Source organism: Carettochelys insculpta, chromosome 15, assembly GCF_033958435.1.
Source record: "Carettochelys insculpta isolate YL-2023 chromosome 15, ASM3395843v1, whole genome shotgun sequence".
Taxonomy (NCBI): Eukaryota; Metazoa; Chordata; order Testudines; family Carettochelyidae; genus Carettochelys; species Carettochelys insculpta.
Window position 1 is genome coordinate 13,501,794 of NC_134151.1, and position 68,919 is coordinate 13,570,712.

Here is a 68,919-nt window from a genome sequence, read left to right on the forward strand (position 1 = left end):
GGGATGTCCTGAGTGGGGTGGACCCTGGGGCACCCCACCCCCAGTGACCCAGGCAACCTTGCCTGCTATGCAGGCTCCACCCTACCGCTGCTCTGCCCCTCCCTTCTGATCCCCTCCCCACCAGGCAACAGTGCCTGGCGATCACTTGGGCCTGAGAGCGAGGTGCGGTGGAGGCAGCAGGAGTCTCCCTGCTCCACTCACACAAACACATTGTCTTTCACACTCGCCTCCCAGTCCAACACATACTTGTGGTGTTGAGCAACGAAGGGTCCTGTGGCACCTTATAGACTAACAGAAAAGTTTAGAGCATGAGCTTTCGTGAGTTAACTCACTTCTTCAGAAACTCACGAAAGCTCATGCTCTAAACTTTTCTGTTAGTCTATAAGGTGCCACAGGACCCTTCGTTGCTCTACAGATCCAGACTAACACGGCTACCCCTCTGATACTTGTGGTGTTGTTTCTGTTGTTACTTCTTTCAGAGTGTGTTATTTTAGGTTTTTGACAGGTCTGTGCAGGCTTAAATTTAATTCTTTGACTCATGAGTTCTAAAATGCCAAACCTGTCATGGCTGCAGTAATGATCACCATGGTAATTTTTAAAAGCTGTCTGTTATGTCTAGTTATTGGTTTCTGCAGAGGGTGGACAACTGCCAATTACATCAATATTGATGCACATAACCAAATTCATTCCCCCTCATTTTTTCCATCCACGTGCAGAAGAGCGGCCAGGAGTCTCTGGAATTGGACTCAGTCTTCCAGAGGCTCCTGCAGCCAAATTGGGAGATTGGCTGCTAATAGTCCATCAATTCAGTGGGGCAAAGCAGACTCCCCTGTGGTCTGGCCCCTGGAAGTGGTTGGCACGTCACTGTGGCCCCTGAGGGAAGCAGGGCAGGGGGTCTCCACACAGTACCGTTGCTTGCAGGCACTGCCCCACAGGTCCAATTGGCTGGGAATGGGAAACCACAGGTAAGGGGAGATGTGGGGGTGGTGCCATTGGATGTGGGGGCAGCATGCAGATCTATATACTCTTCTCCTCAGGAGCTGCTGCTGAACTTGCTGGCCACAGTTGGGAGTGGCACAGAGCCAGGGCATGGGAGAGCCTGTTTTATCCGCACTGTACCTGAGGTAAGTATTGCCCATCTGGAGCCCGAGTTCTGAACCCTCTCCTGCACACCAGCCCTCTGCCTTGGCCTGGCAAAAGTGAGTGAGGATGGGTGAGACAGGAGAGATGGAGTGAGCAGTGGTGGGACCCTGGAGAAGGGGCGGGGAAGGAGGCGGGGCAATGGGCTTTGAAGTAGATCCGAGATTGCACTTAAATTCAGAAAGTGATCTTGTGCTTAAAAAAGTTGGAGACCACTGATCTACAGGCTTGATACTGCAACCACTTCCTTCCAAGTAGTTCCACTGAAATCACCAGGTTGGATGCTATTGGCCATGGCCTTCCTCTCTGGAGATGTGACCAAAACCATAATTTGAGCTCACAAGAGAAAATGAAGGTTGCCTTCTCCAAATCCCCCTCCCTGCCCCCCAGGAACCAAAATAACTTTCTTAACAGAGGATCATGACATTGCTTTTGTCACCATGATGCAATATTCTTAATGGTATGGATGCATAGAGCCAGTGGTGTCACAAACCTAAATATTCAGAATCTGGAGCTACATCTACACCACCACGGGGTCTATCTTCCAGGGTTCAATTTTGCACATCTAGTATGGACATGCAAAAGCAATATTTCTTAGGGGCTGCACTATACCCCGTATTCCTTGTGAGACGTGAGACATAAGGGAGGCTGATAGGAGAAACTCTCTTGTCGACCTTCCCATGTATAGACAGACAAGTTAGCTAAGTGCAGATACATTGATTTTAGTTATGCAAATGGTGGAGCTAGAATTACATATCTGCGGTCGACTATCTTAGTCTAATATAGATATAGCCTGGGATAGATTAAGATCAGCAGCCTACAGCACAGTAAAAATTATCTAATTGCAGTTTTTGTTTTTAACGGCTCATGTTTACATTAAAATAAAGAGTCTGTAGCTGCTGCCAAGGGTGACTGCATGCATTCACATTGATGCTCTTTTTACAGAGATCTATATCCTAAGGAAGGAAGGGTGGTTAAAGGGCATTGTTGTCACCAATCTAAAGAATACTTCCCTGTGAGGAGCTCACTAATGCCCACAGCTGATACACAAATAAGACTGTACACTGAACAACAAGGGGGAAACACACACACACATACACACACGCATGCACGCAAGCTGAGGAGGAAATTAACTCAATATCAAATGTGCCGGCAACACATAAATTAACCCTTTTTGAAGCTGGAGGCACACAGTGACTTGACTTCCTTCACTACCAGGCACTGCTTGGAGTGTTGAGACAGATCAGCCGCATATCATGCAATGCTAATCCACATCGGATGGCTGACAAAGTCAACATGGTCTTTAATGCAAAATAATTATGTCAAGCATGTTTCTTCTAGTGCAGTTCCCGAGGTGCTGCTTAAGTGATGCTGTTTTCACTGGAAAATAAAAAGTAAGTGCATGAACTAAAGCTGACACTATGGAAATTAGCTGATGGTGTACATTAAGAATTTAGCAACTTTTAAGTGGGATACAGCCACCCAAAACTGGGATTGTTTCCCGCAGAAGTGTGCAATAACATATGTATAGCCCCTTCCCACCAAAGGCCTCCTTGTACTCTACAGAAATTAAACGATCTGAAGGAAGCATTTCTAGATAGGATCATGTGGATTAAAACACCTAAGGTCAAACAGCAAGTCAGTGGATTGGGTAGGAAAAGAATCCAGGTATCTGCCCCTTAGACAAAGTTGCCATGGTCTCATACTCTACTGCAGGGTTATATAAGGCATGGAATCTGAGCTGAGCAAATGCCACTGTAAATCCAAGATGGAGGAGACTGCCTTGTTAAGATCAATTGTATACTTGCTAATTTCTCTATAAATAGCTTCTCTGTTGGTGTGCACTACAAATAAAAGGACAAGAATCTTCAGCCACTCATGCAGCATACTCTTACCTCCTTACAACAACATCTGTTACTGTGTACGCCCCTGAGCATTTCTTAATGCTCTGCCTCCTCTATCTCCATTGCCTGAGGCTCTCACCTCATGTTTTGTGTCTCTGTCTTTTCTTTCCACGGTTTGCATGTCCCTTTATCCTCCCCCTAGACTTCTTCCCTAGCACCTGCTCTGCCTTTTCATCACTCATGCTTCTTTCCCTTGCCTCACACGATGCTGTTTTGCTCTTCTGTCACCACCTCCCATGGCTCCTCTTCCCTCTCTTGGCCACAAAACTTTCCGAGGATTAAAAAAATGTGCTATACGAGTTATGGTCTGGGTCTCTCTGGTCTGGCAAATCCAGCCAGGCCCGACCTGGCCATGGATGTTGCTGGATCAGAAAGCCCCTGGACCAGAGAGCCCCAGAGGCAGAGGTGTCCAGTGGGTTTCGCAGCAAGTCCAGCAAGCTGTGGGCAGCAGAGCCAGCTGGGGCCAGCAGCAGGGAGTCTGGGGGCAGTGGAACCTGGTAAGGACCTGACAAGTACCCGGATAGATAAGTAGAAAGGAAGGGTAATGGGCGAGTGAGCAAAGCCAAATGGATGAGGTGGAGTTGTTACAGCAGCAATCATGGACATTTGCATCTCCCTTTCTCACTGCAGGAGAGCGTGGTGAGGTCATTCCTTCTGTCTCATGCTCTTTAGTTCTCTCCTACAATCTTTGTCTTTTCTTCTCCATTCTGTTCGTGTTCCCAATAACACAGTATTCTGTGTAGGTGGGCAAGTGATCTTGAGGCATTACAATGAGTGTTTGTGCACTAGGTATTCCTCTATGGAGGGATGCATATGTCACTACCCATCAGTTTCCCAGGGCAGCATGCTCTGTGCCCAATGCCCATCTTTTCAGATACCATTCTCCTTGCTTTCAGGAAAATGGGGAGTTTTTTTCAGGTTCAGTAATCCTGATGCCTACTCAGCAATGAAAATAGCACTGTAGGGCATGTTCACCTATATATTTCTTTATTAATGGAAACCACAGTATTGACAAGTCTGGGCATCTGCCTTGGAAAAGGAACAGCAGGATTTTACAGCTATGGAGTCACAGTTTTCTGACTGAGGTCACCAGCTTTCAGTGATTCACAATCTGTCTTTTTGGCAACCCTACTAAAGAACAGGCTGGGCTTGTTTTGTTTTGTTTTGTTTCTTAAGAATAGTCTGTGAGAAGTGCTAATGCTTAGTTATGTCTTGGAAGATCTCATGCTGCCCTCTATTTGACATTGTATATGTCCTCAACTGTCAAATTCTAAGTACGGCTCTCCCTGAATCTGCTGTACTAGTGGATCTACGTACTGCAAAGGACAACATATGTTAGTTTATATTAAATCATATTTGTTTTGAGGTGCTTAGCTGACTCTACACCCTGAATGCCAGAAGCCATCTTCCCCCTCCCTTGTCTGAAAGCTCACAGCCCTTTACCTTCTCTTTGTGAAGAACTGTTGGCCAGACTGTGACCAGATACTCTCTCCTATGCACACCCTATACCAGGGGTCAGCAATCAAAAGAGCAAGAAGTGCCATTTTTTTTTCAAACTTGGTAAAAACTCAGTAATTCAAGAGCCGCAATGCTTGTGAATATGAGACTGTCCTTAAAATAAAGGCAATCTGTACTTTTTGTGACCCCTATTTTAAGTAACAGACAGGTAGCCATGTTAGTCTGTATTCTAACAAAACAAAACAACAGTCATGTAGCACTTTAAAGACTAACAACATGATTCATTAGGTGATGAGCTTTTGTGGGACAGACCCACTTCTTCATATCTATAGAATAGCCAGTCCAGACCCAGTTATATAGTTCAGAGGTCCGAAAAAAATTGCACTAAAAACTGACAAACCAAATACATAGAAATGAAGGAGAGGAGTGAGGTGAAGGGGATGTTAAGTGTCTTGCCTGAGATAAGTACAAACATCAAAGGAAGAGAAGCAGTCCTTGTAATGTGTGAGATAATCGCTGTCTTTGTTCATACCAAGTGTTAACGTGTCGCACTTGAGTATGAATCCCCGTTCACAAATCTCCCTATGTAAGCTGCTTTTAAAGTCTCTTTGTTATAGGATGCATATTCTCTGGTTTTTAACAGAGTGGCCCACTCCATTGAAATGCTCATTGACAAGGTTATGTGTATTGAGATTCCTAATGTCCACACATATCCCACAATTCACTGCACATATTAAAGGGGGAATTATCCAACATTTCAAGATCACATATTGTTTGCTATTTAGATAGGAGTTGTTCATTGTATGGCTTCTAGACACATCCTACACCAGAGCTGCTGGTTGTAGACCCTTGCCCTACACACTACTGCAGTAGTCTTTGTACAAAATATGCCTGCTGAGGTATCATTTGAGATCTAATACCTTGCTGGTCAATCATATCAGGGTGAAATACATGTAAAAACATTTGAGATAGAGCTATAAACATAAGCTGAAATCATGATGGAAGTGTGTTTACTGAACCAGAAGTTACTGTCTGAAGAGATGTTTACTGCACAGTGAGTAAACCTGTTTCTTTGGCTTTGATTACGGTTACACTAGCAAGTTTTGCTGGCAAAGCCCTGGTTGTCAACTTTTTGTTGACAAAACTCGTGGAGCACACACACACAAAATGCATTTTGTTGACTATCTGGGCAAAACACAGCACTTTTGCCAGCAGCGTTCTGCCTCAAAGCGTTGACGCATAATGCTGCTGTTGCCAGATTTTGTTGACAAAAAAGCTGTGTGGCTGCTCTGGGGGTTCTTCTCTTGACAGACAGGGCATCCACAACAATGGGCAGCCCTGTCTGCTGTGCTTATGGGTGCCTGTTTTGTCAAGAGAGAAGCCAGGCAGCCCAGCTGTCTGTCGACAGAGCTGATCAAAAGATGGATCCACTTTTATGTGCAGACACGATCTGTCAACAGAAGTTTTGTCTGAACATCTATTCTGACAATAACTTCTGTAGACAGATCGCTGTAGTGTAACCGTAGCCTATATCTAAATTGCAGGCTTCTGTTGGGAGCCTAGGGGTCTCCCATCAGCAGTCTGCCAGATTGGGAGCCTTCTGCCGCCATCCTGGTCATACTCATTCCACGAGGAAGAAGGGATGTCTCGGCAGAGAAGGGTTTCCCTGACATTTGGCCCCATGTGGAGGAGCCAAATGTCAGGGAAAGCCTCTCCAGACAGAACTGTCACCAGGAGATACACAAATGCATTGCACAACTCGTGTATCTTTTGCTGATAGTTCTTGGCAATCTAGATGTAGCTTTAAAGATAAAGGACAAGCTGATAGCTCTAGCCATGTATCATCAAAGATCATGGACAATCACTTGTCAATTGGCAAAACAAACCAGCAGTCATGTAGCACTTTAAAGACTAACAAAATTATTCATTAGGTGATGATCTTTCATGGGACAGACCCACTTATTCAGATCTTATGTCAGTTGGCAAGTGAGTAAGATAGGATTGATTTGCTTTTTTAGCAAACAGCATGAAACCTTTTTGATTACCAGAGTTGTCTCTGTCCTTACAGAGGAAACAAATAGGCTCAAGAGGTAGCCACGTTAGTCTATATCTTCACAAAACAAAGAAGCCAGTCCCGTAGTGCCTTAAGAATGAACAATATTGTTTGTTAGTAAATGAATTTTATCCAGGGGTCATTCTTAGCAAATGCATTTCAAAGGGTGACAACTACAAAAGCAAGAGGTAAATCATACCAAGATATCTCCCTATCCATCTCTCCCTCCTAAGAATACAAAAGAAACAGCTGTTGGCTGGACTTTGGGACCTGAGAATTTGGTTAGCAATTTACTGGAAATGTGTAGTAAAGGGACTCCACCTTGAACCAAGTCCAGTTTGTTAGGTTTTAGTATTAGGAAGTGTTTTATCTTTATTTCTCTTGTAACTATTCTTGATTTTGGTGTCTTATACTTGTTCTCACTTAAATTCTATCTCCTTGTAGTTAAATAAACTTACTTTATTCTCTGATTAAAACTAATTCAGTGCTGTGAACTGTGTGGGTAACTCCATTTAGGGAAGCTAACTGGACAAACAACCTAATTATCAGGACTGTCCAGGGGAGGGCTTCATTATGCCGAATGTATTTTGAGGGGGAAATGCAGGAGTGGGACTAATCTAGTGTTATTCTGCAAGAGGTAATCAAGGTTGGTGGAAACCAGAGTGTAACTGATGTGTGGTTGGCAAACTGAAGCTACACACAGATACTCAGGGTGCGATCTGCAGGCTGTTTGGCTTGTTATGTGGGAGCTACAGCAGCAAAGCATTGTGAGGCAACATATTCTCAGGGAAGCCCCTCATTGGTCTGGATTGCACCCATGGAATGTCAGAGATCCCTCAGAAAGAGGGCAAATTCACCTTCATTAGCATGTCACTTAAGGTTGCCAAGAGAAAGTGCTGCATTTAATCGCTACAGGCCAAAATGGGTAATTTTAGCTTCAGCCCTCTGTGTAGGGGCCTGGAGCACTACAGCACCCTATCATAGAATGGAATCATAGAATCCTAGGGCTGGAAGGGACCTCAGGAGATCATTGAGTCCAGCCCCCTACCTAAAGCAGGACCAACCTAAACTAAATCATCCCAGCCAGGACTTTGTCAAGCTGGTACTTAACCACTAGCGATGGAGATTCCATTCCAGCACCTCTCAAGATAAAGCATTCCTGTGCTTCACCACCCTCCTGGTGAAATAGTTTTTCCTAATATCCAACCCACACCTCCCCCTTGGTCACTGGAGACCATTGCTCCTTGTTCTGCCATCTGTCACTACTGAGAACAGTCTTTCTCCATCCTTTCTAGAGCCCCACTTCAGGAAGTTACTATGCCAATAGTAACAAATAGAACTGATCAAAAAAGCTTTACTTTTTGAGGGGTGAAAGAGGTGAAGGTTGAAAAAGTTTCCTTTTTTAAAATTTCTCATTACTATTGTTCAATTTCAACAAGAAACCTCCCCCGATTTTTTCCATCCTTTCTCCTAAAAATACCACTTCTTTTTTTGCTGTTTTAGTGAGAAATCAATAGATTTTGAAACAAGATGTTTCATTTAGAAAAAAAAGCTATTTTCTTTCAAGACATGGTGGGACATTTCCAGCCTATACTATGAATGAGAATACTTGATTCTTTAGATGCTCATATATACCCTTTGCCTACACACAGTAATCTAGTTAGAGGGGACACTATTAACAATCCATGCATGGGTCTTAATATATTGCTCCAAGACAGAAGGCTCAACAGCAATCCTGGAAAAAAAAAAGTGGTCAGGCTCAGTCCTAATATTTGGTACTTGGTAGAGGGAGATATGTAACTGAACCAATTGGGTTTAGAACTAAACCAAACTTTTATCTATAAACATTAGTTCATTGTTAAATTTTCCACTTCTGTACAGCATTTCCAACACTGATCCAGAGCACTTTATACACATTAATTAACCCTCCTAGCACTCCTTAATCTGGGATTGCTACACTTATTTTACTGATGAGGAAGCAAGGTTACCTATTAGGAAGCTGGTTTCTTGGCCCAAGTCACAAAAAGGTCATGGGACAAGCAATATAGGTTAGTGTAGACTGGCCAGTAGTGTTTCAACTATCAGGTTTAAATTTGTTCTGAACTGTTGTAGATAACATGGGATAGAAATCCCCATGCTCTGCCTAAAAGAGTGCTCCAAGCAGTGTGTTTTTAATGGTGAGAGGCCTGAAGAATACTAGTGGTGATTAAGCCTGTGAGATGATGAGCTGAAAAGAACATAGATTTCCTAATTTATGTTCCTTGTGCAAAAGTCTCCAGATAACTTTTTACAACTGTAATTGTTTCATGTTGGTTCAACTTTGGGTTTTCTAGCTCCAGCTCATGCTGGACAGAAATATACCTGGGTACCACCATAAAGGCTGTTCTTGTGGAATTTTTGGCCAAACACTGAAAATCAACACATTAAGATAAGAAGCCCTGAGGAGAGGAAACTTAAGTCCAAAGAACATCACTGAGGCTAGATCTACGTTAGGGTAGAAAGTCGATTTCTGATATGCAGTTCTAATTAGCCTAGCTAGACTCGACGTATCAGAATTGACTTTCTTACATAGTGTAAGTCTTCAGGCTTGTGCTGATGTCCCTTACTCCATGCTATAGCATGGAGTACAGGGGTTGATGGCCGAGCCCAGAGAGGTTGATTTTGGCGTGTCTATACCAGATGCGCAAACTCCGGAAGATTGATCTTCCTGCGTCCATCATCCAGTAAGTATAGATCGTCAACATTTTGGGCAGTGAAACCATTTTAGATGGTTGTCAATGGAAATTTTTATCTTCTGCATCATGAACAAAATCGTCTTATTTTGTCTTAGAAAATGTAGGCATGTTCAGGTTCAATGCCAAGGAATGAAAGCCATTTTTTCCAGAAATTGTATGGCAAGATCTCAAATACATTCATGAAACTGAGTCCATCCTCTGAGCAGTCCATCCCAAGCTCTAATCTTCTCATGACTCCCTATACCTCCCTGGTTTGTATATGACCTGATAAAATGCAGTTATTTTAAAAAATTGCCTGTAACCATGGCAACCTGCATGCACAGTGTTTCAACTGGAAATTTAAAACAGAGGCAGAAGCTAAAGTTTCTTGATAGGATATTTATGATCTCTTAGCCTTTGTGCATTTTTAATGAAAGTGTTCAGTTTAAATGGGCTTATCAAAATATCATTAATTTTAGGGTCAGGTTTAAGCTGTCTGGGCTTATGGCCAAAACGATTTTTTAAAGTTTTCTATGGTTGCTTCAGCTCTCTGAGAATCTTCACCTTCCAAATGATAGCTGCTCCTGTTCCAATCAATGCATGACCTGATCTAACTACTCTGGGGGACTGCTGATTTTTAAACAGGATATAGTACTGTTTGCATCCTCTGCTTGTGGGTAGATCTGGACTGAAGTGAACTAACGAATGTACTTTGACCTCTCAAAGAGTAAGTGCAACATTTCAAAAGGCCTCCTTAATGGTCTGATCCAAATCCCATTGACTTCAATGAGGTTTGGGTACAGCCTCACTTGTGCCTGCAAAACTGTCAGGAATCTCCGGCTGCAAGTCTTAACCCCTGCATTTGCTCATGAAGCTGGATAATTACACATGGAAGTAGGGATCTAGGTGACCATTTGGTCATTTGCACATGCCATCAGGTGTCTGCATATAGATTTTTGGTTTTTGAAGGGAAGCAAATTCATATGCTTGCCACAAAGTTAATTTCTCCAAACGTGGCTCCAGGATGTTTCACAGAAAAAGATTCTACCTGCTCAACAAAAGTACAACAAATATTACTGAACAGTAAAATGCAGATGTCTCAAATTACTTACTTCCAGAAATGGAAAGGTTAAATCATGAGAGTCACCATCACTACATGGTGTCAGAATCTTCTCTGCTGTTAGCCATCCTAAATTATCTGCTGGATTTTAAAAATTCTGGTTTATTAATTAGTGTTACTAAGGTTCATCTCACCGCAATATCAGGTTTTCATTCTCCATGAGAGGGGTTTTCTGTTTTTGTTCTCCATATGGCTTCCAGATCTTTTAAGGCCAAGCAAATTTTTATCTCCTGGTTGAGGATACTACCTGATGAGGGATCTCAACCTGGCACTTAGATACCTCATGAGGCATCTGTTTGACCTGCTCCTTACTTCACTTAGGTGTAAAGAAGGACATTCTAGTAGCTCCCATGTCAGCCCAAAGGGTTGGAGAAATTGAAACCAGACAATATTTTCAAGGGCTGGGTCTCCCTACGACTGTACCCAAGTTCTTACCTAAGGTGCTATCAGATTTCCATCTTTGCCAGTGTATTCACCTTCTGGTGTCTTTGTTTAAACCACATGATCTCAATAGGAGGCTCCCTTCAGCTGTTAGATGTACAGTGGGCACTGGCCTTTTATCTTGATAGGATGAAGGAAACTTTGGAAATGCCCTAGATTCTTTGTCTCCATTGTAGAAAGATCAAAGCGGTCCACCTCATTCCTCAGAGACTGTTGAGGTGGATCTGCAGCTGTATTACTGTTTCTGTGATTCAGCTGGTGCTTTGCTTCTCCAAAGAGGAGGCACATTTGTCCACGTTGTAAGCAACTTCCACAGCATTACTCAACAACATTCTATGGTTAAAAATATGCAGAGCTGGGTTTTAGTGCTTATCATTTTTAAACACTATGCCTTCGTCCACACTGTTAGATCTGATACAGCACTTGACTCTATGGTACTGTCTTCAATCCTGGACTCGATTCCAAAGTTCCCCATTCCCAGGGAGGATGCTGCTCAGGAATCACCTGAAGTGGAGCATCCAGGGAGATACTACTCTGTAACCTTTTATGTTATGTTTATTATGCTTCAGTGGATTCAGCTCCGGTGGCTACAGTCTCAAGTACAACATCGTTCTAGAGCTCAGGGGATCACATGAAACCATAGGCAAATAACACATACAGGCTGCTTCTACACTCTCACTCTCCTGTCAGAGGTGCCATTTGAAGCAGGCTAATAAGCTGCTAACACGCATATTCAGTGCCTCATTCACATAATGGCAGCTGTGCAACTTTTGACGTGCAGACCTTGAATTTCAGATTGGCAGTGAAGATGGGGGCAGCTTCGAAATAAGCCCTGTGGTATAAATGGGTCATCTAGGGCAAATTTGATTCTCCAGAAGTTCCTGGGTTCCACACAACCTTTGGCTGTTCAGCTGTTTGGTTAGCCAAAAAAACTTGTGTGCAGATCTACTCTGTCTCTTCCTTAAGGGACCCAAGCAGCAGTTTCAGTACACATTTCATTGCTTTCTTCAGCCTGACAGCTTGCCAGCATTCCACCTAGTGGCTGAGATAGCATTTCCTATTTCTTTACTTGCCTTTTTTCATGCTGCCAGCTTTGGGGAAGCTGGTCTGGGCAGTACTGGGAATGTAACTAGGAAGACATATCTGAGTGTGGATAACCAAATTTGTTGGTTAACAGCTGTTCAGAAAATCAATAATCCATAGCTTCATTCATGCTCTGTGTCTCAGAACTGATTCTTAGTACAAAAATACTCTGTCTTTAAGCGTCCTAAAATAGCCTGTGTAAACTGAATTAAGGATGTTCAACAAGGGGGTTGAAGATATATTCAGAACAGATAGATGGTTTCTTTGATCTGCAAAAAAGACGTTTGAACAGTTCCTATTTCTTCCCACACATATCTAGGAGAAACCAAACACAATATGTTGATCTGAGAGAGGAGAGGGGAGTGGGGCTGGGTGCCTCATTAGGGATAAGCAAATGGAGGTGGATTGCCTCATTAGTGTCAGTTATACAGTTTCCATTGCTTCATCCAGGTTGCTAATTGTGATATTAGTCTTCTCTCAATCACACAATGATAAGGCCTGGATGTTCTCTGAATGTGGCCAGATTGCAATGATACTAGATCACTTACTGGTGTCTTGGTGTGGAAAGGTGATCTCCCATGGAGGACAGAATAAGGCAAGCCTCCCCAGAAACCTTGTGAGAAGGACGAAAGAGTTTCTCTATGAGAGATTTATGGAGATGTGCTGGAAGGATTCCTGTGCTGTCTCCAGACACATTAACAAACTCTTCCAGGGAACCCCTTCTGTGTAGGTAGAGTGGCCACCACAGATCACACCCACTTGCCTTAACCCACTTGTAGCAGGACTAAAAAGGAGAACTGACCAGAAGTGCTCTCCCAGCCATCAGGGTCTGGCAGCAGTACATCCCAGGAAGAGGGGATTGACTGCAAAGTTAAAAAAGGGTTCTGGCTGTCGGTGAGATTGGCTGCTCCATTCACCTGCTGACCGTTGTCCTTCTTCTTCTTTTCCTCATCAGCCATGTCCTCCCTGCTGTTGCCCAAGGCTGCCTGAAGAATCCCTTGTGCATGAGCAGCTTTGGGAGAGTGGCTAGGTCCCTCCTAGAATCCCATGCAGTCATTCATAGAAGCAGCATGTTGGCAGTGACGACCCAGACCATCCATTTGCCTCCTGTGTCTTCTGGTATGCCTGTCTGAGCTACTTTATTTTTGTGCAAACACTTCTGGGCATCCTGGCATATCCTTTTTTCAACATGCCCTGTGCAGTCTTGGCAATGATATAAGCATTTGTTTGCTGCTTAATAGTTCTACTAGCACAGATTAATTCCTCATCTACCCCAGCAGTCAGACCCAGGCTCTCCTGCAGACTTCATAATGGAACTTATCTGTGACCTAGATATTCACGGTCAGATGTGCTGCTGAGGTGTGCTGTTTGCTCCACTTGCCAGGCTGTCCAAACAGGAAATGAAATTCCAAGTTTCCTGGGCCTTTTCCTGTGCACCTGGAGAGCAGAAGAGCTGAAAGTGCTGGTCAGTGTGGACATACTGGGTGCTGTGGGACATGTCTAGGAGAGCAAGAATGTTGACTTCTATAGTGCTGTGTCTGCACTACCCTAAAGTCAATCATGCAAGCTTGAATTTAGTGTTACTCCTCCTAAAAATCAGGAATAGTGAAATTGACCTTGACAGCCCTTACAGTCAGCAGAAAGGGCATGGTGATATGAACTTGTTATGAAAATTGACTTAATGTGGCTAAAATCAAGTAGCATAAGACAGCCTATTTTATTTAGCGAGTAAGTTTTAAAGAAATATTCACTTTTTGCATAAGTTGTTCATGAAGTTGTTGGAGTCTTTTGGAAAAGGTGCTTGGAGAAATGTGCATGAATGTAGGTTTTGGGTTATTCAATATTTTTGTTTAGGATTTTTCTTAATCTGCATTGTGTTATTTACTTTTCATTATATAGAGGCTATAACTAGACTAGCCCCAAATTTGAAGGGGCCGTGGTAATTAGGATGTTGGGAGATTACTAATGAAGTGCTGTGGTGCATATGCAGCACTTTATTAGGCTAAATCTCTGCCTGCAGCAACTTCGAAGTGTGAAACTTCAAAGTGTTGGCTTGCACGTAGCCACAGGTCAGGGACTTCAGGTTGAGGAGTAAAGGGACTTCAAAGTACCCATGGCTGACCCACGGATACACGCAAGCTGGCACTTCAAAGTTGCCTCAGGGGAGATTTAGCCTAATGAAGTACTGCATATGCACCACAGCACTTCATTAGTAATCTTTCAACACCCTAATTACCATGCCCCCTTCGAAGTTGGGGGCTAGGCTAGACAAAGCCATGGAGTGTTTGCCTAGGTCTGTTGCACTATATACAACCCAGAGCTCGCTAAAAATTCTTCTTTGTTCCCTTTTCAAAAAAACTTTTGAACAACCATTTCTCGTTCAAAACGTTGCAGTCTTTTCAGAAAAGATAATTTTAAAAAATGTTCTTTTAATTCAAACTGAAAATATTTGTTTTGGTTTTCCAAAAATGAAAATTAAATAAAAAATGCAATTTGAAATTAAACAAAAATGTTCATTTTGTCCAGATTGCCACTGAAAAATAAAAATAAATTTAATTACCAAAATACTTTTACTGCAAAAAGAAATAGAAGTTTTTAATTTACTCTAATAGAACCTTATGCTTGCAGGGAATTAGCTAAGTAATTGTATTGACATCAAATTCAGTTTATGGAGAAAATCCTTTTCTTTTCTCTTTGTCATGGAAGTACTGAATCAGCCCATTGCCTAAATGTTCTTTGGAGGTAATCCACCCCATTACTGCTGCATCTTGTTCTTATTAAAATTCTGATTAAAGTTAAAGTTAAAATTTCTGATCTGGTGGGTTCACAGAGCAACAGGATATGGTTGCTTGATCAAGCACTTAAGCAGATTTTACCTTTAAAAATATACATGCTGGGATTTTTAAAGTTATCTCTGAGATTAGACCCATTATCCCCCTTATTTAATGGGAATTGCGCATCTAGATCCCTACCCACCTTTGAAAATAATCTTATCCATAATCTTCTCAGATGACCTTTAAGATTCTAATCCCACACCCTCAGTGTGTCTTCATTGACACCTAGGGTGCTAGAATGATTTACGATATCTGAAGATCGAAGCCCACATTTGTATTGTTGTTCTCCTCACACTTGTTTATTTTTCCTTTTCTTAAGGTGCTTCTCTTTTCCCCATGACGAATAGTTAGCTGCAGTCTTCTGGAAAAAAAACATTCCCTGAATCTCTGCTGAAAAAAGCCCAATCTACATAAAAGCCTTTTAGAAATACAGAAATCTTGTGATGAATCCTTGTTTTCCTCATGATTTCAAAAGCAGTTACTGAAATTCTGGATATTTATCTGCACAAAACAAATATTTACCCGAGCTTTTTAAGATGTATGTCACCACCTGGGTCTCCTGTTTCCAGACACGGTGAAATATTTCCCACCTGTTTGGCTTTTTATCTAGTTTTGGGGGGGTGGATATCTCTTCCAAGCTCTTCTCATAACTTAGACAACATAATGCTACTGTTGAATCATTTTCTGTTCATTTTTCTCCCCTCAGAATTTAGTGACAAGCAGCAAAGCTACTTTCCACTAGAGGGCAGAAATGTAACAGCAAAGAAGCTGCACGAAATGTCACTGGCCAATGCCTGCAAGAATTGCAGTCAGCAAGGGAGAGGTAATTATGGATAGACAGAACACTATGACAGCAGCCTATTCAGAATAGATCAGAGAGATCTGGACTCTGACAGGATGGGCTGTATATTCTGAATTCAAATTGGTGTGGGTGCCTTTTTGTTTTTAAATAAGGGTCTTCCAGAGTTTTACAAGGAGAAAAAAAAGGAAGGGCAATATATATCAGAAGGCGGGTAACTTGGAAAATATTATGCTAAATAACTAGACAGGCATTCTAAGGGCAAACAAGAGATTGAAAGTTCTGACATATTATTTTGTAGGTAGGATTTGTGCAGTGATAAGCTGTCCCCTCTTAAAAATATTCATTTTAGCAGGAAGATTATAGGGTCTGTTGAGTCCACTGGCCAGGGGCAGGAAAAGTACTTCCAAAAATCACTCATTCTACTCAGTCATGGGAATTTGTTCCACTCCCTTCCTGGACTCTACAACAAAATATATTCAAAGCTTGATCCTGTGTTTGTTTAATCAAAGCAGCTCCGCAGCCACCTTTGCTTCTGGGACTGGATGTTTGCACAGTAGATTGCTCTGGTGAATCTCTCTGAACAATTCTTTCTGAAGGAGCTTGGTTTGCAGCAGTGTGTAGCATGCTTTCATGCAGCTAACTGAAAATCTGCTTGGGGAGCCAAACATAGCACTCCAGGTTTATTAAAACGCATTACTTGTGTTTACTTCTGCAGTGCTGATGTTGTTAGAAACAATAGGGCAAACAGCTCTGCAGTCAAGCCAAGAACCTATGTGGTGTTTACTACCCACCCACCATCTCTCCTCCCCACCCACATAGAGTTCTGATATAGCTGAGTTGCTGCTGGTCAGGTTATGCTGGTAGTGGTAGTTTTTAACTCAAGAGAATCAACTGGAAACGGGTCAGACAAGGTGGAAAATCTTAAGGGTCTGGATGGCTTTGCAGCTTATTGATATGATGCAGACTCATTTGCCTTGAAGTTGCTAGCCTGGGTCTTGGATCTTATCAGAAGGGTAAGGGGGAATTGTTACTATATGGTGGCCTGTGCAAAGTATCTTTTTAGTTCCAATCCAGGCCGTTGGGTTGAGATACTGACCTTGCACAAAAGTACTTTCTAATTGGCACCAGGTGTTCAGGACCCAAGCAGAAAAGATGTAAGGACTGAAGGACTTCTGAACCCTGGAGACATCCCCTGCCAGGAGGGGGCATGCTGAAAGGGTAGAGGGCAGGAGCGTCCACTGTTCTGGCATGTGCATTTTAGTGGTTAATTAGAGCACTCCAGGTTCCAGGGCTCTCAGCTAAGCACCTTTAACACTAATTTAAGGAAAAAGAAAAAAAGGAAACGAGAAATCTTTGGATCCCGATGTGTTAAATACGTCAAAGAAATAATTCATCCTTCAGTGAAATATTGCCAGAGCTGGGCTAGTTGCACAGTGTGACACTGTGAACATGAGGGAATGAGTAATTTTGTTCACTGAGAGTTTATATAAGCCTACTAGGACAGAATTGCTGGGCAGGAGCCTCGAGAGGAAGGGGTGGGCTAGGGCAGCCAGTGTCGCATCCACACCTAGCCAGCCCTTAGCACCACACAAGCACACCTCCTGGAACTCCACTGTCAATTTAAAGGTCTGGGAGCTCTGAGCCCTTTTGAATCACTGAACCCTAGGGCAGCGGCTGCCTTTCTCCCCAGCCCATTCCTGTTGGCGGGCCTGGACCTACTATTGCTATTGGTTAAAGGTGATCTCCTTTAACTCAGGTGGCAGACCCCTGAGGTTTCTGGATTTGAAGCACACATTCCAGTTCCCTGTGGGTGAGCAGGTATGCATGGGGGAGGGGAGTTTCTACAGTGAAGCAATTTGCAATAGACAGTGCATGAAGGACAGTGAGCGAAGAACACCACACGGACATGTCCACTGAAAGTGGGAGTTAGCATTTCGTTACCTGGATAGGACTTTTTCTAGTCACCAGCACTATTAGTCCTGTGCACGTGAAACTTCCATACCATTTCTACCAGGAAAGTGAATGGGGGCCGTTATTCAGGTTAAACATCAATGCTGCCATGGAAGTTTATAAGCAGATGGAAAGTCAGCACTTGTTTCCTTGCTGCAGTATTTCAACCTCTTACATTATAAATTCAGTGTTGCTTTGTCACAAACTGCACCAGCACCATAGATTCAATTCAGGGAATTGCACTCTGGGCGAAACCAACTGAGATTGAAGTGGGGTGGGTACAGGGCTTGGCACTGTTGCTTCTGGTTTTTGAACAGCTCCCTTGCAGGCTTTATTGAATTGACACTGGAAACCATGACACTTAATTTAACGCTGAGGGAGCCTTGTTGCTATATTGTGATCGGGCAGAGAAAGAGGGACCATTAAATTAAGGAGCCAACTTCCATTCCCTGGTGCAGGGGCCTTCCCTACAGTTACCCCAGGCCCTCACTTTAGTGACACCCCTTGTTGGGCCAGACCCCAGAGATAGGCCTCGAAAATCTGCCTGCTTAGAGACAGACTTGCCTCTCCCATACCGGACTTCCCTGAAGAATGTCTGCTGTTTGTGATAAGGTTGCGGCTGCAAAGGCCTTTGAAGGTCTTTTGCTGTGAAACTGTTTCTTCTGTTCCTGCCTGCTGCATGCTTATATCTTTAAAACATGCTGGATTCCCCTGCTGTCCCCACTTCTTTTTACAAGGCCTTGCTCTTGTTACACAAAGGACTAATAAACTAGACTAGTTTTAATTGGCACAGTAACAATATGATAATGATATGCATTATATATGTGAGGAGCAAATATGCTGTGCTCCAAGTCCTAAATAAGGGTGGAGGTGAGAGGTGGGTGAAGTGTTGAACTGGGGAAAAGGGAGGGCTGCTTCTCAGTGATGGCCCACTCCACTGAGAGTGACTGTGCTATTTATTACGAAACTGACATACTTATAGCTGTGGCTTACACCACACTACTAGTAGGAGGAATAGGATTACACCCAAAAGGAAAAGAAACACCCCCTGGGGTTCTGTTAACTCCCAGTAGTTCTCTAAAATAGCCCACGCATTGGTGGAATTCACTGGCAGTTCTCTATCCTGATTTCTAAGAGCTGTTATCTATCCCCAAGAAGTGTGAGTTTTGAGTTTCAGGGGGTAGGATTTAAGGATTAATAGGAGAAAGTGATGTACAGACACAAACAACACTCCGTTCTGTGGAACACGAAGGTTCAGCAGACCATGCTTCCCAGCTGAGGCAGCTTGCTTTCAGAACTTCCAGGTCATTGGGTCAAAGCGCTCCTGGGGAATCCTGGGGCGTCTTTGCCTCAGCCTTTCACATGACCCTTACAGACTCATAAAACTAAAGACATACACACAGCAATACACATAGCTATGGCAGGGTATCAAAAGAGAAGACAGAGATAAAATGCAACTGCTAACTTTTACTTACGTAGCTGAGCAGGTACAGGAACAAAACAATAAAACACTGCATCTGGCAATCTAAGCTATACTGTTACAAATTTCTTCATGGTACCAATAGGTTTTCACACACTACTCTATTTAACTCGTGAGCAGGCGGGAGGAGCGGCGAAGGGTGATCAGTCCTTGTTGCAGACAGCATCCGGTCTCTCCAGGATTTGGGAGTTCCTCCTCCTCCTTACTTTGTTGCCCCCTTTTATGATCTGCCATTTGCTGGCTGCACCCGAGGCCTGACACATCACATCCTCGTTGCTTCTGCTTCTCTTCGCCTGGAGCCCCTCTCAGCCCCCTCCCCTTTTTACACAACCACACATCCCATACTTCTTTTTCCTTTTACGGTATGTAGCTGGTGCCTCTGGGCTGCTAGGTCAGAGGCCATGGCTCTTTTCTGTATAGGGTTTTCCTATTTGTCAATTTGAGACCGGGGGGGTGGCTGCAGACAGTGCAGTCTGCAAGCAATTTAGTAAATTCCATTGCTAACTGGGTTAGACTTTCCCAATTCACTTGGCTCCTCAGTTCTTGGTCTGGAGTTTGTGGTTTAGCCTTTTGTGCTAAGGCACATTTCCCTATCACAATTTAAAAGGGTCTCTGGACCCTGCCTCCACCCCATGTACCTCACCGCGTTGTTCAAGTGCCCATGCAATTCATCCTAACATGCCCGAGCATGGCCATTCACTTAAGGGTCACCAGGTAATTTTGCACAGTATGTAACTTCTATATGGAGATTTATATATTTCAGAGATCTGGAAGAGATCTTGAGAGGTCATCGAATCCAGTCCTCTGCCCTCTTGGCAGGACCAAGCGCCATCCCTGTCAAATTTTTGTTTTAATCTATTTACCCCCAACCGCTAAATGGCCTCCTTATGGACTGAGCTCACAGCACTGGGTTTACAAGGCCAACTGTCTGTGTTACTGGCACAACTTCAAAAAACACTGCTGTAGAGTTTCTTCCCAGTATACTGTGTAATAAACCTGCGTAGCTGAATTCTTGGGAAAAGAATTCCTTTGCTTAACAGGGCAACTCTTGCCCTTCTCATCCACCATTGAATAAAGAAGAAATAATTCTAGATCACTAAAGCTTCCTGCTCCTTCTATGAGGGAAAATCCCAATAGGCAAGACTATGGCTGTGTAAACATTGTGGTAAACATTGCAACCTAGATTCGTCTGTCCTCACTCATGCCATTTAGTCTGCAGAAGAGAAGAGTGAGAGGGGATCTGATAGCAGCCTTCAACTTCCTGAAGGGACGTTCCATAGGGAATGGAGAGAGGCTGTTCTCAGTAGTGGCAGATGGCAGAATGAGGCGCCATGGTGTCAAGCTGCAGTGTGGGAGGTCTAGGCTGGCTATTATGAAAAACTATTTCACTAAGACAGGGGTGTCCAACCTTTTTTCATTGATGCTACAACATAATTTCTTACATATTCTGTGGGGGCTGACCACAAAATAGCCACAAACCATCCCCACAGGCTTAAACTCCTCACAGCCCGAAACTGCCCCCCTGCCTCCAGCCTTAAACCCCCCTGAAGCCCTAAACTACCCCCAGCTTAAGACTCCCCACAGTCCCAAACTACCCTCCCCACCCCCAGCAGCCCCAAACTGTTCCCTGCCCACTCCCAGGCTTAAACTCCCTCACAGCCCCAAACCGCTCTGCCGTCGGCCTCATACCCCAGCCAGAGCTCTGCGCCCTGGGGCCAGTAGTGGCTTGGCACTCTGACTGCTGGGGCTCTGCTGCCAGCCCTGCCTCTCAGCCAGGACTCTGCCCTCCAGGCGGGCATTGGCTCCACGCCCCAGCCAGCAGGGATCTATGGCAGCTGGCTCTGCTGTGGACGCTGGCCCTTCAGGCCAGGTAAAAAGGCTCTGTGGGCCAGATTCTGGCCCATGGGCCACCTGTTGGACACCTCTGAACTAGAAGGGTGGTGAAGCCCTGGAACGAGTTACCTAAGAAGGTGGTAGAATCTCCATCCCTAGAGGCTTTTAAGTCTTGGCTTGACAAAGTTCTAGCTGGGATGATTTCATTAAGGTTGCTCCTGCTTTGAGAAGGGGGCTGGACACAATGACTTACTGAGGTCTCTTCCAACCCTGTCATTCTACAATTTCACCAGGACTACTTGGCTGTGTCTACACTAGCTCCCTACTTCGAAGGAAGGATGGTAAGTAGGGTGTTGGGAATTTATTAATGAAGTGCTGCGGTGCATATGCAGCACTTCATTAAGCAAATTCCCCCCCGTGGCATCTCCGAAATGTTGAACTTTGAAATGCCAGCTCGCATCTAGCCACTGCTAAGTCACCGGTACTTCGAAGTACAGGTGGGTGAGCCGCATCTGGACCCGAGCCAGCACTTCAAAGTTCAACATTTCCAAGTTGCTGCTGGGGGTAATTTGCTTAATGAAGTTCTCCATATGCACCACAGCACTTCATTAATAAACTCCCAACACCTTACTTATCATCCTCTCTTCGAAGTAGGGAGCTAGTGTAGACAAGCCCCTAGTGGAGTAAAGTGCTACTTTACATGAGTAAAGGTAACCATGTACCCAAGTTAATATTAGGACTAAATGTTGAACTTTTCTTTTTACATATTGGAAAAATCAAAGATTTGTAGATTTTAAGATTGTGTGAAATTGTTGTGATAATTAATTCTTATCTCGTGCAGAACACAGGCCATAGAATACCACCTGCTGATTCCTGCATTAAAGTCAATAAATTGGGGTTGAACTAGAATCACAGAGGAGAAAATTTACTGTACCAGAAGTTTAGAAATTTTCTCGAAAATGTTTCCCTCTTTCTAACATCAGAATCTTACACAAGACTCCTCCCTTGCTCATGTCTTCATGGTTGATAATGAGAATTAGAAAAAAGATCTGCTGTTCTAATGGTCATATTCATTCAGACAGTGTAATCTCTGCTCCATGATATGGCAGTGTGAGTATTAATATACTCCCTAGAAGCAAGCATTTATGCCTTATTTTCTGTAAATTCATAGTTTCATTTGCAGCCAAATTGCAATAAAATTCACATACCAATTAGGAGGCTTTGCACGTAGAGACAGAAAATGCAGTCATAAGCTTTCTAAATAGAAACTGCTCTGTATGTAAAGGATCACGAGTTGACAGCTGTTCCTTTGTTCAGATTATTATAGACACTTAAACACCATTTGATGGAGCATTCACATTTTCACCATCTAGAATCCAGATAGATGACCGACAAAACAGCAATCCCACTCCTCCATCTTAAAGAGCAGAAGTTGATTATAAGAGGTTGTTTCACAGGCTTCCTTCTAAGGAGATGACTTGGTCAGGAATGGGGATACAGAGCCACTGAGCTTGGGAAGTCTATCGAAGGACCTTGAATTCTGTTGGTGGGATTGTTGTGCTGGTATTGGGGAGGGTTATCCCAAGGCTTGATAGAGAGCACTACAATTTCAGATTAACAACATCCAAACATTTCAATGCTTATCCAAACTGCAAAACTTGTTTCACCCACCACTACTGTTTTCCTCATCTAAGCAGTAGAACAGCCTTATCCATAGCTGTATCAAGAAACCGATTAACTCACATCAATTAATTGCATGCCTGTCATGACTTGATATCTACTCTATCACCTGTTGTTTCTTCTGGATGTGATCGGGCCTGTGATTTTACAAAGCCTGTGCCCCCTGGAAGATTTCATAATGGCTATGAAATTACCCCACATTACCAATGTACCATACAAGTGGCTTCACCCAGTAAGAACCATTCTTTGTTCATGCCCTGACACATTTTCCTTTCAGTTCACTTGTAAGTCAAATTGCCATGTTCTCATTTCATATCATCCCCACTTCCAGGTGTCGTTTGCACAGTGGTGCTTGTGTAATGCTATTTTTCTTTTGAATAAGTGTTTTAGTATTCACTGAACAATTTAACCCAAACAGTATAGAGGAAGGTGAGAAAAGTCTCTGTAGCATATGTTTCCAGACTCTGCTCAAAATTTGCCATTGATGTAATATGCCTGTAGATCTTCCTGTGGGGATAGCATGGATATTGTTACTCTTTTTATCTTCTGACTAGTGACTAGAAAGCTTTTTCTGGGTGCTATACTCAGTAGAATTTTAGATCTGACGTATTTGCTATTTTTTGCTTTGTAGAATTGATAGTCAAATAAAATAATATCCCTTGTGAAAAATAATTAGATTATTCTACAAGGTAGCTGAGAACAATAAAGATTCCCTGTTGTACCATGCAATGTTTGAATCGTTACTCTAGATATGTTAGCACTTCATTCATAGTTTGATGGCTTGACTAATATTAAGGGCTGACTATTTTGATGATAACAATAAGATGTTCATTGTAATCCCCTTTGAAATGGAGGCAGGAAGAACAGACACCTGGTAAGAGAACTTATTTTTGTGGCATTACAAGCATTATTTTGTAGCTGTAGGTAGCTTAGCTGGTTCTAACATCCACCCCTCTGAATACTTAGCTGAACACATTAGACTCTTCAGACACTTTTTAAAGGGTTGTTCTAAATTACAGATGGATTATCTTAGATGGATTAGGTGGAGCAATGTTGTTATATTCAGCTGTGGTAGTGTTTTGAGCTCATGGAAATGGGATTGGTCTCTCATATGTCTTTCAGGCTTTGGTCAGTGCTATGGTCAGATTTGTGGCTATGTCTAGGCAATGAAACTGAAATACCAGCAGGTGTCCAGTAATTAGCCTGATGAAGACCAAAGTGTGAATTATGTAGTTGTCTGGAAGGGAAGAGGAGGAGCAGTTGCCAGTCTTTGGTTTGCAGTAGAGTAAGTGAGCCATTGGTTGGCTCATTATTGTAAAACAGAGCAATAATCTGGAGTAAATGGCTCATGAAAGGAAGAAGTTTGAGAGACAGGGCCCATTTTCCCATGAGAGCCTAGTGTCTGACCTCACAGTGGGAGCAACCTGAAATGACACCATCAACACATAGTGCTACTTTTAGGCCGCATGTCCTTCCACATCTATTGCTTCAACTCTTTTTAACATAATCCTCAGTGCCAACCACCAAAGGGTGAACTATTGACTAACAGCAGCTCCTAACAATGCTGACAAACTCACTATGCCTGGAAGTACATTCATGGTATTTATCCACAAATGATGTCATTGGTCAGATTTGTGGCTATGTCTAGGCAAGGGGGCAGGCTATGGGTAGCCCTTCGTTTACCAATATCCTGGGGCAGAGTCACGTTGCATTTCTGGGGATGTGGCCAGCCAAAGCACCAGGCCTTGCCAGACACCGACTGGGGACAAAAAGTAAATATATTTTTAGTGTATATACAAAATTCCTTAAATATTATCCTGCCACACACCCTGCAATAATTACAAGGACCACTATGACATAAACTTTCTTTAGGGACATCTGATGACATATGCCCTACCCTTCATGTTCCATGCAGAGACTTAGTCCTTTCTACTCCGAGTCCACTCACGAACAGGCCCTGTTGCTCCAAGACAGCTGTGTGTTCCTGCTCACCGCCTCCCATCCTACATGCTCTGCCCATGCTGCTTCTTAATCCATCATCTCCTGTTTGCTGACCCTCTGGCTTCCCAGGACCGCCCGTGAGAGGCCCTGGTTTCAGAAGGAGAGGTGTATGCACATCAATCTGCTATAACTCAGAGCTGTTACAGAAGGTCTGCAAGGCCTTTCTCCTTCTATCAGGGGACAGTCCATCCAAATCATACAATATCAGACATTGTATGTAAGGTAGCTACTTGGGAATTCATGCATTTACTTGACATGACAGAAACTGACTGCTAAATGAGATTCTCCATTTAGTAAAGCTTTCCTTCAGTCATTAATATGTTAATTATTCTCAGTTCCCACCTCCTATGCATGGAAACTGCTTAGGAGGCACCATCAGTAGAATGAACGCACGAACAAACAATTGAAAGCATAAGGAAAGTTACTTATTGAACTTCTTTGAGATGTGATGCCCACTGCAGAACTCACCTTTTCATGATCTACCATGGGATCTCCTGGAGGGTTGGTATGCTTCAGACTCTTATACCTTTGTGGAAGAGCAAGAGGGTTGATAAGTGTTTACGCACCAGCGAGTACCTACAGTTTCTGCTCGTCCAAATGTCTCTAATCCCGACCACATGAAGTGCATATGGAATATGCATGTGGACAGCACAACTTAAAAGAACACCAATAAGTAATGCTCCTTTCCTGTCTGGTCTGTGTTCCTTGTGCTATACACTTCAGGCTGCACCTCCCTAGTCTGTCATGTTTGGGAACTGACTGGTTTGGAACAAGACACTTTGCCGGACCAGAGGATGTCCATGGCCACTGGCCCCCAAGTCTGCTGCCTGATATAGGACCAGCAGGCATCATGCTGCTGCCCCACCTGTCCTTAGGCTGCTGGGCTTTCTGGTTCAGGAGCATCCTGCCAGGACAGTTAGGAGGTACAGCCTGTAGTTAATTATCACTACATGCGGTGCATGTAGTTTGGGGAGAAAAGCTTAGTGTCTAGTGATGAGACAATCTATTCTGCCCCTCCCATAGCAGTGATCGGGGAGTGAGAGTTTGCAAGGTACATCTTTACACCACCCCCTGCACTGGCTACCGATATTGCAAACCATGGACTCATTTGGAGAGAAGCCTCCCTGGAGCTATGTTAACTTCTATCACTTACATGGGTGGGCATGGATGGGAAATAGCTGGCATCTTGGCCATAGACACACTGGAGCAGGTGGGGTGAAACGGACTGAGGAGAGTATAGTGGCTCAAATCCCTCTTTGGTCTTTCCTTGAGAGATGGAGCTACATATTTCCTCATAGTGCAGATTGTAATGGTACAATTGGCATTCACAGAACTTTAGATTTTGTCCAGAAGGGACAGTTATGATGGTCTAGTCTGACCTCTTTTACTTATTGTTCATCTTACATCTGGAATTGAGCCAACAGGTTCATTGTGCATTCTGTTGTGTCTTGTCTTTTTTTCCTGGCCAATTCATTCTGCCTTTTACACTGTGGCATGGCATAGCAACAGGAGAAGTTGCATACTATTTGCAAGAGCATTTAATCTTATTTTGTAGTATGTCATCTGTGTGAGGGATTAAAACCACCACTGTGATAGAGATGGTAACAAACACTGAAAAAAGCACAACATGAGTCAGTTCTAGTGGCAAATTAAAAGGACCATCACTGTGATATTGAGACTTACAGTGGTGATGCATTTGCACTAACATGTAATGGGATTCATCATAATTTCCCAGGTGGCATTCGTGACAATCTATTTAAGGTTTAGAAATGTCCCTGAAATATAAATGGTTGCATGGTATTGGTACTTATCACAGTCAATACCAGCTCTGGTGAGCAGCCTCCACTTACCCTTTAGAGTAATGAACACATTAAATGCAAAGAGGGGAAAAAAATCCTTCCCATTTGCTCACTGATTTGAAATGCTAGTTTCCATAATCAGACAGAATGAATGAAAATAAAGAATGCTGATTACACATGAAGGGACATTTAAATCAAGCTCTCCCCTTCACATCTCCTTGGCTGTACATTAGCCAGCAGGAGATGCCTATTAAACAATATTATATTCTCTGTCTAACAGCCATTGCCACCAAAACCTTCCACAGGGATTATTATTGTGTAGCCCACAGTCATTTAGGATAAGCAAACACTTCAGTGTGATGAACTGCACTGAAGACCAATAAATTACAAGAAAAATCTCTCAACCTTAAAACTACTTAGAGCTAAAATGCTTCAGTTTTAACATGGCACAATCACATAAAGGCAAATGGTCTCATTATTTTAGGAGCTGGCATATGTTGGTATGGCTGGGGAAGGCGAGAGAGAATAGGAGATGGTTCTCACTCCATCTTCACAGACTATAACATAAGAAAAGCCATACTAGCTTAGATGAATGGACCATCTATCCCAGCATCCTGACAGCAGCCAGTTAGAGAAACTGCTGAGAGAATAAACAAAGCAGAGCAATTTCAAGTGATCCACTTCTCCTGTCATCTAATCCCAGTTTCTGGGAGTTAAAGGTTTAGGGACACCCAGAGCATGGGGTTGCATCCTTGACCATTTTGTTTAATAGGCATTTATGAAACTATCCTCCATAAATTTATCTAAAAAAGGGATGACTTCTTACCAAACTTAGATTTGCAGTTAACTTTGCCATACAGGTTAGACCTCTCTAATCCTGCCCCCTAGGGATCTGATTGGTGCTGGATGAAAGAATTTGCCAGACCACGGGAAGGTGATATGGTGTAGCAGCAGGACCAATACTTCTACTGCTTACTGGGCTCTTAGAATTCATTTAGGGGTAAATTACAGTTAAATAACATCACAGAAGTCTGTGAGTCAGGACTGCTGTCTTGAAACAAATTTTATGAGTCCATGGGAAACTTGGCCACACCCATAAGTAGTCAGCCAGCTAATTAAAATTATGACGGAGTATGGATCTTGCCGGACAAGAGAGTTTTGGATTAGAGATATTCAACCTGTACTTAAGTTACTTGTACTTTCTGCCACTTCTATAGCAATTCAAATAAGAGTTTCTTTTTCATTTTAATTTCAGTTGCAGTATAATTATTGCCATTTAGTACAAAGTGTAACCCACAAGTGAAGACATTTTGCATATTAAATGCTGTAATTAAACTATTGTATAAATGCTGTAAAGTTGGTAAAAGTTGAGGTATTGATATTCATCAGAACTTGACTCATACCATAAGTGCTGCATTGTTATCTCTTCCATGCACAAAACAAAGCAGCAGAAATGTAGCACTTTAAAGACCAACAAAATGATTTATTCAGTGATGAGTTTTCATGAGACAGACCCTCTTCATCAGATCCACCTCCACTAACACATGGAAACAAGCCTGCTACCTGATTTTGATTCTTTAAATTGATTAAATGTTTGTTTTAGTTTGGTATTCCTTCCTTTCATACCTGTAATCAGGTTAAGATTTCCATGTTATAATACTCTGTTACTTAACTATTAATTTCCTGCCAAGTCTAAAGAGGAAAAAGCCTTTTTTCTCCTATTAGAGCTGCATTAACATATACCCTGTTTTCAAAAGAACCCTTGTGATCTATATAAGGTATTTTAGAGAGCCTTCTCTTGTGCTATTTCTGGAATAACAAAGAAGAGGAAATACCTGAAATATCATGAGGTAGTCCTGAATTTCATCCCAAAATTGCAAACTTAAAGATTTGGGAGAGCAATCAAATGTCAACTCATGTCTTTGAACTAAATCTCTAGATCTTATGAAGTTCAACCATCCTGAAGCCTAAATAGAATTTCCCTCTCATCTTAAGAATTTTGATTCATCTGCTCACTTCAAATTCTACTTCATTCCACTAAGAGTTGAAAAGAACTTCATTACATCTGACCCCAAGTAATATATAACATAACTCAAATTATTTATAATAGCAACACTTCAAGCTCCTAGATGATTGTAGGTATTCCTGGAAATGTGATTGAAGTTTCAATGATTTGTTATAGCAGTGTGTTTTAAGGAAGGATTTGAAGGTAGACATGGAAGGTGTAGGACACACAGCCAGTAGTCACAGCAAGTGGCAAGACATGGTAATTTACATTTCAACAGTGGAGTCCATCTGGAGTTCTCAGAGCTTTTTTCAAACATGGAAGTAAACATGGTTCTTTATAACCGTTTTTGAGGAGGAGAATGGTTTTGTGTTTCAAGCCCAGGAACAAGGAATAAGGAGACCCGAATTCTGTTCCAGGCTGTACTACAGAATTACTGTGTGATGCTGGGCAAATCCCACCAGAAGTCTGTGGCCCAACTGGGAGCAGAAGACAGGCTTCCAGTTGCCCAGGTCTCTGCTCTGACTACTAGATCCTGCTTCCTCAGAAGGAGTGGAGCTAAGAGTGGCAGAAGGAGATGGAGTGAACAGAGCAGGCCAGAGCAGTGTTGGGGGCACTAAAGAAGGTGAAAGCAGAAATGTAGTTAAGATTGGAGTTTTGCAGTCCTGAAAATGAGACAGAGAAACTTCAGTGTTATTTACATATGAAACTTAAACCCCTTAAACTTATCCCTTAACATGCTTTCTACAAAAATTCACTGCCAAAGATAACAGTGTGCAAAATAGTGACAGAGAGATCGCCGTGTTAGTCTGTATTCTATCAAAACAAAAAAGCAGTTCAGTAGCACTTTAAAGACTAACAAAATGATTTAGTAGGTGATGAGCTTTCATGGGACAGGCCCACTTCTTCAGGTGATCTGAAGAGGTGGGTCTGTCCCACAAAAGCTCACCACCTAATAAATTATTTTGTTAGTCTTTAAAGTGCTACTGAACTGCTTTTTTGTTTTAACAGTGTGCAAAATAGGTTTGCAAATGATCATAATCAAACACAACATTAATGCATAGATTGTTCATGGTCTCTCTAATCCTCTGCCTTGTCCCACAATGAAGGCATCATGCTTAATTATATTATCACTGTCATACCCATGGTAAGATGCTGTGTGATGTCCCAGGCCCAGCATTATGATTTCACCACTAGCTTAGGCAGATTGGCTTGGCTGGGTGGCAATCCAAGTAAGGGTCTGAGGTGCATACAGGTATTGATAACAGTCACCCTGCAGTGGGGAGAATGCTTCTTCCTGTGGGTAACAGACAAGACATTTTCTGTTAGTCTATAAGGTACCACAGGACTTCTTGTTGGTTTTGAATTTCTAGCTTTGTTCAAGCAGGCACTCCACAAATAACAGTGTAGCTGGCAATAACACTGCCAGCCGCTTGGGCGACATGCCCAAATACAAACTAGTCCAGATTCCTGGGGTACACGCTTGGGTAACTATCCTGAACCTCCACCTGTGCTGTCCCTAGCTATGCTGGTATATTTTAGAACACTAACTCAAGAAAAGATAGCGTGTCTGTCTCCACACGCTGCAAAGCATGCACACATCGGCAGTGCAGCTGTATCCAAAAAGAGCGTGGAAAATGACCAGCAAAATCATTTGCTTTTTATAGGAATATTCTCCTCCCAGTTTGTCCCTAAATGGAAGTTCTTTTTAGACACATATTTCAGCAGTCTGTAGCCAATTCCACTTGTTTTCTTTTTTGCAATCTCTCCTGTCCTTGAATTTGACTGACCAGAATTGTGACTGGCATGGTTCTTAGGGCTTGGAAAATATATTTATATGAGAAATATGCCGTAAAATTCAAGACCTCACCCTCCCGTGTAGTAAAGACTGTACTTGAGTTTGGTAGTTCTTATATTTTGTGCGTTTTTCTCAAAAATTGATTGCTCTGAAGTACAGGTGACTATTTGCCAACGAGTGCTGCTTTAGTTGCACAGGTTGTTTGCTTATATAGATGGAAGACTAGCTCTCCTGACTACAAATCTGGCCTCCCTACCTCCCCATTAGCTTTTCCAGAAGCAAAAACAAGGGTAATAATACTGATATTTGGTATGTAACGCAGAGTCCATTTTTGGTGCAGATTTATGTGATGATGCATCAACAATTTGCCACTGCTGCATGGATTGTTTCCTTCTGAATTCATTGATATGCACGGCACACTAGAAAACTGAGAGCCTCTCTGGGAAGGTATTGTCATAGAAGTTGCCACATGAGGCCCTACAGAGACTTACCTGCTATGCAGAGTTGACGTTTTTAAAAGCTTTTCATTTTCTCTTTGCAGTGCTGCATGCTGTTACACTGGAATTCAGGCTGAATCAGCATTGCCATGAGAAACCTGTATTTTTAGGAATTTCTGTTTCATCCTTAACAAGTTGCAGTGCAGAATATAACTTCAAAATATCTTAGCCTAGGAAATGAAGTTGATTTCACCAAATTAAAAACAAAAGACAGTTCTAGTGGCTTTAAACTGGCAGGAATGAAAAGTTAGTTACAGATGCATAAATCAGGGATCAAAGCTAGCAAATCATCTCTTACACGCAAAGTTTCCTTATAATTTGGAGATCCACAATCAACCAGAATAGGACTTTCTGGTCTAACTGCAGTAGGGGGATCTGGCAGAGAGTAGTTGGCAACCACTTCTGGCCCTATTGAATAGGAAGGGAGCACAAACCATCAGGCTTTGCTGTGGAAGAACACATAATTTTGTTTAGACAAAATCTGTGGGTTTGGATGTTGAATCTTAAGGAACAATTATAACACAGCCTTCTGAAGGAAACAGTCCATTGCTAGAAGGCATAGAGTTAAGCAAATCAGTTTTAAATAAAAACAAACAAAGATGATTTTATAGATTTGAGGCAGGACGTCTCTGTCTTTCCACCAGCTAGCTTGACAGACTTGGCTTGACAGACTTCATATGGCCAGGCTCAACTAGTCAAAGGCTATGTCTACACTAGAGGAGGGTTTTGTTAACAAAACTCATGGAGTATGTACACACAAAATGCATTTTGTCGACAGAACCTGTCAAAAAAAGCCTGCGAAGATGCTCCAGGGGGTCCTTTTGTTGACAAAGTGGATCAAGAGATCGAGCCACTTCTATGTGTAGACACGATCTGTCAAGAGTTTTGTCAGAACATCCCTTCCAACAGTAACTTGTGTAGAGAGATGCTTCTAGTGTAGATGTAGCCAAAGATCTCCGTAGATTTGCCATATAAAGTCCTCTACAACATAGTTAATCAAAAACCAGTCAGCACAGTTTGAGTTTTGACACTCAGAAACTTGCAAATATTCCAGAATGATGTGCAGGCTCATATAGTGAAGTGCCTCAAAAGGCAAAATGCAAGTTATGTTACTCATAGAGATTTAGCCAGCAGCAAAGGTGCCTTCACTGAATGAACAGCATGTCATCTACTCAGCTGTGTCCAGTATTGTGACAATAACTCAGACGGTCTCTAAGCTCTGGCAGTGTTGTCCACACTCCTCTTGTGCCATCTGTGCCGCATGCCTGCAGGATGAACTCTACAGGTCTTACATGGTGATGTGATTTCATTTCAAAGGGTCACATATGGTATTTGAGCAGAAAACTCTTCATGGCATGAGACTGTGGGTGTGTGTATTAAACACACTGACACAAACCATGCTATTCCTATTGGCTCATGCTAAATGGACATGAGGTTCTGTATTCTGTGCAGAGTTAATAAAAAAACAAACACCCTGGATGATGTAACAAAACTCTACAAGCTAACCAGAAACAATAGTGTCGGGTTTTGTTAAATTCCAGTGGCTCTTTCAGATGAGAAGCAGTCCCCTAGAAATGTATGCATGTGCTCTCCTCACAGTTGCTCTTGTGTTGATTGTATTGTGTAAATAAAGATTTTCTGCAATTTGCAGCTTTTGCCTGCTCACTTTCTGGAACAACCTGCAGAAATACCCATAAGAAGTCAGGAAGCAAAGTTCAACAGGCTGATGGTAGGACTCATCATAAGCTTAGAGGTCATATATGAACTGCATCAATTAAAGGAAGTCAACATCCCATCAGCAAAGGAGCACACCAAAACTGCTCCTCAGCAGTTAACATAGCAGACCAGATGGTACGCTAATGATGTAGTATCACCTATCATCTGGTAAAAACATCCACCTGTTCCTCTGGGGGTGAGATCTTCTTTGGGAATGCTACACAATCCACTGCTGTGTTAATGTTAAGCAGTAGATCATGAGGACAAGTGGCTGTATATATCAAGCTATGCTTAGCCAATTAGCCTTTTGAATGGAGAAAATATGCAGTTGAAAGACATATTTATGTGTCAATGTCCCGCAAAAGAAAGTAAATTCATGTTGGCTCTTTTGGCTAATACAATCTCCTTAGCACAACCTCTTTCCCAACCCCTTTGAATTAGTTCTGTTGGTGTTAAGGTCACTGAAATACACTAAAACTACCTGAATGTTGTTGTTACTTGGCAGGGATAAGAATGTTTATTTTTATCCTAATCACTCCATGAGGCAAAACTACCTAGTATGTTGTGAAGTTTGGTTTCTGAGGTCAGGGGAAGAGTGACCTGGCTTCTGGGACTTGTTAATTTAGCAGTGAAAATAGTTAATTTTTTAGTTCACTGCAGATCTGTAAAAAAGTTAAAAAGTAGTTTCAGCTCAATCTGAAACCAAAGTTTTTCAGAATTTATGGCAAACCAAAAAGTGGGGGAAAATGTTTTTGGTTGAACAAAATGTTTTATTTACATTTAAGTGGGAATGAAACCAATTTTTTTAATAAATCAAACCAAATTTGAAACGGGTAGGTTCACAAAACCTGCAGGATGGTGCATTGGCCAGGGCATTTATTTGGAACATGTGAAACCAATGTTTATATCCCTACCCCAGAGCACCAACATATCCTCCTCTCCTTCCCTCCATCACAAGTTTGTGACGTTGAAACAGGATTTCTGGCTTTTTTGACCAGAGAAATTGGCTGACAGTGACGTGAATTCATAAAATGTTTCAGGTGGTCCAATGTGGCATATTTCCAAGAGGGAGAGAAGAGGTGAGGAGCTTTAACAATCAGTTTTGATGCTATCATTTGGTGGTGTTACTCTACAGTGTCTCTTGTTCTGGTAAGGTTGTGCATTCAACACTTACAACAATGCAAATGTTATTGGTGGTGAGACTGTTAAAAAAGACAAAGGGAAACGCAAGCTGAGAGGATCAGGAGGAGCATAGGAGGAAAATAATACGAGACTAACAGAAGGGACTGAGATTACTAGAGCACTGAAGGTGAGGACAAGTAAAATGCAGTCAGTGTGGTAATAGAGAAGAAATGTTTGAGAAAATCTCTCACTCTCAACAGCTGCTCTTCTAAATTATGACCCACCTCTTCATTTGGGGTTAGAGCTCCATTGACTTCACTGAAGTCACAGACACAATAACTACATTTACACTACACTGATCCTTTGAAAGAAATTCTTCCAGAAGATCTCTTCCAAAAACCCCCTTCTTTTGAAAGAGAGCGTCCATGCACAAAATAGCAGACTGAAAAAATTGTTCTGCTCTTTCAGTACAGAGTGTCCACACAGCCTCCTGCTTTTTCAAAAGGCCATGGATAGAAAAGTCTGGCACCATGAGGACTGCTCTTTTGAAAAAAAGGGCCACTGGGGTATCCACACATATTTTTTTCTGAAAGAATCTTTTGGAAAAGGTGCGCTTCCTCATCTGGGCATGGAAGAGGACTGCTGGAAAAGGTGCTGCATTCTTCCAACTTACTCTTAAAAAAACACTTTTGATGTGTAGTTGCTCCATGGGAGATTTTTTGAAAGTGCACCAGCTTTTTTGAAAAATCTCACTAGTGTAGACATAGCCAAAGAGTGAAACCACGGGAGAAAAGAGACAGATGAAGCAACGGGAAAGAGGGTCAGGACAGAGACACTGGTGTTAGTCGTAAAAGAAGGATAAGTCTGGAAAGGTGGGACTTGGGAAATGGAACAGAGTTTTATCACAGATATAGAGAATAAAAATGTAGGAAGACAAATTAATTTGTCTGTATGTGCAGATGGAGTGAGATTGGACCCAGACCACAGTGAGATTTGGGCTCAAGCTCCTGGCCTGGGGCATGTCTACAGGTCGGTGTGGTTTCTGGTGCATGTCAGAAGCCTTTGTGTGTGGCTGGTAGGAGATTTGGGGGTTTAACCCATGGTTGAACTTTAGTTTACTATGCAGTGCAGACATCCCCTCAATGGCTCTTGCTTGTTCTTTTGTGCAGAGCACCACACCCAGTGTGACTAGGAGGAGACAGATAAAAGGGAACCATGTGGAAAGACTCACAGACTTACAAGCAGGGCCATTGGCTGGGGATGGAGGCAAAGGGGGCAAAAGCCCCAGGGTCAGGTGACTTAAAAGGACCCAGGACTAGAGGCCATCACCTCTACTGTGGTAGCAGTGGTGACCATAGCCCTGAGACCTTTACGTTGCCAGTAGAGTCCAACAAGGTGCAGTCTGAGAAGTGTGGAGTTCTGGATTGTGCTTAACTTTGCTGCTTCCACCTGAAGTCCCTCCCCTTCCAGGGGGCTTGAACGCAAGTCCTCCTCCCCTAATTAGCCATTGCTCAGCAAAATCTCTCACTAGCCCTGCTTACAGGGGTCTAGTTGTGAGTAGTGTGTATTTGAAAACTGTTGGAATAGGAGAGGAGATGTATTTGTCCGAGCATAAGAATCACAAGATTTCATCTGAGACAGATAATGGATGAAGCCTAACACTTGAGTGGGTATCTCAGAGAGGGGACCCAGGGGAAGCTAGTCCTGTAACCATGACAACTCCTAACTGAAAATCCAATCTGAAGAAGTGGGTCTTCACTAAAGCTCATTATCTAATAAATAAATTTGTTAGTCTGTAAGGTGCTTGTTTTTTTGAGTAGCTTTTGGACAAATCTGTCACACATCTGTGTGTGTTATCATTTATCATAGTAATTTATAAATGATTTTGAAATGTCTGTTATTAAATTCTCCAAAGCCACGTCTACACAAGCCGGCTACTTCGAAGTAGCCGTGCCAACTTTGAAATAGTGCTTGCCATGTCTACACGTGGCGAGCGCTATTTCTAAGTTGAAATTGATGTAAGGTGGCGAGATGTCGAAGTCGCTATCCCCAACAGGAGATGGGAAGAGCGCCCTACTTCGATGTTGAACGTCAAAGTAGGGCACGTGTAGACGATCCGCGTCCTGCAACATCGAAATAGCAGGGTCCGCCATGGCGGCCATCAGCTGAGGGTTTGAGAGACGCTCTGTCCAGCCCCTGCGGGGCTCTATGGTCACCGTGTGCAGCAGCCCTTAGCCCAGGGCTTCTGGCTGCTGCTGCTGCAGCTGGGGTTCCATGCTGCATTCACAGGGTCTGCAACCAGTTGTCGGCTCTGTGGATCTTGTGCTGTTTAGTGCAAGTGTGTCTGGGAGGGGCCATTTAAGGGGGTGGCTTGCTGTTGCCCGGGAAGTGCTAGTCTGCCCTGTGACCCTGTCTGCAGCTGTTCCTGGCACCCTTATTTCGATGTGGGCCGCTTTGGTGTGTAGACGCTCCCCTGCAGCGCCTACTTCAATGTAGTGCTGCCCAACGTCAACGTTGAACGTCGACGGCACCAGCCCTGGAGGACATGTAGACGCTATTCATCGAAATAGCTTATTTCAATTTCGCTACATCGAAATAAGCTATTTCGATGTAGCATCCCCGTGTAGACGTAGCTCAAAAGTTATAAATTATAATTAGTAGCAATATAAGCTGCTTTGAGATCTCCATTCATGTAAACACATCATAAAAAAGGACGAACTAGTGATTATCAATAGTTGTAAGTTATTTTGTATTGGCGAAGATTGCTTTGTATCTTTCTTAGTTAAATTATGGGACAAAGGATGTACTTGTAGTAGTTGATCATAAGTGAAAGGAAGAGAAATAACATGAATTTTTATTTAATAAAGAATAAGGAGGATAATTCTGATCTTTTACATTATAGTTGTTAACAAAAGTTTTTTGAGCAACTGATTACCTTCATGAATATAGAATTTTCATATGGAAGAACCAAGAATTAAAGCAATATATAGATGCTTAAGATACACAGTGGACCTAATCAGAAAATGTCCAATTCCAACAATTTTTTTCATGAAAATTTTCGCAAAAATGCTGTTATTTCTCCAGTAATTTTCATTTTGTTTACAAACTTCATGGATTCCAGTCATTTTACTCACACTGAAATGCACATTGTAGATAAACCTACAGTGTATAAAGGATGGATATTGTCATTCCAATTTGTTCCATATGATGTTGTGAAACTCAACTATAGCCTGACATGCTGGTTTGAGCTGGAACACCCAAAAATGCAGATTTTGTTCCATAACACCGTGTTATGAAAACGATCAGGAATCTCGCTCTTTGGCACTCATACCTCCGTACTGGCCCAGACCCACTGATGGGATGGGGCTGGGAGAGAAAGGCACAAAAGGGACGGCTGGAGCTTGATGATTAAAAGTGCTGTGGGCTCCCAGCTGCTACCACTGCTACTGCAGCGGTGGTGGTGACTGTAGCCACAGGCCCTTTAAATCACTGCTGGCACACGCTGTGGCGTGCTCCAGGCAGCTCTGACAGCTTGGGAGAGGGGACATGCTGCAGTCTGGGTGGTGCTGAGAGCTGGCTGCCCTGGGCTCACCACTTACAACCAAGGCCCCAGCACTTCCGGGAGCATGGATCCAGCACCCCCTACACCTTGCTTAGGGGTCCAGCAAAGCTTCCCTGACTGGCTCTGGTGTTTACACCAGCTGATTATGGCTGTGCATCCTGGAGTCACAGCTGCAGCCCTCAACTTGTTGATATAGTGCTGAATTTGGCCATGTCTGAATTACACAGCAGCCTTTAGTTTGTATATGCTGATGCACAGAGGTCTGTCAGGCCATTGATGAGATGCCACTACTGGTCAGACTGCCTCAAGAGCTGTGTTAGATGAAACACCCTGTGACATTGTCAATTGACTAAGACCACATTCACAGATAGGAAAAAAACATGCTGTAAGTATTAACAAGAATGTGTGCTTGTTTTCAGGGAAGGAATCCTACCCCTGTGGGCCACAGCTGATCTCTCAACACCCCTTTCCGATGGCCGCTCACACACTCTGTGGCAAGAGTTCTTTTCCATGCATAGGCAATCAGCACTGACAGAAAAGTAAAAGCTATAATCTCACATAGTAGTAGCATTTGTGGGAAGAAGACTTTAACATGGTAAGTGAACTCACAAGGCCACCACTACACCTGTCTACTTGTCCACTTGATTGTAGATCCTTGACTAGGCTCAACAGGCCACTCTCTGGGTTGTCCAAGATTACCACTATTAAGCACTCTCTTGGCCTGAGTTCCTCTTCGTGCTGGGACTGTCAGCAGCTTGCAGACAATAAATTATGTGATAAAAGAGTGCCCAAATCAACCTTTGGAGGGTGGCTTATAATTTCTAGCCTCCCTTGACACAGAGGCCATCCTAGGGGTATGGAATCTGGCTATCAAGCTCTGGCATCTGTGTGTGAGAGGAGGCATGGAAACTACATCCATCATTAAGCCAGGAAGTGGAGAAGCATAAAATGGTGAACAAAATCTTCAGTGTAGTGGAGTGAAGTCAGAAATTGGCTTCCTGAATTGGTATTTCCCTGGATATCAAGTTCTTATAAAAAGTCACCTGGGATCATTGGCCTTTAGATATAATTTTCAAAAGTGTATTGTGTACAAATTTTAAAAGGTATTCTAGCTATCTACTAGGATTTTCAAGATCCCCTGTGTGTAAAACTTCTTGTTTATATTTTAGCTAAAAGATGGTATCACAATACTTTTGGGGAGGAAAAGGTGGGATGTTTGCCCAACTGTACTGCACTTCACATGATTCGTTACGCACATCTCCTGCTGTGCTGGTCATCCCAGTTGTCTCCTGCTTAACACCATCTCAAGGTAGTCAGAAAGATAGTTTCATCTATAGCATTATTCACCCCTGCTTCTTCTTAAGTAGAGAGCAACTATTTTCTATCCGATTTCACAGGGTTGTAATCACTGGGGGTGGGGCAAGCTTTTATTTTTTGTAGCAAGGTACTAATTGAACAAGGCCTTTATTAGAATAATAGAAACGGCCTTTATAGAAAAGTGAGCATTATTGTTAACAGAAAAAAAATATGCCTAAAAGCTGGAACAAGTCATGTCTGGCAGTTACACAGAAAGTAAAAAAAATTAGGAGAAAAAGAATGAAAATAATGGGAAAAGTATTAGACTCTGAAAACCAACTTTAGTTACTTCAGATAGATAGAGTTAATTTTTTCTTCACCTAACTTAATTTTTGTTATTGTTACTGTCACACTATCTGGAGTTATTCATGACTATGAAGGATTACTCCAGAAACAGGGCAGGCACCCAAAACTACTGCTACATTCTTTAAATAGATTTTTACCCAGCCAGTAACAAATGTGAACCCTGCATCACTGTACTAGTCTGACAATAGAGTCACAGGCAGTGCCTTAGACTCTCCAGCCTATCTTGCCACCTGGACAAACAACTTCATGATAATGAAACAAAATAGCAGTCATGTAGCACTTTAAAGATAACAAAATAATTTATTAGGTGATGAGCTTTCATGGGATAGACCCACTTCCTCAGATCATGAAAGCTCATCACCTAATAAATTATTTTGTTAGTCTTGAAAGTGCTACACGACTGCTGGTTTGTTTTGTTAGAATACTGACTAACACGGCTACCTACCTCTCTGTTACTATTCATGATAATGGTCACTTGGCCCAAAAATTACATCACATCAAAGTTTCTTCCAGTCCAAAGAGACAGACATTCATCCCAAATCAACTGGTACTCCACATCTTTCACCAAATACAATGCTGGCAGGCAATTCTATAATAAATTATCAGAAGGTTCTTAGGGTTCAGTCTCCTACACACCTACAGTATCAGAAAGATTATTACCAATATTATTACAGTGAGAGAGCTCAGGACCACATAAGAAGCAATTGCAACTTTTTGGAAATCTCTTTATTAACCAATCCACAAGGCAGATGCATAATCTCACAAACAAGGAAATAACAGAGCAGCTAGAGTGTTAGTACAAAGTGTTTATGACTGCATCGCTCTTATCTCCTCCTGTGGAACCCTGGGTGCCTGTCATTATTTTTCTCATTATCATCCTCCTGCTCAGCAGCTTGATATCTCCTAAAGCCTGCAAGCTGGGATACAACTTTCCATTGACACTAACTGTTACATTGTTACATTGAAACTAAGTGGATTCATTCATATTCATCAAAGTTTCAACCGTTTCCCCTTATTTGAACTTCCACACTCTTTACCTTCCTTGATGCCCTGTTTTTCAGAGCCTAATTTGTTAGTTTCCCCTTATACTCATTAACATGCAGCAGTCTAGTTTATGACAGCTTGTGATGTAGTCAGTGCTAGCTTGTGACAGCTTGGCTGTGTCTATACTACAAAAAATAATTTTGAAGTTGCTTAATTCGAAGTACAACTTCGAAATAAGCAACTTCGAAGCTGAGTGTCTACGCACAACTTTGAAGTAGGACACTACTGCATTCCTGGGAATGGAGTAAAGACTTTGAAGTTGGGTTCTGTACTTCAAAGTTAACTTCAAAGTAAGGGAAAATGTGTGTAGACTCTCTGCTGGCTACTTTGAAGTAGTACCTAACTTTGCAGCAAACTTCAAAGTTAGTTCCTAGTGTAGACTCGCCCCTTATAATCTAGTTAGTTGCTTTGTTAGTTTCACATGCCAAGTCTTTCTTTACACCTTTACACAAGCCTGAAGCCTGTGGGCCCTGGGTTACAACATTAATTCATATTTATATTTCACTTCTGTTTGCTAAATATACCGATAGCTTTTATCCTTGGCTAGGTTAGATTAATTGCTTCCCATCTTTCTTTATCTTACTGTCTAGCTGTTATGAGAAAAACAACAGTCTCCAAAACTTGGTGTGGGGAAAACTGCAGCCATAAAGGAGACGACTGAAGAAGTGTTTCTTAAGCCATGTAGTTTTTAAAATGCATGCACATCTTTTTCACTAGGGCTACGTCTACACGTGCACGCTACATCGAAATAGCTAATTTCGAAGTAGCGACATCGAAATAGGCTATTTCGATGAATAACGTCTACACGTCCTCCAGGGCTGGCAACGTCGATGTTCAACTTCGACGTTGCGCAGCCCAACATCAAAATAGGCGCAGCGAGGGAACGTCTACACGGCAAAGTAGCACACATCGAAATAAGGGAGCCAGGCACAGCTGCAGACAGGGTCACGGGGCGGACTCAACAGCAAGTCGCTCCCTTAAAGGGCCCCTCCCAGACACACTTTCATTAAACAGTGCAAGATACACAGAGCCAACAACTAGTTGCAGACCCTGTAGATGCAGCACGGACCCCCAGCTGCAGCAGCGGCAGCCAGAAGCCCTGGGCTAAGGGCTGCTGCCCACGGTGACCACAGAGCCCCGCAAGGGCTGGAGAGAGAGTATCTCTCAACCCCCCAGCTGATGGCCGCCATGGAGGACCCCGCTATTTCGATGTTGCGGGACGCGGATCGTCTACACGTCCCTACTTCGATGTTGAACGTCGAAGTAGGGCGCTATTCCCATCCGCTCATGGGGTTAGCGACTTCGACGTCTCGCCGCCTAACGTCGATTTCAACTTCGAAATAGCGCCCAACACGTGTAGACGTGACGGGCGCTATTTCGAAGTTACTGCCACTACTTCGAAGTAGCGTGCACGTGTAGACGCAGCCTAGGAGAGCACTGGAGCTTTCTGCCATTACCAGGGCCTGATCCATTGGGGCGTTGCCTTCAGTGGGACTGTTTATGGGTTTAAAATTATGCATATGCTTAAGAGCTTAGCAAGATTTAGGTTTTACTACCAATTAGACCGTTTCCTACTGTGTGAGATAAGTGCTCCATTCAGCAATCTTTGCAGAATCAGCCCCATATACAATTACCTACAACTTCTGCCTCCAGTTCAGTGTGAAGTCGTGCAGACCATGTAATGGTCTCTGTGGTTCAAAGTTAGGACAGATCAGTGAGAAACATCCTACGAATCCAAGATCTTTAAAAATAATAGTTATTTATTTAGTAAAGCGGTGGGCAATTTACAGCCTGATGGCCCATTGGTGTTCTATGAGTGGCCTGCAAGACATTTTATTTACCATTGCCTGGGCATAAAGTTGTCAGATTCTGCTGGGTTCTGTCCATGTAGTTTTTTCCCCACAGATTTTTCTAAAATGACATGCCTGTGAAGCAAAGACACATGAGGGGAGGTGCATGCTGATTACACGACATTGTCTGTGAGAGCTGCATGCTCCCATCACATCCCACCAACACGCTGCTATGGTTCAGTTGGCATAGCTGCAAATTCTAGGCATGAAAGCACAGTTAGTAAAACTAGCCTATCCAGGAGACCATCTAGATTATGACAATCTTGAGGCCTGTTCAGATGAGGGAGGGCCACTCACATGGCCTACTGACTAGCTGAGGTTGCTCATTGATTTAGTAAATGCACAGCATGACTCTGAATTTAAGCATGACTGTAAATGGAATGAAAACTCCCTTTAGTGCCATGAGACCTAATGTTAAACTACTGGGTTAGAAAGAGGCCACTCCTCATCCTTTTCTTCCATGTTCTTGTTTTTTCATCTATTTGTCGTGTTTGCTGGTCTTGAAAGCACAGAAGTAAATGTATCATGTAATTTTGCCTAATTGATTGAGGTGTATATAATTAATTAATATGAAGCATGCCTGATCCTCCACTGGTGTTTTTCTTCTTTTTCGTTTTTTTTTCTTTTTACATTCAAAAACGTGTGTTGTAGTGTCAAGAAATACAAACATTTTGGGTTCAGTTACAATCCTTGCGTAAGCACATATAGCCCGTTAGTCAGGATGTATTATGCTTTCCCCTCTGTTCCTGATGTAATTCTGTTCCAGCACCTAGCTACAGAGTCAGGCACTGTAGCTCAAGCCCACGCTCTTAGTTTTGGAGGTCTTTGATTCAGCCCTTGGTGTTGGCCATTACATGCCCAAAGAAGCAGCCATTTTGAAATGGTGTGGCCAGTGATTATAATATTGAACTGGTTGTTGGGTGATCTAGTCAGTTTGTCTCATTTTCCCCATCAGGAGAAGGGGGTAAATATTACCTGATTTCAAAGTGCTTGTGGTCAGTATATAACTGCTATATAATAGGTAGATACTTTATTCTTATGATGATAGTGATGGGGATTGCTATATGTCAGGGTTCAGTTTCTGGCTCTGTCACATATGCCCGTGTGACACTGAGCAAGTCACTCAGAGGCATATCTTCTACTAGGGGTGAGCGACCGTTTCATGTTCGGCCTCACTTGTTGGCCCTGCAATTAGCAAGCCACCCACCCCAACCTGTCTAATGTAATCCAAACGGATGGAAATTTCAGTTATGTTCAAATGAAACAAACAAACCAACCTTGCAACAAGTGTAAGAAAATAAGTCAGTAGAATGTAAAAACTTTATTAATTGGTCTATAAATGTGAATAGACACACATAAAAGCAGTAGCACTTTTCAACATTTTGAATAAGATGGGGGAGTTTGAGACCCAGCAACTGATCATGAAATTTATGTCCCTTCCCGAGGGGGCCTGCCCCCCACTTTGCACACCCCTGTGCTCCATAATGGGTGAGCACTTTTGAAAATCTGGACCCCTTTGTGAGCCCTGAGCATTTGAAAATCTGACTATGAGCTCTGCCACAAATCTGCTCCTTGATCTCTTTTTGTGCTTTACTTCCCCATCTCTAAAATGGGACTGAAAAGACTTCTAGTTCAAATGACTCATGTTTTAGAGGGCGCCAAACTTGTGGTGATGATGGGCCCTTTGATGAGGCAGTTAAGGAGGGCAGTTGTGTTACCTTACTGATGTATGATGTACCAGGCTTCTCACAGATCAACAGTTAACATTGCATTGGTGCTCCATGCTGTGCTGCCTTCCAGGGCAGTCTTTTGATATGAGCAATATGAGGAAAGGGCTGGACAGCATTTATCCTGTCACTCAGAATATAGACACAACACAGTAATTCAGGAGGGTAAAAGCCTGAATTTTGGCCATGCGATGGTTTGTTTTCTCACTAAAGTTCATAAATATTTAATTCACTATTGTCCCTTCTCTCCCACCCTCACAGAACCCACCCCTCTGCCCAAAGTTTCACAGAGTAGGGAGTAAAATTTAAATCAGCATTTAAATTTATCAAAGTGGAAAAAGAGTCTATGGGGGAGGGAAGAGGGGATAATGCTCAAATCATCGGAAAATATGCAGGAGATGGAATCAGAGAACAGAGATCATCTGCAGCTGTAACCTTAAGTGCTGCTTCTCTGCCAGGCACAGAATGTACTCATCATCATACAAGCCTAGAGCTGCCTTCTAGTCATCAGGCTTGCCAGCCTGGTTATGGCACAGAAGAGACACAGGAAAAAAAGACCAAAGGGAATTACATGTCTTTGATTTCTGCACAAATCTAGCCCTAAAAGGGCACAGCTGTCGCTCCATTTGCTAACATCAGCAAGTAATTATGTAAAGAAAACATCATTGTGTTTGACTTTGTGTCTTGCCATGTCATTAATACACCAACAGATGGACCACTCGGCCTGTGTAATCTAATAGCAATAATGTGCAATGCACAGAGCTGAAAGTTCTCCTCCTCCTCCGGCTTCTGCTAAGCTTGTTATTTTCCCTAATAATAGAGACTAGAGTGATAAAAAAAATTAGCAGTAGAAAAATTGGCTTCTCTTTGTTGAGTAGACGGTTTAATTTATTCCTGACGCAATGTACCTGAAGGATGATAACAAACAACTTCATATCATGGTTGGAAAAAAAAAAGGTTACATAACCTACTATTCTCCAGTTCCTGCAGCAATCTCTATTTACCCTGTGTTCATTTAATCATAGTGAAGTTAACAATAGGAGGAAATTGGGGCTATCTGGCCTCTGACAAGATTTCTTGAAAAAGTGAAAAAGAAACAGTGGCTGAAGCTGATTATTTTCTCTTTAATTTTCTGTTGTACTTCTTAAGGGTGAGAGCCCCAGGAAAGTGTTGTAGCAACACCATTGACAAAGGAGCAATGCTGCTCTGCACGAGCTGGGAATCTGGCCCCTGAACATTCGGAGCTCATTTGAGGTGAGAAATGCTTGCACACACATGGCTAGCTGACCCATCGTGCTGAGTGGGCACTGTGATACCAGGGGTGGGGGAATGGTGGATGTTCTGTGAAATCAGACCACTCTGCGAGTCTTACAGATCCTGTATGCTGGGGGAGTTCTGCACCCATGCTCTTCACTTGTGGCAAGAGTTCAAAGCCCAGACCACAGCAGGATCACCACAGCTCTGCTGGGTGGGGCAGCCTGCAGGGCGGGAGCACAGGTGCCCATTTGCATGCACTGGACCACAGCGCTATATCGGCTCTCTCAATAGCAGCGTGGGTATGAGCTGGATGGAGCAGAATCACAGCTGGAGGGGCTCTGCTCTTATGACTGTAGTAGCAATCAGGAGTGGGTTTGCAGCAGTTCCTCTGGATAAGAGTCCAGGGTTTGCACAAATGAGGAGCATAGCAGCCGTGGTACGATTTCCCCCTCACTCATGCTTTATAGAATCAATACAGACCTCTAGCTGACTTTAAAAGTCCTGCGCCTGTAATCAGGTATTCCAGGTCTCAGTGCAATCCGCCATTTTCTCCCTAATCAGAGGCGTCTGCTTGCCACATTCCATTGCTGAGGTGGGAAGGGTCACAAATCCTGAGAATTTCCCTATGCGTGAGATCAGGGACTCACAGATATGGGACTGTAAATGGCCCCATACTATGAGTCAGTCAGAGAGAAGCGGCCTAGTGCCAGTGTGGGTATGTCTACACTACGAAATTAGGTTGAATTTGTTAAGGTTGATTTTTTTGGCATACAATTTTATAAAGTTGAAGGTGCATCTCCACTCTGTTACATAAAGTCAATGGAGTTTGTCCCCATTAGTGTTGCCAGGTTTGACTTAGGGTGTATGTATCCCACAGTTCCGGCTGCCCCAATGCATTGTGACTTGCTGTCCCAGTGTGTGATGGGACAAAATGTGCCATGAGTGGTTGTGAGTGTATCATCAGCATCCCATAGTGCACTTCTTTCCACCCCCTCCCTTTGGAAAGCAACAGCAAAAAGTGTTTTCGCCCCCTTTTTTGCATCCAGGCAGAAGCCATTGCAAAGCTAACATGAAACTGGTACAACTTAAAACTGTTATGGGAAACGTGCTGTGGTAAGTGTAGAACATAAGCAGCTGTAAGACAAGTACTTAAAAGACAAGTAAATTCCTATTTTCATCTGCACAAGAACTAAAACTAATTATTCACTAGGTAGAGTGTTTTCTGGCATCCCAAAAATACAACTAATTGCAACATCTAAGACATGTAATTAATTATTTATAGGCTTGTTTTTACACTTTCAAAATGTGCTTCTCTTTTATCCCCAAATAGATTTAAAAACCCCCCCACTAATTAAATACATTCAAAAATGATCTTATTCCAATTAAGGGTCTCAACCACAAACCTAATTAAAAAACTTGGTATAATTCTTCCACCAAAAAAGGATTCTTCCCATGCTAGGCTAGCAAAATCCTGTGCAAACAGGGAAAGAGTACAGTGTGCTCTTCAGGTAAATAGACTCAACTCCTGTTAAATCAGTCATGTCACCTGTTGTTTAAATATGTCAGGTAGGGCTTCAGACGTCAGCTACTCTCACATTCTGGGACATACGGAGGAGCGGCAGTAAACCATCCATATTTAGTCCCATTCCCAGCCCACAGAAGAGTTAAATTGGCTTGGGAGAAGCCCTGAACCTCAGCCCTGCTCTTCTCCACCCCCTGCCTTAGGTGCTGGAGTGTGAGGGGAGTGAGGTGTCTCAGTCAGGGACTTTTTTGTATTTCTTCACAATTTTTTTGGCCCCCGGATTGACTTTTCTTTTGGTCAGTGGTCCCAACCCAAAAAACATTCCCCACCCCAATCTAGGTGTCATAGAATCATAAAAGAGTTTGGAGAAGAGAAGATTGAGGGGGGATATGGTAGCAGTTTTCAGGTATCTAAAAGGGTGTCATAAGGCAGAGGGAGGGAACTTGTTTTTCCTTGCCTCTGAGGATAGAGCAAGAGGCAATGGACTTAAATTGCAGCAGGGGAGGTTCAGGTTGGACAGTAGGAAAAAGTTCCTAATTGTCAGGGTGATCAAACACTGGAATGAATTGCCAAGGGAGGTGGTAGAATCTCCATCACTGGAGATATTTCAGAAGGGGTTAGATAGATGGCTTTCAGGATGGTCTAGAGAGTGCTTGGTCCTGCCATGAGGGCAGAGGGCTGGAGTCGATGGCCTCTTGAGGTCCCTTCCAGTCCTACTCTTCTATGATTCTATGACCGTAAGCACCTCTGGATTCACACACTACAAACTATTGTGTGAATCTTCTATAACATATGCATTGTGCAGTATTTGAAAACTAATGTGTGTATACAAAGTGTATTAATAGTTACACATACATGGAGGAATTATGTCTGTACTATGTTTAGCCCAGTCATACTGGGGTTGGGGTGAGAGGAGTTGATAAACAAGTCTATCCTTAAGAAAGACTGGAGGGTTTAACCTCAATTTGCATACAAATAATAAACAGAAGCATCAAACTAACAAGGAACGGCTGTAGGAACTAACTACTGTTGCAGCAAATAGAACAATTGCATTTTATCAGCCTCCACCAGGGGAAGAAAGTGCACAGAACTTCCTTCACCCACAGACTTCATGTCACCTTCCTCACAGGTATAATACTTTGAGGATACCTTAATCTATTTCAAAGCGTCACTGGACTATAAAAGAAAGCAGCTGAGAAGTGCAAGGTATTTCTTTTAGGTAAGACGACACAGGATCCAGCACTTTGGGTTTCTGGAGGAGATGCTAACGGGGATGTGGGATGAGAACTTGAGAGCAGCACAGCTAAGGGGTGAGGGATTCAGGAGGAGATGAGCTTCAGGGGGAGGGGGAGGAACTGACAGGTGAGGAGGGAACAGATGCCCACACTGCTCCATACCTGTCTGCAGTGGAACCCTGCTAACTGCAGCTCACTGCACCATGCTCTGCTTGGGCCCAGAAATGATTCAGACCCCTCAAAGCCCAAGTCAGGGACAGTTGCAATTTGAGGCCTCCAGCTCCTCTTCCACCCCCCACAAAACATGCAGGTGCAGCAGTAGTGCCAGCCCCCCATTAAGAGAAGGAGGAAGGGGAAGAGTTGCGTGCAGGCTGATCTTGAGGGAGGAGCTATTGCTCCAGCTAGGGCAGGGCAGGATCATCCTAGCATCAGAAAGGCGCCACAAAGAAGCCCTCAAAGAGCCGCATGTGGCTCTGGAGCTGCTGGTTGCCAACCCCCTGTTCTAGACAGAAACTTGTTGTAATGCACAACCAAAGTGTATGGGCTGGGCCCTGTGCTGGCTGAGGGAGGTGTTGGGATGGCATGGTGTGTGGGAGGGCTCTGTTGAGAGGCTGGGCCTGGACCCATGCTGGCCAGGCCAGGGAAGGGGCTGGGGCTGGCATGGTGGGGGGGCACTCCATTGGGGGATTAGTCCAGTGCTGGGGGGCAGGGGTGTCTGTCAGGGAGCTGGGCCAGGCCCTGTGCTGGCCAGAGGAGGGGCTGGGACAGGAATGGTGGGAAAAAATCTCTGTTGTGGGAGCTGGGCTGGGGCCCATGCTAGCTGGGGGAGGGGCTGGGGCTTGCATACTCTGTGTGTGTGTGTGTGTGTGTGTGTGTGTGTGGGGTGGGTGGGTTCCATTTGCTTCAGATCCATGCACATTCAGCATGTTAAAATAAATGAAGAACTACAGGTTGAACCTCTCTAGTCTGGCACCCTCAGGACCTGACTGGTGCTGAATGAGAGAATTAGTTGGACCATGGGAGGTCAATACTGTCTAGAACATTATCAACATTTCCTCTACTTACTGGGCTCTTGGAAGACATTCAGGGGCAAATTACAACTAAATAACAGCACAGAACATCAAGATCCAGGACTGGTGGGTGTAAAAAAACTTTATGGGACCACGGGAAACTTGGGCACACTCACTATAAGTGAACTTCCAGCTAACTAAAACCATGCCAGACTACAGATGTTGCTGGATGAGAGACTGCTGGATTAGAAGTTCAACCTGCATCATTGTTCTATAACATGACAGCATCTATAACATAAGAGCGTCTAAATGGGCACACAATGCTTTACATTAACAATGGTGTTGAACATAAATTAGATTTTTTTCTTTAATTATAAACAAATGTACACACAGCAAAGCCAGAAAAGCATTCCTAAAATGAAGCAACTATCACAATTAAAGTTACATTTTAATATTCTTGCTATTGGTATAATGAGTTAATTGCTAATAAATATATGTCTCAAGTGTTCAGTTTCATATATTCTTTTGGTTTTAATACAACCCTGTGAGCAGGAAGTTAGATACATCGGGAATCTGGGGCTGGGCTGGGGTCTGTAATTGAAAAGTGGCCTGGGCCTCTGTCATGCTCTGAGACGGCCTGCCTAGATTACTGAGAAATGATAGAAATATGCCTATTTTCGAAATCCATTATTTGCTCTTTCCTTTTTTCGGACAGCCATTTACGTCTCTAGTTACACACTTGCCAGACTGGAATGCTTCAATCCCTTGCGCTGAGGTTTGACTTCTAGACTCGAGGTTCCAATGCTAATGAAAGCAAACAAATAGCTTTCTGAAACTGCTGACATATCAGCAATAGGCCTCTTGGGGAAAGAACAATCAACCCCTATCATCAGTGTCAGTACAGGGATGCTCGATAGGAATTTTACCACATTTTACTGAGCTTTTAGTGCTTCAGTTGTGAATAGCTGTGGGCTGGTCTTTCAGCTTTGGGAATTACGTGTTTGCCCAATTCTGCATAAACCTGTATAGCACAGAGAAATTGTGAAATTTATAGAGCAGCTTTATACCCCTTATAGCTGCTGATGTTGGCTAAGTGTACACTACAGTGAGCTGTTGACAGAAGTTTCTGTCAGAAGAGATCTTCCAACAAAACTGCTGTAGACAAATTGCAGCCATATATAAAAGTAAATCACTCTGTTGATCTGCTTTGTTGACAGAGAGCAGCCAGACTGCCCAGATGGTCTCTCAACAGAATGGCCAACCAGAAGCACAGTGGACAGAGGGTCCCCCGCCCTGGAGTGTCCAAACTGGCTTTCTGTGGAGACAGATTCTTTCAAGAAAGGTGTTCTGCCTCTTGAAGGACCATCAGAATGCATTTGCAATGAAGATGTTCCATGAGTTTTGTCAACTACGCCTCTACTGTAGACGTAGCCCTAATGACCCATATCCTATATTCTGCATTACTTTGACAAATATAAATGGCTTTCATCCCCTGTGATAGAAAATGCATTTTTGTTGCCTATACAAAATATTGATACTATTTAGTGTAGTGATTAAATGTGACTTTAGCTTTAGAGACTTTCATTACTACAACTGGCATGTCAGCTCAGTTCATTAGATCAAGTAAAGGTACATGATTGTGTAAGCCTTTGGAGAAACGGCAATACTTTCTCTTTTGTTTCCAGAATATTAGCTACAGTTCAAATATGTTTATCGTTTCTCTCCCCCTACCTACTTTCATTGGATTTTATAAATAAAATACAAAACAAATATCTAAAACTATGACAGACCTGCTGGGGAAAACATTAAAATGCAGATCATCCCCTCATGGGTCTAAAAGCTTATAACATCATATTTATGGAACTAATCAAATTTCTTCCCTCCAAAATGAAACACCTTGGTTCCCCATACTGAACATCCAATTTGATTATAAAACTAACACATCCAGTTGCATTATAGTTACATTATCAACATCAGGGTTCCAGTGACTGTAGGGAAACCTAATGTTAAAAAGGGACACAGTGGAAGACTATATTTTGTTACATGGGCGAAAAGAAAAAAGTCAATTTAAAAGTCATAGGGACATTTTCTATTATAGTCAGAAGGCAGAAATGAAATCTCTGGATCCACTGATGAAATACATAGATCCAGGCCAATTTGGCTTGTCCGAAATGACAAATGAAGTATGATTATTTTTATTTTTAGGAGGAGGGTTACTTGTTATGTTCTCAGGAGTTTCAAAGGTGGCCTCTACCTGGTTATATACCAAAGCATTTATTTATATGGGCTTCACTCCATTACAGGCTGTTTTCTCTGGAAGAAGCAAACGATAGCTAGACACTATGACAGCTGGGGCATGGGACACCCATGGGACATGCTTTTTGGCAGTGAGACAATGCATTCTTGTTTCATTTGCACTGCAGTCTGCACTACTCAGTTTGTCACTGAGACATTTTTTCCATTTACAAAATCTTGCATCAGGAAGAAGGATGAGGACAAAGAAAAGAGAGAGGATCATTGTGAAGTAATGCTTCCTTGAACCTCTCTGATTTAATGCTAGCCAATGAATTATTCTGATATCCAGTAAGGTACCGTATGAGTTCCTCTAATTTCTGTGCTACCACCAGTATAGGCCTCAAAATCTGACCCCTAAGAAAATTTTCCAGATTTTCCAGGATTTTATTATTTCTTTTTCTCCTCCTAATGCGTATTTATTTTTATTAATGAAGCTCCATCCCAGGAACATAAGCAAGTGTTGGCTATTTTTCCATCTCTTCGGACTGGGATGCCCATTTGTAGAGTATAGCCAAGGTATCCCTAATGCTAGTACTGTGATTTCCAGCAATCAAAATGCAAAAGGAAAATGGAAAGGTTAGGGTTAGAGCCATTATTGAATTTCTGTGAAATATTTTTTCACCCTCACTGCCATTAACATAATACTTTTATTTTATACTCCACAAGGTGCCTTTTCAGATTTATATTTGATATTAAATATGTTGGGCTGCTTTGACCTGTTATGGTTTGCCTGCTCAGACATGCCTGTAGGCAGATCCCATTAGCATGCATACTTTCCCTTACATTTGCGAAATACAGTCTTATGAGTTCTGTAACCTGGAAGATAATTAATGTCTGGAACCAACAAGCACAGGCAGCAACAGAAGTCACAACTGTGAACATACATTCAGAGACTAGCTAGTTTATACATAGGAGATAAGTATGTAATAGAGGAAATGTATTACAGAGCTCACACCTAGACAGACAATGGGGTTGGAGGGGTATTTGTTGCATTAATGGCCTCTTTTCATCTGGAAGTGATATGCATGTGCCCTTCCTTTCCCCGGATATACATAGAACTTCTGTTCCCCATATTTCTACCATGGTGCTGGCTTAGCAATTCTGAAGAGTATGAAGGAGTGCCTGGAAATTCTTTACTGATTTCTTGACATTATGACTTCTGTGACTTTTTTGATCATTTAAATTCAAGCTGGAAAATCACTTCACATAACATGGCCCCTGAGGGGCTGACAGACTTGCCAGGCCCCTGGGTAAGGTGGGGAGAGCTGACTCCACACTCCCAGAAGGGACAGGCCCTGGGGCAGAAAGGCTGTGACTGAGCCCTCAAGAGCCAGCCCTCAAGAGCCTCCCAGAGCTTGCTGCCAGGTGCTTCAGTGGTGATTTAAAGGCTCCGGGCTGCTGTCTGCCATCATGGCTGCTTTAGAAGTGGCAGCTGGGAGCTCTGTACACTTTTGAATCACCAGGCTACAAGAGCAGTTGTTCCCATTCCCTGTCTCCTCACCCTCCGTCAGCAGGTCTGCATGGATCTTTTGCAGCTTTTCGGCATGATGACTAGACACTGGCTAACTGGTGCCAGGTGGATTTGATAGCTAAGTACATTAGGTCAAATAGCAAAATGATAAGCAGGTGGATAGATTGATAAAATAGACTGGAAAGTGTGAAGTAAGTCTTACATCCACTCAAAATTAAAGAACTTTCCCCACAAAATGATCATGAACCTGTTTTGCATGGGGTCCAATTTAGCTTCAATTCAATTGCAGTTGACTTCAGTTGGAACGGTGCTGTTTCCACCTTAGCCAAATGTTGTCCCTATTCAGATAAATGACACTCACTACAGTATTCACTCTGGTGTATTTAAGTGATATATGCTCATAGAGAAAACAAGTATTCATGCCTGTTAACCACACAGAGCTGATAAAAGCTAAGACCGTCTGCTCTGCAAAGGCCAGAGTAAGTGGAATGCCTCCCTGAGCTCATTAAGGCTACGGGTACATGGTGGGCGCTATTTCAGGATACAAAAGTATCCTGAAACAGCAACGCCAATGCTTTTTGCACTGAATTCCAGTTCTGGTATCCCTTGTTGCATGAGGGGGTAACAATGTTCTAAATAGCCCGTTATTCAGACCTTCAGTGCTGTTTGGATGGTTCCATGTTTGGACTAAGATATCGTGAAATAATTTATGTGCATAAATTATTCTGAAAAAAATTGCCACGTAGCCATAGCCTAAGTGTGTGCTTGCTTGTGAGTGTGTGTGTGTGAGTGTGAGAAAGCGAGGAGATACACGTTGTTTCCACAGAATTGACTTCTCATGCAGCAAAGGCTGAAAGTTTTCATATATAATAGTAGAAGTAGAAGAACAGATGTTGCTTTCAGAACAGCTTAGCTTGATTTTCAGCACCCAGATCGAATTTACACTGCAAATTCTTGTGGTTTGTTACCTCAAATGCTGGAACAAATGAAATTAAGGGAATTAGTAAGAAATGCCAAAATTCCATTTTTACACAGCCACTTTTGTGACATTGCCAACATTTTAAGACTGTCCCTACGAATCAGTTTGTATTATCATTTACGTAGACTTCATCTATGGCTACAGCACAAATCTGCCTAAAAATGTTTCCAGTTAACTGACATTTAACTGGGAAGTTTACAAAATCTTGTGAGGCATCTATCACTTTTCAAACTTTGGAGCGCTCCTTTTACTCTGTTGGTAACTATGGTAGTATTAGAATCTCACTTGTACCATGATCCATCCTATTGTTTCACCCTGTAGGGTTATATCCAGGTTCCATCATGGTTCTCCAGCACAATTCAGCCAGTGATTGTGACCCAGATCTGTTGTTAGCTCATCTTCATTAGCTATCTGCTAACAGATAATTCTTCCCAAATTTGTTTCAGATTTATCTTGAATCTTGCTCCAACACTCAAGGTTAAATCTGAGAGTCTTGGGCTAGAGAATACTGTTGACGAAACTAGTGTTTTGTCAAGAAAACTCAGGGAGCTGCCACATTACAAAGGTGTTCTGTTGACAGTAAATTGACAAAACACAGCACTTTTGTCGACAGCATTCTGCCAGGAGACAGAAAGCTTTTTTTAATAGAATGGGTCGATAGAAAGCAAGTGCAGATGCTCCAGGGTGGGGGTGCCTCTGTCAACAGACAGGGCTTCTGGGTCACTGGGCAGCCCTTTCTGCTATGCTTCCCATTGGCCATTCTGCAGTCCGGCTGCTCTCTGCTGACAGAGAGGATTGCTTTTTCAGTCTGCTTTTCTGTCTGTCTGCAATCTGTAGACAGAAGTTTTATTAGAAGTTCTCTTCCAACAGTAACTTCTGTTGACAGATCACTGTAGTGTAGACATAGCCTTGAAGGGCTGATCAGCATTTTCCAGATTAACTATGTATTTAGCCACCATTGAGTTGTCTATATTATAAATTATTATCCTGGTCAAACATGATTCTGAGAAGGTGAGTGTAGTAACATGTTGCTGACCACAACTGGCTGATCATTGTAGTGTGCATTGTAGTTGTAACCATATTAGACAGCCCAGGATATCAGACAGGCACTACCTTCACCTTTCAGAGGAGGAATGCAAATGAGGGAGATCAAAAATGCAAATGAAGTGCTGATTTACAAATCTTGTGCTTCAATTATATCATCTTCTGTGATCGCGTTTCCAGAAGAGACTTTTCTGACAACAAAAATAGCTGTGGTAGCTTGGGTTCCTTCGGGGAGGGGGTGGGAAAAAATGTTTTCAATAGAACCCTTAGCCCTGAAAAAAATGAAGTATACATAATTCTGTCAAAAATTTTTTTTGAAAGAACCCCCATCTACACTGATGTTTTTGTTTAAGTAAAAGTCTCTTCTGGGAATGCGCTCATGAAAGGTTATGCAAATGAAGGTTGCCTCAGTCTTCACAGCCAAAGTCAACTTCCCCATGACGGTCCTACACGATGCAATATGGGAAGGTGGAGGGCAGCCATCTGTGGGGAAGGAACAAGTTCTGAGCTATCTAGAAAAACTAGATGTGCACAAGTCCATGGGTCTGGATTTAATGCACCCCAGGGTACTGAGGGAATTGGCAGAGGTCATTGCTGAAACTTTGGCCATTATCCTTGAAGACTCTTAGAGTTTGGGGGAGATACCGGATGATTGGAAGAAGGCAAACGTAGTGCCCATCTTTAAAAAAGGAAAGAAGAACAATCCAGGGAACTATAGACCCATCGGCCTTGCCTCAATCCCTGGGAAAATAATGGAGGGAATCCTCAAGGAATCCATTTTGAAGCACTTGGAAGAGGGGAAAGTGATCAAAAGTAGCCAACATGGATTCACCAGGGGGCAAGTCCTGCCTGACCAACCTGATTAGCTTCTATGATGAGGTAACAAGCTCTGTGGACATGGGGAAGTCAGTGGATGTGATATACCTTGACTTCAGCAAGGCTTTTGATATGGTCTCCCACAACATTCTTGTCCATAAGTTAAAGAAATATGGATTGGATCCTTGGACTATAAGATGGATAGAAAGCCTGCTTTATGGTCGGGCCCAATGGGTAGTGGTCAATGGCTCAATAGCTGGGTGGCGGTCTGTTTCAAGCGGAGTGCCGCAAGGCTCGGTTCTGGGGCTGGTGTTATTCAACACCTTTATTAATGACCTGGATGAGGGACTGGGTTGCACCCTCAGCAAGTTTGCGGATCACACAAAACTGGGGGGCGGGGAGACGTAGATATGTTGGAGGGTAGAGAGAGAATCCAGAAGGACTTGGATAAATTGGAGGACTGGGCCAAAAGAAATCTGATGCGGTTCAATAAGAAGTGTAGAGTCCTGCACCTGGGGCGGAAGAATCCCAAACATTGTTACAAGCTGGGGACTGACGGGCTCAGCAGCAGTACGATGGAAAGGGACCTAGGGGTTATGGTGGATGAAAGGCTGGATATGAGTAAACAGTGTGCCCTTGTAGGCAAGAAAGCTAACGGCATACTGGGGTGCATTAGGAGGAGCATTTCGAGCAGATCTAGAGAAGTAGTTTATTCAGCACTGGTGAGGCCACATCTGGAATATTGTGTCCAGTTTTGGGCTCCCCAGTATAAAAAGGATGTGGATTTGCTGGAGCAGGTTCAGCGAAGCACAACAAAAATGATTAAGGGTCTGGAGCACAAGACGTATGAGGATAGACTGAGGGATTTGGGCTTGTTTAGTTTACAGAAGCGAAGACTTAGAGGTGACTTAATAGCAGCCTTCAACTTCCTGAAGGGGAGCTCTAAAAAGGAGGGTGAGAAACTGTTCTCAGTGGTGTCAGATGGCAGAACAAGGAGTAATGGTCAGAAGTTGAAGAGGGAAAGGTGTAGGTTAGATATTAGGAAAAAATACTTCACCAGACAGGTGGTGAAGCACTGGAATGCGTTGTCTAGAGAGGTGGTGGATTCTCCATCCCTTGAGGTTTTTAAGTCCCGGCTGGACAAGGTCCTGGCTGGGATGACTTAGTAGGGGTTGATCCTGCTTGAAGCAGGGGGCTGGACTAGATGACCTCCTGAGGTTCCTTCCAGCCCTGTGATTCTGTAGTTCTGTTTGTAAATCAGCGCTTTATTTACATTTTTGCTCTCCCTCATTTCCATTCTGCCTCCGAAAGGGGAATGTAGTGTAGATGCAGCCAAAGTGGGTTAGGTAATAGCTGATAAATTGTATTGAGCATTTTGCCAGTCAATTGTAAGTAAACCCTCACGTACACTCATCCTTTGTTACATGAGCAGAATTGGTTCCCAACTTTCCGCTCATAGGCAAAAAGTAAAAGGGACACTAAATTACCATTAAAATAAATATAAAAGTCACTGAGTGGTTGCTCGTGCTCCTCACTCAGCGAAGAAGTGGCAGCATGTGGCGTTGCTTTTGAAAAGTAAGAGAACCTTAGGTTTTGGGGGGGTGGGTTTGGGGAAAGATAAAGGGTGAGGGCAGTTTGGGGCTGTGAGCGGGCGTGACGGTTAAACCTGGTGGTGGGCTGGGTCCATGGGGTGGATGGGGGGGGGACATTAAGGCTTCAGTGGGTTGGGTCCATGGGGCAGGTGGGCGTCAGGTCAGGCTGCTGCAGGTCGGGTCCGCGGGGCAGGTGTGGGGGGTGTTAGGGATGCAGCAGGCTGGGGCTGCGTCTACACGTGCACGCTACTTCGAAGTAGCGGCAGTAACTTCGAAATAGCGCCCGTCACGTCTACACGTGTTGGGCGCTATTTCGAAGTTGAAATCGACGTTAGGCGGCGAGACGTCGAAGTCGCTAACCCCATGAGCGGATGGGAATAGCGCCCTACTTCGACGTTCAACATCGAAGTAGGGACGTGTAGACGATCCGCGTCCCGCAACATCGAAATAGCGGGGTCCTCCATGGCGGCCATCAGCTGGGGGGTTGAGAGATACTCTCTCTCCAGCCCTTGCGGGGCTCTGTGGTCACCGTGGGCAGCAGCCCTTAGCCCAGGGCTTCTGGCTGCTGCTGCTGCAGCTGGGGGTCCGTGCTGCATATACAGGGTCTGCAACTAGTTGTTGGCTCTGTGTATCTTGCACTGTTTAATGAAAGTGTGTCTGGGAGGGGCCCTTTAAGGGAGCGACTTGCTGTTGAGTCCGCCCTGTGACCCTGTCTGCAGCTGTGCCTGGCTCCCTTATTTCGATGTGTGCTACTTTGGCGTGTAGACGTTCCCTCGCTGTGCCTATTTCGATGTTGGGCTGAGCAACGTCGAAGTTGAACATCGACGTTGCCAGCCCTGGAGGACGTGTAGACGTTATTCATCGAAATAGTCTATTTCGATGTCGCAACATCGAAATAAGCTATTTCGAAGTTGGGTGCACGTGTAGACGTAGCCTGGGTGTGCTGGCTGGTGGGTGAGGGGTCAGGCTGCAGTGGCTTGGGGCCGTGGCGCTGGCAGGAGGTGGGGTGGGGGTCAGGCTGCAGCAGTTTGAGTGTGCGGTGCCAGTGGGGGGGGAGGGGTCAGGTTGTGGCAGGTTGGGACCGCGGAGCTGGTGGGTGGGGGGGGTGGTCTGCCGTGGTTTGGGTGTGTGGGGCTGGTGGGGTGAGAGGGGGTCAGGTTGTGGCGGTTTGGAGCAGCAGGGAGCAGGGTAAGGCTTGTATTAGTGTTGGGGGGGGGAGTTCACTTGTCTAGTGAACAAAGGTAGGTATATGTGTCCCTCATTTTAGCGAGTACTCGTAAGTAAAGTGCTCGTTTAATGAGGGATGAGTGTATATGGATTTTTGCTCAGGAATTACACTAAATCTACATACCTTTGGAAAATATAGCCCAGGAGGAAGTTATTGCAATACATTACAGTTTCTCACATGTACGCTTCTGGACATAAATCGTTTATAGAAAGCTATAAATTAATCTCACCACTGCCTGTGACCACAGCAGATATACCACCATTCTAAGAATGGACCCTGGCTTATGTTTACAAGATAACAATTCTTGGAGCATCAGCTTTGAATAAAGGCAGAACAACCATCAGAAATTGCCAGGTAACTCTGCCAGGCTGCAAGTTTTGATGAAGTAAGAGGAACTTGTATTTTGGATGCAATTTGGTAGCATGCTTCAAAACTTTGATGGCCTCTCTCTGGAATTAGTCAGAAGGGGAATGTTCCATGCTTGAGAGATTCATTCTCTCCTACTTGTGCATCTGAATTTAGCTTTTACTGAAAGAAGCCATAAATTTTCTGACTGGCCTTCTCCTACTTTCACTCCAAACAAGCTCAAATAGTAATGTGCAGCATGTATGGTTTAGGGAACGCTCTAATACCCATAAAGTCAGTGTGAGTCTTGCCATTTACTTCCATGGGAACTGGATCAGCCTCAGAGGCTTGTAAAAGCATTGGAAAAGTGTTCAAATTGCAATGAACCTGATCTCTGACCCATCTGAATTTCATTCATCATTATTCCTTATAACCAAACCCTCCTTTGCTTTGGGTTGGCAGCAATATTGCTAGAGACTAGTATGAAGGTCACAGAACAACCTTGTATACTGTGATAAATGGCAGGATGTCTGAGGTGTTCAATCCACTATCAGACTCCATTTTATACCTCATCTGTTATTACGAGCATGGCATGTGCAAAAGGTCCCCACTGTCACAACAAACCAAAAAATAATGGCCAAATGCTCCAACTTCTTATCCGCAAGAGCTAGTTAATTATAGAGTGTTTATTCATATCTTAGTGAGAATAATGAATTTAAAGATTTAGCTACGAATGAGTAATTTTATCCACAGCTGGACATCACTCTTATCACTGACAAAACGTTAAAGTTTACTTCTAAACATTGGTGGCTTTTTAATGGGCTGCTGCTAGTTATGAAATACTTGAAATACAATGGCACATTGTAATCTGAAGGTGCAGATATATTCATACACAAAATAGAAGGCTAACTAACCCTTATCCTCAAATGCCTCATGCAAGATAATACTGAAATGTTCAGGAGAAGTTTATTAGTAAAGTTATTTGCATTTTTATAAGAAATCTCATGGCCCAGTTCAAGCACAACAGCTTCTAGTGGTTACTTGAGAAAGCTGTTACACATAGAGCATGGACCTACTGCTTGATTGTTACAAAGTGGTGTAGCTCTGGTAAAAACAATGGAACAATGTGGATTTACACCACCTGGTTTAGCTTCTTCTTGGGAAGTAAAAGACGAAAGAAATGCAACCTCAGGGTTTTGGGGATTTTTTTTTTCTTGTTCAAGAATTAAAGATAAGAGGTTTAAGGGTGAGCAATTTACTGTAAACCAAGGAGACATATTACAAAATTTTGCTGCTAGTATCTTAGCAACCAAGGAGCGTAGTAGAGAAACTACTCTGGGAAATCAGCTACCCTTGGCTCACTTTGTTTTATATTTCTAGTATTGACTTTTTGTAGCTATGGGTTTTGCATGCCAGGCAGTTGTTTTGTCCGTATAGGTAGGTCATTGCTTCTGCTGCCTGATAGATGGGTGCGGTCATCTGCATTAATCAGTATGTTAGAAGTAATTCTGCTGACACATAGATTGAATTTGGGATCAGCGACAGACTAGAGTAATACAACAAAACTGTGGCTAGATATACTCTTACCAGATAAGTACCATAGTCGATGAGAAGCACTGTGGCCCTGATCTTGTTCCCACCGAACTTAATAACAAAATCTTCACTGTCTACTGGGTCGGTGGGTTGTAGGGCGGGGGAAAGATGGGGAGAGGAACAGTAGTTGAGGTCCTATTTACCGTCAGATTTGAAAACTAGTATATGGTACACTTCAAATTTGTTTTACACATATTACATTTTACACAGTGCAGTCTATATCATGCTTTATAATTGTGGCAAATGGAACTTAGTGCTTACTGAAAATTAAATATTTTGATTTTTCCAAAATCATCCAAAATAGAATAAATTAATATACAATTATTTCACTACCAGTATTATAAGGATGTGTTCAAGACATGCTTAGTCTTTGCTGATTTCCTTCAAAATTGCTTCAGAATGCCCCATTTCAGTTTATGGCTACGTGTACAGTAGCCCCAAACTTCGAAATGGCCGCGCAAATGGCCATTTTGAAGCTTACTAATGAAGCGCTGAAATGCATATTCAGCGCTTCATTAGCATGCGGGTGGCCATGGCACTTCGAAATTGATGCACCTCGCCAGCGCGTGGCTCGTCCTGAAGGGGCTTCTTTTCGAAAGGACCCCGCCTACTTCGAAGTCCCCTTATTCCCATGAGGTAGGTGGGGTCCTTTCAAAAAGGAGCCCCGTCTGGACAAGACGCGTGGCGGCGAGGTACGTCAATTTCGAAGTGCCGCGGCCGCCCGCGTGCTAATGAAGCGCTGAATATGCATTTCAGCGCTTCATTAGTAAACTTTGAAATGGCCATTTGCGTGGCAATTTCGAAGTTTGGGGCTAGTGTAGACACGGCCTAAAAGCAACTTCTTTAGGTGCTTCTACTAATCCTGCTAGATTCAGAAATTTTGAAGCAAAATGGGATTTGGAAACTTTCCAAATAATAAAATAGTAGATTCACATTAATGTTTCAAATTCAATCTATTTTTTCTTTTGTGACCATACCATCTGGTATTCATAAATATACAGAAAGCCACCAGTATTCAATACAATGATTACAGATTCTGAAAGATTCCTGTCTTACTATAGGTAGTAGTGCATTATTGTTACATACTAATCATTCTATTTTTTTTTTTTTGAAATCTCCTATTAAAGATTTTTAGGCACCCAGTATGAAAGCAGGAAATATTCCAATAATTGCTGTACGCCATTTGTGCATAACCATTTGCAAATTATTCACCTGAGCTGTTCAGTGAATATGTATGAATAATGAAAATCTTGCAGAAATGAGAAAGGTTTTGCAAATTATTCACACGTTCCAAAAGTGCTTCAATTCATTATGTTTTGTTCAACTAATACTATTCCTCCTGCTCTAATAAATTGTGTGCCAATAACTAAAAGGCTCTTCCAGCTCACAGGAAGCGTAAACAAAGGGTTTAATAATAGAAATATCAGTTCAATGTTAGCATCTGCATAGCTCATTTATTAAATGTGGGCTAACTTCTGTGTTTCTCACATGTACACTTCTGGACATAAATTGCACATTATGATGCAATAAGCCTCAGGCTGTGCATATGAAGCTCTTTTATCATCATGTGCAGTGAGATCTAAAAGTCTCAGGAGTCACTAAACGCCACATTCCAGGGTTTTGGGGGATATTTTATTACGACTGGGAAGCGACTTAAGAACATATTTTAATTAGTATCTTGAGGTTAAAAAGGCAGGTTCTAGTTTATAGTCAGATCTTGACTCAACCTGGAGGGATGGTCTTCAGTTCAAGCAGCAGTCCTTAAGTTGATCAGTAGCTTCTGTGTTATTCTCAATGGATAACATTTTGCTAAACAAAAACCACATCAAAGTTTAAGAAAACATGTAGGGTATGATTTCCTAGAGATTTTTTTTGACTAACAGATTATGTGTAGCATTGCTTCTTCTGCTTCAGGCAGAAGATGTGAATGAACAATTATGACAGGCCTCAGGAGGTCTTCTAAGGCACAAGACCAGGATTTGAGTCATTTGAAGCTGCTGTGAATAGCATTAATCACCTTGAAATGTGCTGCCTGTAGTGTTACTTAATGTGATTATCAAATGGAACTTCCAAGTAAAAAATGAATAACACAGCCACTTCTGTGCCCACATGGAATGTGCCAGCTATGCTTGTGGTACCTCTGCTGGCCCAGAAAGTTCCGAGAACATACAGCCTTCTAACGCTATTTTAAATGTTTCATTCAATTAGCTTTAGTTGGCTTAGCCCATTTGATCCGTGCTTTGGGCACTCTGCATAGATAAGTTACTTGAAAAAAGGTAGTCTGCTGAAAATACCAACCCTACCTCATGAGTTGTCATGACTGGCTATCAGCCTTGTTCAAATTCCACATGCATTTTATGCTCCTGGTAAGATTTTCTGAAGTAGCAAGTCTTCTGAGGGAGAGTCACTTGTAGGTGCCCAACTTTAGCCACCTTAAAGGAGCCTGATTTTTTTGAGGATAGATGTATAACACTTGTTGTGTCAAGCTAGGTGCCTGCATATGGAAATGTCTCAGGTTATTAATCCATCTTTGAGCAACAATGTCATTACTGCTGCAAGAATCCAGCTTAAAACTCTAGGGAAAAAGTATGGTAAGCACACCTTGTCTGTTAAGGTCCTGGACTATGGTGGTTCCTAATAGCAGAGGTTAAAAGTTCTTGTCTTTCTACTTTTTTGGCTTGGTGCTAGGCTGGGAAGATGCAACTCATTTTCTGCGTGCCCTTGGGCACGTCACTTAATCTTTCTGTGTTACAGGTCCCATTTGTAAAATGGGAATAATTGCACTGCCCTGCTTCACAAGCCTTCACTTCATAAGGCTAAACATGTTAAAGAGTAGGAGACAATCAGATATTACACTGGTGTAGAACTGATAAATATCTTAGACAGACAGGGCACTAGTGAAGCATGGCAGTTATGTATCTGCTTCAATTTAAAGCAGTAGTCCTATTGACTCTGGGCCTCGTTAAAGTTGGGGCTTAACATACAATACCATTGGTTGTGTTAGACAGGAGCATAAGAAGCTCCCTAGAAGGCAGGGGGTTGGGAGGGTCATCAGCATGCAAACAATGATGGGGTCTTATAAGTGCCTTTGCTAGGCAGATCCTTATTTGGCTTAGAGGGAGGAGTTCTCTCTTGCTCCACCACTTTCCTTGGGCTCCACGCCGCCAGACTGTTTTTTTTTCTTCTGAGGCCCTGCCCACCATGCTCCTCTCTGCCCTTCCCTCCCATCTCTTACCCATCAAGCAGGAAAAAAAGTGAGCAGGTGTAGCTCTCCCACTGTTAAAAGGGTTCCAGCACCCCTGGTATTAGACACAGACAGACAAAGGCAGTACTGAGGTACATAATTATCTTGATTAGTATATTCATGATATTTATTAGCATTGGTTACAACCTGGGACTACATCTTGCAACTTTAAGAACATTTATGGAAATGTTTAATCTAAATTTTGAAATCTGAAAAAATTAAGTCTGCTCTAATATTTATCGTCTCCTCATTTAGTTGACTTTTTGCATTCTGAGTTTAAAGTTGAATTATTTCTTTAAATGGATTTGTTACTGCACGTGTACCATAGCTTGTTTCAAAATATAGTTTGAAAAAGAAATTGCTACAAATAAATTAATAGCACTTGGCCCCTTGTTAGTCTTGACATGAAAAGGTGATAAACTACTTTACATAGAAGAAGAATGGTGCAATGGTTAGAGCACTAGGCCAGAGTTTGGCAGACTTTGGTTTAAGGACTTTGCTCTGCCACTGATATCCTATGACAGCACCAGTTATTTAACCGCTCAGTGCCTCAGTTCCCCCTCTGTAAAATAGCACTGACTTCTACCTTGCAAGGTTGTTGTGAGAAAACACACTTTACATGTTGTGAGGCACTCAGACTTCAGTGAGATGGGGGGGTCTACCTCTGATAGGCAGATCCCTGTTGGGCTTAGAGGAGGGAGTTTCCATCCATAACCTTCTCCTGGTTCAGGGTCATACTTTATTAGAACTACCAGGGAATTCTGATGTGCATGAGATGGAAGTTTAGTGATGTGTAAGTGAAAAGCAGAGTAGTATTCACTTTAATAGTTCTCTCAGTGCTTGGAGAAAGCTCCAAGAATTAGCTGCTCGTAAATGTAAATATTTACCAACAATGTTTCAATTACTGTCAGCCTAGCGGCTGACATCCTTGCCATTTAGATTTTTTTAAGATTTGCTAATCAATACTTATGAGCCACTAAAGACTCAGCTTACACCTGTCTATTAGGCAAAATTGACTGGTTTATTGTGCTAACAGTCTTTTGAAGAGTGATAAGCACATCCTTAAACAACTACTGGGGGAAGATTTTGTGATTATAGCCTTGGAAAGAGTTATGAGAGGAGGCTGACAGCTGTCCTCTCCGGTTTGGAAACAATCACATTAAGCTGAATGCTAATGGTAAATGCTACTCAAAGGAGGCGCCTATAATAAGCGATAACTAATGATCCCTTGATGACCTTTTCCATTTTCTGAAGTGGAAGGGAAAGATTGGTATAAATAATTAGCAGCAGGGGTAAATGCCCATGTAAATAACTTGCAGAATGGTTCAGTGTGACAGTGATGTTTTTTATGGAAGATGTAATATCCTCTTTTGAAATGATTTTCTCAAATCACCTCTTTGGGGAAATAGAGACATGAGACTATTCAAATTCTTTATGGGCTAGCGCTAGTAGAGATATTTCTTTCATTTTTCCAGGGAAAACTCTGGAACAGCCCATTTTTCAGGGACTAAACGAGTGATAATTTCAAGAACTGTAATTTAGAATACCAACTTTCTCTTTTACAGCCCACTATGACAGCAGATGGCTTTGGCTAACTAAAACTTGAGAGCTTGCACAGTAAATTACCAGGAAGAATGTTCTCCACTCAGTTTATTATTAACCTCTTTGCTTTGTTTTTTTAACAAGGCACTGTGTTTTCAGAGACCTGCTGCCTTCAGACACACAAACATGAATTTACCTGACAGCCTGGCTAGGCAAAGAATTCAGGAGCTCCAGGTGAGCCCTTCATCAGTCACCATAATAGATACCACATTGCTCTAGTGGCTATTTTCATTGCCAAAGAGAGACTAATGTTATGAATGGATGGAAGGAGGTCTGATGCTCTGAAATAGCCTTCATAGGCCATTCTAATGGAACTGAGCATTTTCTTTGAGCTTAGAGGCAGCACAGTAGGTGGCAGAGTTAACTTGGCACAGTGCTGAGAGCCATATTCCCTGAAAAACTAAACTTCAGAGAAAAAAAAACAGGCAGGTTGAAAATGAAAAAGATGGGTTCTACAGCACATAGTATGCGCTCACACCATGTATGTGTGTGCCAGACAGTGACTACTAAATATTTGTGCTGTTTTTCAATCTAGCTCTGATTTCCTTAGAAGGTTCTCTTCTCTGAGGCCCTAGTCTTGTGTGGGAAGGTCTTATCTAAGTTATTTTTCAGGTGTTATCTCTAACTACTGCTCTTTTTTTGTCTTCTGATTCCTTTTGCTGCTTTAGGCTGAATAAGGTATCCAGACATGAAAGGCAAGAGGAGGACAGCACCAAGCTAATTAAAAGCTGCTTTGAGCTATTGTTGTTTACCATACACAGTAACACAGCTGGAATCATTGCCTATTTTGTTCCTTAATATTTTTGTTAGAGATCCAGAGCAAAGACTTGAAAACTAGTAGTCCCACCACAATCCTCTTTGGTGCATTGTATGTCAATAGCTTCAAGCAAGTGTTATCTGGGGATTTCCCAGGTCAATAGCTTTTTGACCTCCTGGAAGATTTCTATGACACATATCACACCATTTCCTGGTAGGCAGAAATCCCTTGTTAAATTAGCAAACGCACAATTTAATCTTTCTTACTGTTTCAGGATTGACAAAGCATGTCAGTTGCAAGAACTTGGGAAACTGTTGTGCTGATGAACTCACTTCTGAAGACCGGTGGAGAATACATAGCAATATGGGAATGATCTTCTCCAGCCCTGACCCATCTTCTTTCCTCCATCCTGGTGTAATAGATACGTTACACCCAACCATGCACACCCTCCTCAGGCAGCGTCGACTCTGTTGGCTTGGCCACGTCCACAGAATGAATGATGGAAGGATTCCAAATGACATCCTGTATGGTGAGCTAGCCTCTGGCAAAAGACCTCCCGGACGCCCCCAGTTGCGCTACAAAGATGTCTGCAAGAGAGACCTCAGAGAGGTAGACATCGAGCTGGACAACTGGGAAGAACTAGCAGATGACCGCAGCAGATGGAGGCAGGGGTTACACAAGGGCCTTCAGAAGGATGAGATGAAGATCAGCCAACTAGCAGAGGAGAAGCGAGCGCACAGAAAGCACACTAAGGACTTGCCAGACACCCACTACATCTGCAAGAGATGCATCAAGGACTGTCACTCTCGTGTGGGTCTTCATAGTCACAATGGACGCTGTAAATGAAGTCCTCAATTGAAACTTTAAAGGGCACGATCCATAGTCTATGCAGACTGAAGGATGCCTACTACTACTACTATTATTAGGGCTTCAATTACTTGGATGCAAGGAGCCAAAATAAAGCAAAATGAAGCTTTTTGGTCATGACCAATGACCTATATTTGAGAGGCAAACCTTGGTTTAGGCAAGCTCCAGAGACAAAGTTAATGCTAAGGTTGAAGTTCTGGTTTGGATCTGATGGAATGTCATCATCAGCTGTTCTTCTTTATTTATGGAAATCTCAGTGGCAGAAATCTCATGAGGTCAGTTTTTCTATGGCCCAAAATCTCATAAGTCATTCTCATGAACTTTTGCCATAATGAACCATAAAAATAGACACCTCCTACTCTGATTTTACATCTGCCTTGGAATCAAAACCATAACAGTGGTTTGGCACAAGGGTGTTAATTTCAAACCTGTCTGAACATCAATGAGTATGTGGATCCAGTTTTGGCTCTCTTCTAACAAATTTGTATTCATCAGTACATAGGCAATTTTCTCTCTCTCTCTCTGTGTCTATATATTCCTCCACACACACTTTCAACTTTATCAGAAACATTATCTGCAAGGGTGCTGCTGTGTAACTTCAGGCCTGTTAATAGTTCCATTCAGGACAATGACACAAGTCATGTGACAGATGTGTAAGACCCTGTCTATGCTGGCAACGGTCCAGGGGCTGTGTGTAGCCATACACAAGAGTGAAAAGCAGACTTCGTCTACAATGTGTTGCGTAGCTAAATAAGGGAAACAAAGCCATGGCAGGGAGTTGAGGAGGCAGTGGGACACTATACTATGAAGAGGCAGCAGGAATTGCTCAGCTGCCTAGAGTTATGTAGGATCTGGCATGTTTTTACTCTGCTTGCTCAAGAATGCCTAATTGTTTACACTGCTATTTATACCTTAGCTGAGGATACGTGCAGGATATGTACGTTATATCCCTCCATAACTGTGGACATAAGCTAAGGCCTGGTCCACACTAGGACACGAGGTTAAACTTAGCTGACATAGATGGATTTTTCTAAGCAATCAGTCTACACTACAGGGTCCATTCTGTCACCTTTAAGGACTCCTAATGTCAATTTAGGGATTTGGACTTGATGACCATCTGAGGTCTCTTCCAGCCCTAGGATTCTATATTCTATGACTTTGGCAACTTTGCTTTTCACTAGGAGTAATGCCAAATCTGACCTTACACATTGACCTTTGGGGAGCCTCTTGGAGGTGTCCCACAGTGCCCCAGTGTGACCACTGGGCCAACACTTTCAGTTCCACTGGTCTTCAGGTGTGCATGGGATTCAAGGAGGGATTCACTTATGGTCTCCAAACAGTCCACAGGTACCTCCAAAGAGATTCCTCAGGCAGCCTCTGCCAACAGTGGGGAAGACATGGTGGATGAGGAAGAGGAGGAAGAGAATCATGAGCAGGTGAACGAAGCAGCTGATCTCACTGACAGGCAGGAACCTTTTAAACTTTGGATCTCACCTGCTCCTCCCAGGATACTTTGCAGCCAAACCCTGATGGAAGGGAGGGCACCCCTGGTGAGTTCTCACTTTCAATCATGCTACAAGTGGGTTAATGCAGTTGGGTGTGATCTATGGCAGGCTCTGTCCCTACACAACCCGGGGTGCCAGAAATGACTTGTTAACTTGTCTGGGGATGCAGTGCTGATCCTCCTTGCACAGCTCCCTAAAGGTCTCAGACAAGTCCATTTAATCCTTCTCACAAGGTTTTTAGGGAAGCCTGCCTTATTCCAACCTCCATGATAGCACACCTTTCCACAACACGCCAGGAGTAAGTGATCTGAAATCATTGCAGCACAGAGCAGTGCAGCATAATGACCAGCCTTCTGCCCACAATCAATCAAGATCTGTTCTTTATCACTAAAACAAAAAAGCAGTCCAGTAGCACTTTAAAGACTAACAAAATAATTATTAGGTGATGAGCTTTTGTGGGACAGACCCACTTCTTCAGATCATAGCCATACCAGAACAGACCCTATCATTGTGTGTTATTTTAAGAAGGCTAATATCTGGCTTTGAAACTTAGAGGAAGCAGGGAAGGTAAGTGTAACTAACACTAACTCACATAAAATTAACTCCTAATGCCTATCCTCCGTCAGCCTCTCGCACTTGAATTTTGAAACTCTCTTTGTTTAGTGTCTGTGTAGTGGAATGAAGGGAAAAGCCGTAACTGCACGCTGCTGATTACACTCATCTGTAAAAAGGGAAGTGTTAATACAGACCAAACCTTTCACACCATGGATGGCGGTGGTTTTCTTCACACAGTCATTTCTCACTATGAGCTAGAGGGACATGTTTATTAATATTGCTCTGAGTGCATACACTGCTTTATGAAGATTTTTAAATATATGGAGATTTTTCTACATGTGTGGTTTAGGAGAAGGGCACAGGAGCCAGTGTGAATGAGAAGATTACAGCTTAAGTAATCTCATAATGTGTAAGAATCAGTAACATAAAATGTAATGCATACCAATTATATCATCAGGGATACTACACGTGCTCATGAATGTTGATACCTAGTATTTAAATACATGATGACTTTTCTGTTGCTTCTACTTGCAAGTGATCAAGTAAATGCACAGATGCGGGAGGAAAAATCAGTGTAAAGACTAGAGAGCTAGTAGAAGGACTACCATATAGGCTACGGTTACGCTAGTGAATTTTGTCAACAAAGCCCCAATGTGGTCAACAAAACTGGTGGAATGGCCACACACAAAATGTGTTTTGTCTACAGTTTGTTGACAAAACTCAGCGC

The 68,919-nt window shown here is 42.8% G+C and overlaps 1 long non-coding RNA gene across 1 annotated transcript; it reads left to right on the forward strand.

Annotated features, from left to right (window-relative positions):
• The first annotated feature begins 908 nt into the window (after positions 1-908).
• Positions 909-15,172, forward strand: LOC142020962 (uncharacterized). The gene is made up of 4 exons (XR_012647574.1): positions 909-1,124; positions 2,482-2,534; positions 12,869-13,032; positions 15,067-15,172. It is a non-coding gene; the product is annotated as an uncharacterized LOC142020962 (long non-coding RNA).
• The last annotated feature ends 53,747 nt before the right edge of the window (positions 15,173-68,919 follow it).